At 44.3% G+C, this 71,718-nt stretch overlaps 2 protein-coding genes across 3 annotated transcripts in view; one reads left to right on the top strand and one right to left on the bottom strand.

Moving 5' to 3' along the window:
- Positions 1-28,832: 28,832 nt before the first annotated feature.
- Aggf1 (angiogenic factor with G-patch and FHA domains 1) lies at positions 28,833-55,095 on the top strand. The gene is made up of 14 exons (XM_036207013.1): positions 28,833-29,330; positions 32,617-32,719; positions 33,360-33,553; positions 34,610-34,774; positions 35,597-35,785; positions 39,109-39,430; positions 40,262-40,373; positions 40,687-40,738; positions 46,652-46,753; positions 48,120-48,285; positions 49,183-49,265; positions 50,960-51,087; positions 52,199-52,298; positions 54,030-55,095. Exons 1-14 carry the CDS (start codon positions 29,127-29,129, stop codon positions 54,228-54,230), a joined length of 2,121 nt encoding a protein of 706 aa, XP_036062906.1. The 5' UTR covers positions 28,833-29,126; the 3' UTR covers positions 54,231-55,095.
- A 12,146-nt stretch (positions 55,096-67,241) lies between these two features.
- Positions 67,242-71,718, bottom strand: part of Zbed3 (zinc finger BED-type containing 3) — a 12,448-nt gene continuing 7,971 nt past the window's right edge. For both annotated transcript variants that reach the window (XM_036207478.1, XM_036207479.1), the window contains exon 2: positions 67,242-68,906. In XM_036207478.1, the coding sequence (XP_036063371.1) occupies positions 68,179-68,892 (714 nt within the window). In that variant the 5' untranslated portion in view covers positions 68,893-68,906 and the 3' untranslated portion in view covers positions 67,242-68,178. The remainder of the gene's footprint in view (positions 68,907-71,718) is intronic.

The raw sequence follows: 71,718 nt of genomic DNA, 5'->3' as shown, positions 1-71,718 counted from the left end.
AAAGCTATGGAAATCAAGAGTGGCAGGAGACGTAGTCATCTAGATCCTCAAACAGCAATAACAGTAAAGAGTCTAGGAAGACACCAGGCAGTGGTGGCACACGCCTTTAATCCCAGCACTCAGAAGGCAGAAACAGGCAGATCTCTGTGAGTTCAAGGACAGCCTGGTCTACAGAGCGAGATCCAGGATAGGCTCCAAAACTACACAGAGAAACCCTGTCTCAAAAAAACAAAAAAAAAAAAAAAAAAAAAAAGATTCTAGGAAGACAAGAACTCTGTTTCCAGCCTGTCCTCTTAGCACTCACCTTTGTCTGGTGAGATAAGATACTGCTTGGGTCTTAGGCTGCACCCACAAAATCACATCTTACTGTTTGCTTTACAATTTGTCAAAAGACTGAAAGCGGGCTTGTTTACTCTCTTCCATGAAAGAAGAAAGTAAAAAATGAGATCAAACAGACAAGTTAACAACTGCATCTGTTTGAATGTGTTTTCGGATGCTATAGGAGAGAAAAAAAGGCTTTGAAGAGAGATATGAGGGGCTAGTGAGATGGCGCAGCTGGTAAGGGGCCTACAGCTGAGTCTAATCCCTGGAGCCAATATAGTAGAAAGAATGATCCACTTCTGAAAGTTGTCCTGTGATCTCCATGCACACCATTCCCCAACACACAGACATGCAAGCATGCAATAATTTTAATTTACTTTGAGTTCATCGTTCTGCATTCATAAATATGTACAAATATTTTGAGTAAATTTTTTTAATAAAAAACACATTGAAGGCAGATATGATACTCAACAGCAACCCAGTCATGACTTACAAATGAGGTTGTAAAATTGGCTTAGGGGAAGGGCACTTGCCTAGCATACCTGAGACGTTAGGTTCCATACCCAGCCCCATGTTGAGGTGTGGGGTGGGGGCAGGGAAAAAAAACCAAAAGTATCATAATGTAATTATTACAAAGAGTTTCTTTTCTCTCTGACCATGTAGAAATGTCCTCGCAGCAAAGGGACTGCTCTTACTTGTCCCCTGGAGCAGCAATGCTCCGTCTTTCTTGTGTTCCTACTCACATTTCAGAGTGTGACATTCCCCCAGGTATGCTCAGACTGTAACAAATGAAAAGTAATTTCTGTGTGCAGAGAAATGAAACACTACAGTGATTTTCCACAGCCAAGCTATTAAACACAGATCGCCACAGACAGGCAAGGTGAGCAGTTGTGTGTAATTCTGGATACATCAGTGATAATTCCATGTCTTTCCCCCTGACACTCAAGAAAACATTAGATATTTATGTGATTGAGAGTTATTTTATTGGTGGGGGGCTGGCCTTAAATATACTCAAATGCATTTTTATAGCATTTCCAAGGTTAAGTTCTCTAGACCCCATGATGTGTGTGTTGCTGTGACAAGTCCCACCAGTAGCGGATAGTCACAGCCTGTTCTAGACATAGGCCACTGGATAAGAAGGGTCGGCGGAGAGGCCATTTTTATTGGAAACAGAGATGGAGAAGAAAATGTGTGAGAAGGAAAGGAGGAAGGTATGGATGCCAGGGCCTTCCTCTGTGGTAGCTGTCATTGGAAACAGGGGGAGCAGCTTGACCTTGTCCTCTCCGCTGAGGAATCACAAGCCTCAGGTGTGGGGTGGAGAAGATGGCCTGCCCAGGAGTCAGCATGTGAACAGGAGAAGTCAGGATGGGGGGATTCATTCGACAGCCAGTCTGTGTCACTGAAATGTCTTTCCAAACCCACTGGGAAGAAGACAGGGCTCACAATTGTAGTACCAAAGACCTTCACTCATTTTCAACTTCTACACTCAAAAAATTCTTCCGAAGCCATCTATCTCGTATTAAAAGCCAATGTCACAACTTTTAGCCGTAACATAACCAAATTATGCAGGTGTGCCATCATACCTACAGTGCCGAGTGCCAAGACACCGGTAAGGAGCAGTGGACACTCAAAAGGGTAGTTACTGAATGTTTAGTAAGGAACTGTGCTCTTTGGTTTTGTGTTTCAACTTGACACAAGCTAGAGTTATTAGAGAAAGGCACCTCAGCTGAGGAAATGCCTCCATATAATCCAGTTGTAAGGCATTTTCTCAATTAGTGATCAATGGGGGAGGGCCCAGCCCATGGTGGATGGTGCCATCCCTGGGCTGCTGGTCCTGGTTTCTATAAGAAAGCAGGCTAAACAAGCCATGGGAAACAAGCCAGTAGGCAGCTCCTGCCTTCAGGATCCCTGCCATGTTTGAGTTCCTGTCCTGTGTAGATGTTAACTGTCTTGTTAAATAAGAAACACAGAACCAATTGCAGAGTTAAAAACCATGAGGTCAGAGCAAGAGCGGAAAACCTTACCCTTCACTGCTTCTGCTGTCCTTCCTCTCTGGGAAGTAAATGTGGGGAGGGAGACACTGACAGCCACTGCACGACAAGAAAGATGTAAGGTACTGGTAAGCCACGAGCCACATGGCAAAGCATAGATTAATAGAAATGGGTTAATTTAAGATAAAAGATGTATATAAAAAGAAGCCTGCCACAGCCATACAGTTTATAAGTAATATAAGTCTTTGTGTGCTTACTTGGTTGGGTCTGAGCGACTGTGGGACTGGCAGGTGAGAGAGATTTGTCCTAACTGTGGGCCAGGCAGGAAAACTCTAACTACAGTCCTGACTTCCTTCAGTGATGAACAGCAATGCAGAAGTGTAAGCCAAATAAACCCTTTGTTCCCAGACTTGCCTTTTGGTCACGGTGTTTTGTCACAGCAACAGAAACCCTAAGTAAGACAGGGACCGTTTATATATGGAATTGACAGCAGAGTCAGGGGAAGGAGCAAGGCATGGTGGTTTAAATGAGAACGGTCCTCACAGTCTCCTGTGTTGGAATACGTGGTTCCAAGCTGGTGAAACTGTTTGGGAAGGATCAGGAGGTGTGGTCTTGTTGGAGGAGGTGTGTCATAGGGGGCAGGCTTTGAGATCTCAAAGGACTCACGGTTCCCAGTGTTTTTTCTCTCTGCCTCCTGCTTGCAGACCCAGATGTGAGTACTCAGCTGTTCCTGCTGTCCGGCCTTTGCTTTACAATCATGGACCCCAACCCTCTGAAACTGTAAACAATTTCTTTTATAAGTTGCCTTGGTCATGATGCTTTGTCACAACACCAGAAAAGTAACTGAGACCGAAGTTGGTACCCAGGATGGGGGCTATTGCCGTGACAGACCTGACCACGTGATTTTCTTGGTGGAATGTAGATGACTTGGGAACTTTAGGCTGGGAAAGTGGTTGAATGCTGTAAGCAGGCCCTCATGGGCCATCATAGTAGGAGCTTGAAAGACAGTAGTGCTGAGGGCCATCCAGACTGTGGCGACCCAGCTCAAGAGGTTTCAGAGAGAAAGAATATCAGCAACTGAGCTAGAGACAAGCTTTTTGTTGTTGTTTGTTTTTGGTGATATTTTGGTAAAGAGTGTGGCTTCTTTCTATCCCCATCCTAAGAACTTGTGTGATGCTAAATTGAAAACTAGTGGACTAACTTCTTTGACAGAGGAGATTTTAAGATAGCCTGGTATTGCCTCTGTCACGTGGTTATTAGTAATCACTCCTATGCAGGTCTGTAATGATAGAGAACAAAATGGGTAAAAAGAAACACACACACAAAAAAGTTTGAAGACAAACAGAACACCAGGAAATGTAATGTTAGAGTCAAGGCATGTCTTAAGGAGACAGGGAGCTTAAGGAGAGGTTTGTTCTGAAATGGAATAAAGGGAGGAGCACCCTCAGGGGCTAAGCTTCCAAATTGTGAAAGAAAAGGTCTAAAGAATTTTTTGTAAAGTGAAATCACATTTGCAACTGTGATTCAAGGGTGCTAGGTTCCTTCCTAAGAGGGCAGCTGAACTCTGAGATGGTGTGCATGTGACTGTCCGTGTGAGACCTTTTGAAATTGCACTAAATGCACCTTGCATAATGATATGGCCATGAGCCGATGAGGTACAGGGAGTAGAATGTGGTGGTTTGAATGGGAATGGCCTCCAAAGGCTTTCAGGTTTGAATACTTGGAAGGGTTAGGAGGCATGGCCTTGTTGGAGGATGTGTCACAGGGGCAGGCTTTGAAGATCCAAAGAACTTGTACCATTCCCAGTGTGCTCTCTCTCTGCCTTCTGCTTGAGGATCCAGATGGGAGCCCTCAGCTTTGCCTGCCATCTTACCTTTGCTCCACCATCATGGACTCCAATCCTCTAGGACCATAAGTCAGTTAGACGTTTTCTTTCATTAGTTGCTTTGGTCATAGTGTTTTGTCAAGCAATATAAAAGTACCTAGGAGGTACCAAAGTACATGGTGTGGTGTGAGCTTTTCCTGAGGACAGGAACAAATGTCTTCACCCAGATAAAGCACCATTGACAGACCAAGAAACAATTCCACCCAAGTCCAGGTTGGTGAACCAGTGAGCTTAATTGCAGTTCCTTATAGGAACATGGGCAACTTGTGGACAGCTCTACCACCAAAGAAAATGTCTCCCCTCCTCAGCAACCACGAACTGCCTATATGTCTTCCAGGAGAGGCAAGGGCCTCCTGTGTCTCCTACACTGTCTTCTGAGCCCTCCCTCCCTCCTTGACGAACATTAATGGGCCTGTTCTTAGGTAAAGTAAGCTTCTGAGTGCTCAAGAGGGCAATGGTGATGTCTGGACCAGAGAATACATTTCATAACAACTGGGCAGCCCTGGCTATGAGGAATCTTGGGGAGGGGAGTTGAGTCACGCTCCAACAAAGCTGTAGAGCATAGGAGACCAAGGCAGAGTCTTGGTCTGAGGGCAGAAAAATGCCACCCCATTCACAAACAGGGTAGAAAGCATGTGACAACAGCTTGTGGGTGCTTTCCATAAATTCATCCTAGTCATAAGCCAGAGGGAAAGGGAAGAAGTAGAGAGGCCACCCCCTAGGCTGTCCTTCACCAACTCCAGTTGGATTTGCTTGATCACTTAACATTTCCCTCTTAATTTTCACAAAATTCTTCATTTTTCCTCTTTGTATTTTATTTTAGGAGGCATCTATAAAGTTTTAGTCTGTCTATCTATCTACCTACCTATCTACTATTTACTATCTATCTATCTATCTATCTATCTATCTATCTATGAATCATCTATCTATCTATTGAATCTATAAATCTTTTATTCAGCAAATTCTATCTGTACAGACCTCACCTAGTGATTGCCACAGACATTACAGTTTCAGGTCTAGAACATAATTTGGGAGCTGGAACGATGACTCAGTGGTTAAGAGGACATCTTGCAGAGGATTCGAGTTTGGTTCCCAACACTCATGTCCCATGGCTCACAGCAGCATGAAACTCTAGCTCCGGGGAGATCTGACACCTTTCACCTCCATGGACACCCAGACTCACATGCCCATATCCACAAACAGATACATACCAACACATGATTTTAAAAATAAAAATTTGGGTAAATAATAGATATTTAGAACCCAATTAGGATCTTTCAAAAACATCTTCTGTAACATTACTTAAAACACAGAATAGCATTTAAAATAGATATGTTCATGTACTCTGGAGACTCTGAGTCAATGCTGAGGCTTCTTGGTTTGGCTGGGCCTCCCCTTTATTGATCTTGTTTTCTAGGGATATCTTTTGCACACCATCCAGGTTAGTCCTCACTGGTTTAGTTCTTAAAGACAGCAGAGTAAATGTCCACCTGTTTTCAGTTGTTAGGGATTATTAGTAGTCCCTAAAGGTAATTGCTAAACTCCTTTTGTGAATTATTTACACTATCTTTGTGAGTTCACAGCTATTAATGTGCCTGGTAAGCCTTGTTAGATATGATATTACCTTTTTAAAGATTTATTATGTATACAGTGTTCTGGCATGTATGCCTACACACCAGAAGAGGGCACCAGATCTCATTACAGACGGCTGTGAGTCAACATGTGGTTGCTGGGAATTGAACTCAGGACCTCTGGAAGAGCAGCCAGTGCTCTTAACCTCTGAGCCATCTCTCTAGCCCTTATGATATTACTTATATTTTATTTCAAGCTATTCAGTCTCTGACCAATGGAAGCCTTTCAGACTAGTGTTTATGCCTATTCTAATCCATGTTGAACTTGGAATATTAATGTTTGTCCAATGGAAACTCCCCTGGATGTAAAGACTCACATCTGTCATTTGAGGAGTTAGAAGTATCTGGGCAGTAGTAGAAACATTCCATTGAGTTCAGGGGTGGACCAAGGAATCAGGAGCCTTCAAAGACAAACTCCACCGTGTCAATTGGGGTCAGAACCGTAAGATGCAACCTCAGTGCTGGCCAGTTTAGACCATGTATGCCCTCTACCTTTACTGAATTGTTCTGTTTCAGATTGGCTGGCCCAAGGTCCTTTTCCTCTATCCAGGTGGAAATAGAAACAGTGTGCAGGCTGGTGAGCAGTGCTCAGCTCTGGTCTGAGGGGCATCTGACTGCAGCAAACAATGGCCGTAGTTAGCCCCGAGCAGCAGCAGGTGGAGCCCCCTAGTGCAGGATTCAGGACTGAGACCCTCTGCTCTTTAAATGTTATGACTCTTTCTGCAAGCTTAGGAAGTGACCATCGCCGAGCCTGGGACAGCAGCCATGTTACAGTTCCCGTGCCTAGGGAAGGAGCTCCCGTTCTGAAGACTTGACAGTTCTCAAGAGGTCACCTAGTGTCCAGGGCCCGAAGTTTCACCTCTCTGGCTCTTTGCCGCCTTCTGTCTTTCCTCAGTATCATTCTCCTCTCTACCACGTTATCACTACCTGCGCCGCTTGCTTTGTTGCGTTCGGAGACGCCATCTTGACTGCTAGGCTGCTGAGTATTGCTGTGGCTATGTTGCTTCAGCTCAAGAAGCAGCTATAATCATCTGTTTGCTGCTGCTGCTGCTGCTGCTGCTGCTGCTGTTAGCAGATGATATTGTGGCTCTGACCCCTTTGAAGCAGTCAGTGCAGCCCTCTGCTTTCCGACTCTGCAGCTGGACCTGCTGCTTCCGTAGCCCATCAGGGCTGAGTGGCCAGCTCCGTGAATGGCAACACTTGTGCCATGGCTGGGTTGAGCAGGCTTCTCTGCTCTCACTTCCACCTGCTGTCCCTGTGGTCTCTGCTACCACCGATCTCTTGTTTCTGCCACACTGTTTCTTTTTCTCATGCTACCAGCTCAGCCAGCTCTTCTGAAACCGAGCAGGCAAAGCCGAGTCAAGAGATGACGCTGACTCTTACTGGGCTTGCTATTAAAGACCAGAGGAGGCAGAAGAGGAGGGAATCTCCCAGCTGGTCCACCAGCTGGACGAACATCCCAGGAGAGGGCGTTTGCACCAACTGTGGCTAACCTGCCACGCAGATGAAGGTTTGTGTCTGCATCAATCATAGCAGTGACCTTTTTTGGCATCAGTCACAAGGGTCCCCACGCCAGGCTACCACCAAGGGAAGTGATCCTCTTCTGGTCTGGGTGTGAAGAAAATAAATGTCTTAAGGAGCCTTTACAATAAGAACTAATTGTGGCCCTTGGCATTTGCTTTAGCAGTGCCGAGTAGCACACTTTAATTATACTGTGTTTATTTTGTGTACCTGTGTGGGCATGGATGCACCACTGAGCCCATGTGGGAGTCAGAGGACAACTTGCAGGACTCAGTTCTCTCCTTCTACCTTGAGGGTTTCAGGGATCAAACTCAGGTCATCAGGCTTGTTGGCCAGGGCCTTTACCATCTTACTGTGCCATCTGACTGGCCCTAAGCATGCTTATAATAATGCTCACTTCCTGACCATATGCCACAGAGAAAGACTGGTCCCCTTCATCTATCTCAAGCCTTCCTGCACTATAAAACCTCAGGAGTAATTTGTGTTGGGATTTCTCATCAGAATTAAATGTGTTAGGGCTAAGCTAACGTGAAAGTCACTTATTCTGTGTTTTTTCTTTTCACGTGTGTGTGTGTGTGTGTGTGTGTGTGTGTGTGTGTGTAATGCAGGGCCTCAAGCATGTGGCCAGTGAGCTCCGTCCTGGCTTATGAAAGCATCACACCTCTATACATTGACACTCTCTGAGACAGATGTCTTCAGGAGACTTTCTGGGTCACAGATATTGAAAGGAAGTGCTAAGAGCTTAGAAGCCACACCCTGAGCACATGACCACTTTGAGAATCATGGAGTTCTGAGCCTTTTGGTTCCATGTAATGAGTGAAGCCCACCTTGATTTACTTTGATGCGTAGGCTTTCCAGTGTTGTTAGAGATTGTGTCTTATACTATCTCTGTACCTGCATGGCCAAGGCCAAAGGATGGAAGGGCATAAACGTCATCTGCTGGCTTTCATTGTGTTAATGGGAAAATGATGTCTCTGACCTGGGCTTCCTCCACTTTCCTGGCTGGTTATATTTTGCAGTGGATTCTAAGAGAAAAACATTACAGCTGTTTGTGATGAGAACAGTGGAACAGCTTGGTGACAGCAGACGGCGTTTTCCCTGAATGCTTCCATCATCCAGGCCGAGTTAAGGCTGGTGACCACATGGCACAGTAGCCTTTATGTGGAGTCGCTGGGAAGAAAAGAAATCTAAAACATTATAGAATGGGGCCAGGACTTCCAAGCCTACAGAGCAGCTATTCTCAACCTGTGGGTCACGGCCCTATTGGCAAATTGCTCTCTCTAAAAATATTGTTGTTCATAACAGTAGCAAAATGACAGTTATGAAGTAGCAGCAAAATGATTTTATGTTGGGGGTCACCACACCATGAGGAACTGTATTAAAGGGTGGCAGCGTTAGGAAGGTTGAGAGCCACCTGCTCTAGAGAGTAGTAAGCCTAGAAAGAGATGAGGGTAATGACTTGGTCAGCTCCTCTCATCCCTCATAGCCTCCCTCCTGCTACCATGAATAAGGTTTCCTGAGGCGGCAGCCTGGAAGTCAGGGTGGAAAGGAATTTGTGGATCTCTGTCAAATGCTGGCTGACACCCTGAGTTTAAAGGACACCAGTACTGTATGGCATGGCTGTCATGACTGCTGTTCTGGTCCAGTTGGACTCTTTCTACCACGTGGCATCTAACTCGCCATTAATACTAAACACTGATACCACAGGCTTTGCTTACTTCACTAGCTTGCAGCTGCTGGACCTGGCAGGTGACAAGAAGTCACTGTGGTCACATAGTCAGGAATTTCCTCAGACCCTAAAACATCTGTTTTTGTTTTTGTTTTTATTTCTCAGATTTCTTAAAGGTAATGCTGGATTTCTGAAAGAAAACACTCTGAGGGCTTCGGATTGATTTCCCAGAAGCGTTTATATTTGAGAAGCCTGCCACCTGCTGGACAAGTGCGTAGTAGCGTGCTAGGTCACAAAGTTCATCAAACTTGAGGCTCTCACATGAACAAAGTCTCATCTGTCGTCCCAGCTTTGGGAAGCAGAATAAATAGGTTAGACTTTTTGAAATGTTTTCTGTGACAGTCTCATATCTTTATAATAGAGGAGTATTTTGTTAACTTAAAAATGTTTTAAGGGGGCTTGAGATGTATGTAGCCAAGAGTGTTTCCCTAGTAAGCACAGAGCCCCGGGTTCTAACCCCAGCATTGCATGAACCTTATGGTGGCACATACCTGTTATCTCAGTACCCAGGAGGTGGCGGCATGAACAGTCGAAGTTCAAATGCAGTGGAGGCAGGAGGATCAAAAGTCCCAAGCCACTCTTGGAGCCTTGGTCACAGAAGGTTTGAGGCCAGCTTGGGACATATGAGAGACCCAGATTCAAAATAAAGAAAAGAAAATAAAAAAAGGAAAAAACCACAAAGAGACACTGAATATTATATGCAGAGTTCTGCTATGTACAGAACTCCTGAACTCCACTTTTTGCAGTGCCCAAACGCCACCACAGGCAGATTCTGTGCATCAAGCCCCTCATGTTACAGAATGCATTAAAAGAGGGGAGGGTGCCTCAACCCTTCCCTTACTCACCAACCACCCACAACTTGGAAGTCACAGCTCATGGCCACCTTTACCCCATCAACTGGCCACAGCTGATAAAATGAGAATTGGTAGCCAAGCAGCGTTAGCTGGAGAGGATTAACTACATTCTTCTGGGAATTTTGAATCCGACCTGAAAGGCACAGGTGCAGGCTAGTGACCTGATTGGAGGTCACGTGGGTCAGGAGACTTGGTGGAAGAGTTTTGGTTAAAGGCAAAAAGGATACTCAAAAAAAAAAAAAGAAAAAAGAAAAAAGGTCAAGGCCAGAAACTGATAGTCCAGGAATGAAGTTTGACATGCATTATTTACCTGAAATTAGTTTCTGTCCTAATTAGCTAGAAGCCTGGCATGGGGCCAATAGGGATGCTGGGGAAAAGACAGGCAAGTTTTCCCAGAATCATTCACCATACACACCTGAGGTGCTGTCCATGTCCGGCATTGTGGTGGGCGCTCAAGAGACACTTGCAGAATGGGTTCTTCAGACGTGTACCGAGCCAGGCACTCGCCCTTAACGTGTGCGAGATGACTTAGCGTGTCATGGAGAAAGAGGCTGTTCCCACCTGCGAGCATTAGAGTGACTTCCAGACACTTCATACAAGCAGAGTGTTGGTAAATCCATGCTAAGAGGAGTCTGGGAGAGAAGGGACGGGGGACGGAGCCTGAGGAAAACCATGGATTGTGCTGAGTGCAGGAGCTGGCATTAGGTCTACTCACGTGCATGCTGTTTTTAAACCATGTCTGTATGGACCATTTCCCTTTATTCAGGCCCCTGTCGATACCCATTCCCAAGTCACACAGTGCACCTTCCTACTAGAAAAGGAGAAAAGGGGGAGGGTCTCAGGGTATAGAACCCCTGAGCTGCTAGGATACATCGGCACAGTTCGCCTATATACACAGCTGAGCTGAGTGGCAGCTCTTTTGATAAGAAGGGGGGGGGCACTGAGGGACAAAGTGTGACATAATTTCCTGCACTTGATACAGCTGGTGAGAGTCAGAACCAAGTGCAGGCTCATGTTTTCAACTACAACCCTAATTGATTAACAGAATGAATAACAAGTAAGGCACATGCATTGCTTTGGTCATTTACTTCTGGGTTAAACACATTTTAACGATGTGATGTGTGGGAGTTTTCTGTGCACATGTGCAGGCACCCGCAGAGGCCAGAAGAGGGCGTTGGATTCTCTGGAGCTGGAGTTATAGACAGTTGTAAGCCACCCAAGATGGATGCTGGGAACTGAACCCTAGCCTCTGCAGGCACAGTGTGCATTCTTAACTGCTGGGCTATTTATGACTGTGCATAAGTGTAAGAGTCACACCACTTAAACTGGGGTGGGGTGGGGGGGCATGAGCTGGGGATGCAGCTCATTTGGAAGAGGCTTGTTAAACATGCACCAAACCTGGAATTCAGACCTCAGATTGCATAAGCGTGGGGTGGCGGAGCTGTAATCGCAGAACTCAGGAGATGGAGGTAGGAGAGAACCAGAAAGCAGTTTAATGTTGTCCTTGGCTACATCAGCTCTGCCTCAAAACAAAACAAGAAAAAAGAGCCACATAGGTGAGGTTTAAATACCCTCTTACAGGGAGAGAAGGATACGGGGTGTGGCACACTTAGAGGGCAGATCTCTTTCAGGGAGGATGGATGGGCCCAAGGAACAGACATCATTCTGGAGAAGACCTCATTTGATCTCTAGATGGCCCACTTTGTTTTCAGTTTTCCTCAGTGCTGCAGAAATCCATTTCCCTGTCGTTGATGACATGTCAGTAGAAAACAGAAGCGATTCTGGTCCTCTTTGGGCAGCTATGTTCAGACAAATGAAGGGACATTGCAGAAAGTCTTTCCCAGCACTTTGGAAAAGAGAAAAGAAAGGTCAGAGGACCCTTGACCCCAAGACACTTCTAAGGCCTCTCAGCATGCCAAACTATATATAACCTTAGAGTCATTTCCTGATCTCCACACTTTACAGTGACTACTATTTTAATGATCCCATTTCCATGGCTTAAGATTTGTCCTCACATATACATCGACCCCTGTCAAACTAACGTGAAGCCCTTAATCATGAGCTTTCTGCTTGGGGGTCTGTTTTATTTGGTGTGGGGCCCAGAGTTTATATAAGGGACTGCCCATGGACACTCAGTATAAGGAATGGCATTGTTAGATAAAGGCCACACAAGACCATTGTTTTTGACTAAGTCACTACACTGGGCTCCAACACACCTGGCTAAAAATGAAAACCGAGTCACCACAGCCAAAGTTCCACACCAGCGACTCAGAACAAAGATGCTTATCTGGATTTCCAAGGAATGAGCAGAACTGAGAGATAAGACTTGCCCAAGCAGGCCAGTTTTCATGGCCAGACAACATTGCCTGTCTTTAATCTGTCTATGCTGTGCTCCATGTAAACGGTAATGTGAGCCGGATGTAGGGACTTAGGTGTATGCTCCCTGCCTCTTGATGCTGGTCTGGGTAGGAGGATCATGAGTTAGACCCAGCTTAAGCAGCCAAGTGAGACCCAATGTCAAAAGCAAGCAAGGGCTAATCCAAGGTTATTATTTCTTATTGTTCTCTGCAAAGGAAATAACTTTGAATCTTTCAGCCTATTTTGCTCTTTTGTAAGTTCATCTGTCCTTGTTTGTAAAACTGACATCCTTTGATGTGCTATGAGAACTTGCTGTGCTTTATGGAAGGAAATATTGCTTGATGCTAAAATTGCAAAGAAAGCCCATTTATTAGGAGGTTAACTAAACGATTACTGTTTCGCACCTCGTATGCCCTTAGTTTCTAGTCCTTACAGAGGAAACAAACAAACAAACCTGTAATTGGAGTTTTCCTGCCTGGCCCAGAGTCAGGACAAATCTCTCTCACCCGCCAGGCCCATAGACACTCAGACAAAGCACACAGAAACTTATATTGCTTACAAACTGTATGGCCATGGCAGGCTTTTTGTTATCTAGTTCTTCTATCTTAAATTAATCCATTTCTATTAATCTATACTTTGCCATGTGGCTCGTGGCTTACCTGTACCTCACATTTTCCTTGTCATGGTGGTGGCTGGCAGTGTCTCCACCCAGCCTTCCACTACCCAGAATTCTCTTCTCTCTTGTCCCGCCTATACTTCCTGCCTGGCCACTGGACAAACAGCATTTTATTTATACAGAGCAATATCCACAGCACTTCCCCCCCCCCCTTTTTTAAAGGAAGGTTTTAACTTTTACATAGTAAAATTACATATAACAAAACAATTACAAAGCAAGAATTATAGTTACAATATTAAAGAACATATTCTATCTATCTTATATTTGTGAGTCTAAGGTTTTATAACTAACTTATTTTTTATTATAACTGAGGAAATTATAACTATGAAGTTTGTCTTCTTGGCACAAAAGAGCCTACTGGGCAAAGAACTGCCCTTGCCTCAACTGCTGACAGTACAAATGCTGTCCTTTCTGGACAAGCAGGACACAAGGAAAGCGACCACTATACTTTGCCAAGACAAGGTAAGATGGTCTTTCAGAATTCCTGCTTCTGAAAATGGTCTGTCAGATACTCTAGGCCTGTAGCCAATTTGAATGCACCAACGATGCTGAGAAACATTAGGTGACTGTCCAGGCTGCCAGCTGTCTCTGTCTACTCTTGCAAGACTCCCGAAAGTTGCTTGTGTCCTTCTCCCACTTCTCAGGTATTATTATATTCCTTCTCAGGTCTTTGATGAGGTTGAAGACTAGCAGTTATAGGTACAACTTAGTATATATACATATATAATATCTTAGATAGAATATATTAAGTATTAGACTCAGGTTCTTTAGAATAGAACAGCTTTTGGAATGATCTTTGTAACATGCCACCTACCCATGCCCTAGACTTCCCTGGATTTTACTATGTGTTTTTTGCTTGATATTGTTTGCACTTATTGTAATTCCAACTTATCTAGGTCATTATCCCTCATTACTCCTGGACAATATTTGATAACCATCTCTTTGTATATAGTCTTGTATTAGGTTATAACTTTCTTATTTAGACAAAAGGGGGAGATGTAGTGGATACCCATCCCAGCATTGGCCTGGAAGTTCCAAGCCCCATTGAGGCTTCAGTAATGGACACGCCCACAAGGGGGCGTGGAGGAGGAAGCAGAAGACCCAAGATAGAGAGGAGGTCGCTCTCTTGGTTCTGGGACGCTGGCCGCAGGAGGTAGACTGAGCAGAGTTCTTCAGAGAACACCGCCAGACTGTGCCATATCTTTGCCAGACCCTACAACCTATCCCTTCATTTGTAAGTTACCCCACAAAATAAACCTCCCTTTTAACTACGTGGAGTGGCCTTAATAATTTCACCAATACAAACCAACAAACAAATCACTGATAACCACTGAAAAGACTGAGGCTGCTCCTTAGTCCTCTGGAAATACCAAACCTGTGAGGTCTTGAGGCAGGACAAAGACAGGGGAAATTTTGAGCACATGAGAAAGAAAAGGGGCCCCCAACTCTAAGGTCTAGTTAAAGCCTTTTGCTAGCTGCCAATCAAGAATTCCAATACAATTAACAGTATTTGTTGTTTGAAGGTTTCCAAAACAGAGAGGAAATTTCATATATATATGAAATAAAAAATATCAAAGCATCAATAAGCCAGCTTGGGGCCTAAGTGCATATGACTTTGGGCAGTTCCTCACTCCTCTCTCAGGTATTGTCAAGGAAGTCTTCAAAGCAAAAAATGCTAATTTTTGATTAGTCAAAGTGACCTAACCTTGTCTTTTTAATTTTTATTTATTATTGGTGTATATATGTGTGTGAAATGTGTGTCTTTGTGTATGTGTGATGTATATGTGCATTTTTGTGATCCATGTGTGAGATGTGTGTGCACATGTGTAATGTGTATGTGTGATGTGTGTGTGTGTGTGCGCGTGTGTCCATGTGTGCCCTGACACACATGTGGAGGTCAGAGGACAACTTTGTGGAGTTTCTTCTCTCTTTCCACATTTACATGAGTTCCAGGGATCAAATTCTACACTTAGCTAGGCTAGCCTAACTGGAAAATGCTGTTAGCCCATTGAGCCACTTTGCTGGCCCTTGACTCTTATTTTATTAATCATATCCTGTCAGGTGCAGCTCAAAAACTATCATGTGATCTAATTTGAATTCCTTAGTAACTTTTTGAAGGTATGAACTTCAGAAATCACCCATATTCTATATACAATTAGTCTAAAGACAGTAAAGCGCCAATCTCCTGTGAGAAGCCCACTTCCCACTCTCAGATGTGTCTTGGTCTTTCCCTGGGTGCCTGTTGTAGTGGATAGGCATCCCAGCATTGGCCTGGAAGTTCCAACCCTCACTGAGGCTTCGGTAATGGTCACGCCCACAAGGCGGGGCAGAGGAGGAAGCAGAAGACGAAGGATCGGGAAGAACTCACTCTCTTGGTTCCGGGACGCCGGACGCGAGAGGTGGACCGAGCAGAGTTCTCCAGAGAACGCCGCCGCCGGACTACCCTCTACCTTGCCAGACTCTGCGACCTACCCCTTCATTTGTAAGTTACCCCACAAAATAAACTTCCCTTTTAACTACGTGGAGTGGCCTTAATAATTCCACCAATAGCCTGTAACCCTTTCTTTTAAAATATATTAAGAAGTCTTTTTAAAATTATTTTTAAATGTGGATGAGCTTTGCCTGCGTGCATACATTTGTACCACATGTATACCTGTGGTGGCGGCTGAGAGGTGGTACTGGATGCCCTGGTACTGGAATTCCAGATGTGGGTGAGGAGGAAGGGGATGCTGGGAACTGAACTCTGCTCCTCCGCAAGGCCAGCAAGTGCCCCTACAGCACTGAGCCATCTCTTCAACACTAGAGTCGTCTAAGCAGCTCCAACTCTGCCTCAACCTGGGTTGTCCTGAAATCCTTTTCTGCTGCAGAAGATCCAGGCAAGGATCCAGCCTTATCTGAGTGCAGGCCCCTAAATAGGAGGGGATGAATTCCTCAGGCTGCTTCAGGGGGCAACATGGCACTGTGTCTGTGCACCTCCCCGTGCTGGGTCTCGGTTTTTGTTTGTGTTTTCTGTTCAAAACTGCTAAAGGAAAATCAGGTTAGTTGTCATCGTTGTGAATTAACTTGTGAATGGATTCCAGTTATGCTAACTTTGAGTAGTTTCCTATTATAGGAAATGCAATTGAATTTACTTCCTGACCTTTCCCCTACCATGCTCTTGTCTTCGGGCAAAGCTACTGCTATAACAAACAGCCTTTGGGAAGTCTCGGGTTGACCATCAGAGGGTGAGGTATGAATCTGATGAAGCTTGCCGTGTTCAGCAGCAGGTAAGTGGGAGTCCCAGTTCCAACTTGGTGGTGGCATCATGAAGTCTTAGTGACGGATACTCATGGTTCATTTGATTCCACCAACCATGCGTTTGCCTGCCATGCTCTGCTTATGCAAATGTACTTTCAGTAATACACTTAATTATTTCTCTTAGGTATATGGCTCTGTCCTGCCTCTAATCTAAATGACTGTAGCCACAAACAATTTCCCTTTGATCTTTCCCCAAGCATTACCCCTATCGCCTACGCCCGCCCTCCCCACAGCTCTCACAGAACAAATCTTCCAGAACTGAAGCTGTTGTGTTTTCCTTGCTTGGAGGTGTTCAGCTTTTCTCTGTTGCCTTGTTCTATGGTGAGCTTGCATTGGCCTCCAGGGCTCAGGAGGAAGGCTTCAAGCAACTGGTCCAAGTCTGTTTCCACTCTCCCCAAATCTCCACAACCTCAGCCAAAGTACACTACCTTCCAACTTCCAAATATTTGCTCCTGGAATAGGTGTTAGGGGACTATGTTCTGTGTGCTTTTGGATGTGGGCTGTCTTTGTTTCTTTGTTTTTCTGAGACAGGGTTTCTCTGTGTGACAGCTCTGGCTGTCCTGGAACTCAATTTGTAGACCAGGCTGGCCTCGAACTTTCAGAGATTGACCTGTCTCTGCCTCCAGAGTGCTGGGATTAAAGGCGTGCACCACTGCCACCCAGCTGGGGACTGCTTCTGAATAGCCCATAAACTGAGGTGATTTTCACCTGTTCGAGGCCCGGAGGAGACAGAGACAGTGAAAGGAGAGGGAGGGGGGGGGGGCAGACACCGAATGGGACCAATTGACCCTAACATACTATCTGGCCTTTTAGAAACAGAGAAAAACAAATTTATTCAAATACAATTTTATGATACATAGAAGCCATCAGAAATGGGAGACTGAAAGGCCCAGGAATATCTGTCTATTCCTGGACTTACTTTTGGTGAACTATGGACAGCCATGGAAAAGAGTGGTTAGCCCAAAAGAGTCAATCGAGCATGTGCATCGACATTCTTACAATCCTTTCAGCTCAGATCTGGGGCAAGAAATTGGAAAAATCGTCTCAAACAAGGTGGAAAACAAGGACTAACACCTAAAGTTGTGCTCCAATCTCTACATATCTGCAGTGACTCACATAGACAAATCATGTATTCATGGGAAGAAGGAGGGAGGGAGGCAGGGAGGGAAGAAGAGGGAAGGAGAAAAGCTGACCAGTTTGAAGCCAGTTTAGGAGAAATTAGTACAATTAGATCAATGTGAAGATCTCTCACGTGTGATCAATACAGCAAGGCCAGCAGCCCCACCCACACAAACATGGAACTAAAATATGAGTTCCAAGACATACAAGGCAAATCTATATTACTCGGCAAGAAGGAGGGTTCATATTAGTTTGGGGTTCCCATTTGTTTTAGGGATGGAGGACAGAAGTCAGGCAGGTAAGTGCTGTACCTCAGACTTGACAACCTGAAAGCTCCTGTTATATTTGAGTTTTTCAGAATCGTAATGTGCAGTTCCCAACGTGGGAAGGAAGGAAGGAAGGAAGGAAGGAAGGAAGGAAGGAAGGAAGGAAGGAAGGAAGGAAGGAAGGTAGCCGAGGCTGAGGCAGCTCACTGCTCAGTCTCAAGACACCCCATTCAAGCTGGCAAGTCTGTAGAAGGCGGTTTTCCACAACCTCAACCATCTATCTCTTCACTTTTTAACCTCATTGTCACATCCTCTTCACACTGAGCCTGTGGAGAAGGGAAGGAATCATAGAAACAAGAGGGGGCACACATGGTGCCGCTCTTAGGCCCGACTAGACCGTTACTCAGGAAAGCCTCTTCCATTATCCAACCAGTGAGACCCTGAGGCTTTGGAGGAGCTGAGAAGGATTTCTTCCCACTCATCCATCACAGCCAGCAGCAGCTAACCTACAGGGCTGACGCCCCTCTCAAGAGTCATGTGAGGAGCCCAGGAGCCCAACACTCACTTGTGGGAGACCTGGGGTCCTGAAGAGGAAGTTTGGCTAGCTCCCGGCTCTGAGCTCAGTGGTGAGCCAGTAGAGGAGGGAATGGAGCTGACATATGTTCTCTGGTTTATCCACGCAGGCATATCTGTCTGGGATCTGCCCCCTCCACCCCTCCTCTCCAACCTTCTTGTTGCTAGGCAGTCACACCCTAGGTTTCTCCCCAGGAAAAGCACACTCCACGAACGCTCTCACATTGCAGCCTCTCACGTCTGCAGGTCGCCAAAGGACTCTGAAGTGACAGGAGCCACCCTGACTGCCCCACCAACAGCTCTGGACACAGCCACCCTGCCTGTCACTTTTCTTTAAGGGACTGAAACTACTTGGCAGTCATGACTACACACAGTAGTTTCTCATTCCTGTTTCTCTTCATCCTGGGATGCAAGATCCAGGGTGGTTGTACAGTCTGTCCGGGATCCTTTGCAGGACTTCATGTCTGCCTTGCTGAAATGTAGGAGAAAGGGAAACAGTGGCATGTTTTCCCAAGTCTACACTGCTAGTAGCTAAATAGCACAGGCCATGAAAGTACTAAGTCCCCGAGGCCGACTTTTCTCATCTGCTAAGTGGAGAGTAGAATTACAATCCCCAACAAAAACCCAGAATTAAGCATCAGGCAGCAATTGTGCCTGATGGCGAGCCAGCCACGTGTCAGGGGTCTAGTATGTCTCCAATTCACCCCGCGACATGGTGCTTGTCATCTAGAACCTTCTTACCATATCAGTATTTCTTCAGAGTCCTCCAAACAAGGTTTGGACTTAAGGTCTCTACAGCAATAACCTGTGAGCTGTGCTCTATATCAAACTAAAAATGAGGTTCCCTGTGCTTGGATGTAATTAATGATCCCATCGAGTTCATGGCTGGAACTGCTTTCTTTTCTTCTTTCCCTTCCTTCCTTCCTTCCTTCCTTCCTTCCTTCCTTCCTTCCTTCCTTCCTTTCTTTCTTTCTTCTTTTCTTTTTGACTCACAAAATCCTACGAGGACTATCTTATTTCCAACACAGACAAGCATTGGCAGGTCACTGGGGCTTCAGATCACATAGATGAAGGGTTAAGCAAGGTTAACATTTCTGTTCCTGTTGCTTTATTGATATTTCTGTTATGTTCATTTTCCTCCCTAAATTTTTTTATTCTTGAGAATTTCATAGAGGTACAATGAAACATGATCATGTCTACCCTTCATTCCCCTGACTCCAACTCATTCCCACCTCCCCTTAACATCCACCCCTCCCAACTTCGTCTTCTTTAAATTAAAAATAAATAATAATATCCAATGTTCAGAAAACTGAGGCAGGAGGACTAAGGGTTTCCAGACCCTTAAAAAAATGGGTGCCAGGTCCAATGAGACGGCTCAGCAGGTAGGTGAGCTTGACTGGAAGCCTGATAATCTGAGCTTAATTTCCAGGTCCCACACGGTGTCCTCCATCCTTCATATATATGCCATAATGCAGGTATCCCAAGACCTGAACTAGACAAAGGAACGTCACAAGATTTTTGACGACTATAATTAAATGAAATGTACAGCAGAGGAAGGAAACTACACACTACTGAAATTCTAGGCCTGTCCAAATATCCTTCTGGAAGGTGATTTAGGTTCTGTGAGCACTTTCTAAGGATAAACAGTAATGTACACAGTACTCAGCACTGAAGAACATGTCCACATGACATAATTCTCAGAATAAATTGCAATTATTATTTTTTTACTATTTTTTCTTTTACTGAAAATAGATTCCTCATACAATATATCCTGATTCAAGTTTCCCCTCCCTCTATTCCCCCATCTATGCCCACCTCCCCTCCCCTCTGGACCCACCCACTTTCTGTCTCTCATTAGAAAAGAGCAGCCTTCTAAGAGATAACAAGATATATGTTCTAGGTTTAGATACTACTCTTTATTATTTACAAGCTACCACACCTCACATATTTGGTATACACAAAAATACAGATTAAAACCTTACCTATGCATATGGCTCATTTGTTTAGCACTAAGGATCATGTTTTAAAGGGACTAAAGATCATGTGTCAACGTCACAGGACCTTCGGAGACCCTGTGCATCAACTAACATCAAAACTAGAAACAAGGGTGCTCCAGTTGTCGGGTGATCACCTGATCTGGTGATTGCTATGCAATTCTTTATTTACTTATTTATTTGGAGCTGAGGATCAACCCAGGGCCTTGCGCTTGCTAGGCAAGCGCTCTACCACGGAGCTAAATCCCCAACCCCTGCAATTATTAAAGAGCTATTCAGAGTAGAATTCTGTTCCTATTTGGCTCTTAGTAATATAAACAACCATCAGATGAAACAAACAAATAACCCTGGCCCCGAACATTCTCCAAATGGAAAGAAAGAGCAATTCCAGCTCCCCTAGCTGCCACAGAGAGCGGCTAATGATGATGGTCCCTCTGACTTCCAACCACCTATAGGACTAGGATGGCTAGCATTATCCCTCCGCTGGAAGACCTATGACTATCCTTAAAATCATAGAAAATGGCCATCCAGACCCTGGAAGGGTGAGTGAGGTAGAGCATAGGAATGAACGGAGAATGTTCCGGAAATTGACGTTTGTACCTGCCGCCTTAGCCCACCTGGGCTTCATTCAGCCAAGGGAGTACGCTCTGAATTCTGTGAACTTCAGGTAGTGATGCCATTGTGCATTGAACCTGATAGAGACTGTCCTTCACTCACTTTTGAGCCCTGTTCTCAAACAGGTCCCAGCTTAGCCAGCTTTTAGCAAGAATCCCACGGCCACCTAGAATCCCTGCGTCTTTAATACTGTCTCTCTCTCAATGTCTGGTCGTATACCCCTCCCTTGCTGTCTCACCACCCTGGCCTGCCGTCAGCAAGAGCCCTGCTTCCTCATTCTAGCCAGAATCTCCCCAACCCTGTTTTAGTGTTCTGTAACTGGTACCCGCAGGCTGCCTCTTGGCTATAAATCCATTCTCCTGTATTCAGTGCTCAGCTTGATCTCTTCCCTTCCTGCAGCCATCTTGACACTGTATATATGTGTATACATACACACACACACACACACACACACACACACACACATATATATACACAGACACATGTGTGTGTGGTGTGTATATACACATATGTACATAAATGTATATATTTATACACACACACATATATGTATGTATATATATATATATACACAGACACAAACATATATATGTATTTTTGAGTCAGGGTCTTACTTTGTAGCCCTGGCTGGCTTTAAACTTGTTATGTAGACCAGGCTGGCCTCAAACTCACAGAGTTATGTACATAAACTTGTTAGATCAGGCTGTCTCTGTTTCCTAAGGTCCAGGGTTAAAGGCTTGTGTCACTCCAGGCCAACTCTATGTAAACTGACATTTTCACATATACCGATACTCCTGAATAAAATTTCCCTTTGATGCTAATAAAAGTCATCATAGTTGCATGATTTACATGAAAAAATGGGCCCTCTCAGCCTATTCTAGACATCATTGATGTGTGCCTCACAGAACTAAGGGTTTATCCCTTGGGATAAAGCGCCAAATTAAAGGGCATGGCACTTTCTCCCAATAATTCCTTCCCATTCCTGAGCCTTGAGCAAAGGCAAGTGCTATGTATTGGTGAAATTATTAAGGCCACTCCACGTAGTTAAAAGAGAGGTTTATTTTGTAGGGTAACTTACAAATGAAGGGATAGGTTGCAGGGTCTGGCAAAGGTATAGCACAGTCCGGCGGTGTTCTCTGGAGAACTCTGCTCGGTCCACCTCCTGCGTCCAGCGTCCCCGAACCAAGAGAGCGACCTCCTCTTGATCCTCGGTCTTCCGCTCCATCCTCTGCCCCGCCTTGTGGGCGTGATCATTACTGAAGCCTCAATGGGGGTTGGAACTTCCAGGCCAATGCTGGGATGGCTATCCACTACATCTATGTGCTTAGATGCAGTAAACTTGGTATATGGAAAATACCAAGGTGTTCAGAGCAACCATAATACCCAGTAATCATTCGATTTACACAATAAAATCTACCTAAATTGTGGAGTCTTCGCTTAATGTTAATATCTACTCACAATGCCACAAGATGGAGACACTCTTCCGATAATGGCCATGCCCCAGAGCATACTGTGCATTACATTATATTGCAACTGCCTCTTGGGAGAGCCCGAGCAACCTCAGGGCAGGCACACTGGGCAGGAGACTGGGTAGCGAGTTACTCATTCACTGAGCCCTGAGCTCAGCCACAGGATATGGAGCAACAGTTCCTTAGATATCCAGTACTGTAAATACATTATTACACTTCAAGTGGGTTTGAGGCCAGCCTGGGCTATGTGAGCTACTGTCTAAAAAGTACTATTTATTCATGACCTCCTATCAAATCTTCATAAACTAAGGCTAAGTGGGAAATCTATATATTTCAATAAACAGTGGGGTTATGAACAAGAAGGTGAGCAGTCACAGCAGACCAATGCTTCCTTTGAGTATTTACTTTGAGTTATTGAGACCGAGTCTCATGAAGCTGAGGTTGGTCTCCAACTTGCTATCTGAGGGTAATTCTGAACTCCGAACCCTCTGGCCTCTACTTCCTGGGTTTAGAGGCACGTGGGACCATGTCTGGCTCTTTATTTTCACTTTTATCATAATATTGGAAGTTGAACTCTGTATCTTCACATGTTAGACAATCCTTCTATCATGGAGCCACATCCTTGGCCAGTTTTGAATAATTTTACTCTCCTTTCTTATCCTCATAAATATTTTAAATTACTATAATAGAGTTTTTAATATACATTGCTGCCCCTGAGGAAGAAAAGGGGAAGGGAGGAAGGAGACTCTCCTGGTGTCTGGGTGAATGTATTAGCAACCCACCTCCCAGTACAGGTATCAGGGGCCTCCCCATCACACGGGCCAGCCCAGGACCTAGCAACCCTCTTCCTGTCCTACTAACGGTGACCCATGTCCTACTACCCAGATGTCCTTTGGTGTTTCATGTTCTTTCCCTTCCTCCCTCCACTCATGATGGCTCAAGCCCCAAATGCAGGGCCGGACCCGAGCTAAGCAAGGGTTCTACAATTAAGCTACACCCCAATCTTCACTGTGGTTTCAGAGACAAGTATTTTGCTATACTGACCAGGCAGGTCTTGAACTCCTAGGACTGAGATCCTCCAGATCCTGCCTCCTGAGTAGCTCAGATGACAGGTGTGAGTTACCATTTTCAACTTGGTAATTTCTGAAACCCTTATGGAATTGTAACATGAACGTATAAGTAGTTCAGGTGTGGGTAAACAAACGGGGGGGTCACTTGGTTTGGCCTTCATTATCTCTACTCTAGTGTTTAATGTTACCCTCATCCATTCTTTCCTTACACTTCCAGGAAAAGAAACAGGTAATGGTCAATTGACCAAAGTAATGTGGAACCATTAATCACTACTATGGAAATGTTATAGTTCCCCAGACATCCTTATGTGACATCAAACAGGAAGCTTGGTAGAGGAGAGTCGGCTATCCACAGGATTCAATATAAATCACTACAGGTGACGACTCATTAAATTCCAAATTCATGACTCCCTAAGTGGAATTAGATATAAATCAGGCTGTGTTGGGTGGACAACATTCCTCGGTTGGGGAATACAGTTGTATCTCAGCTGTTTGGACTCCATCTGGTGAGACTCACAGGCACCTGCCACAGCTCTCAATCAGGCTGAGCAGCTGTTAGCTATTGCCACATAGAGAACCCCTCAAAACCCAGTGGATTTAAGCCATCGTCTCTTATCACTCAATTCTCCAAAGCCTGGAGTGACATGGAGGTAGGCTGATCACCACTGGCACTGCTAAAGCTTCTGGAGTTTCCCAGGAGCCTCTGTCCTAACTGGGCTTAGCTGGTCATCTCAGTGGGCTCAGATCTGCTCCGTGTCACTCACCCTTCTCCTGAGCCCAGCAGTCATGGCTGAGTCTGTTCTGTCCACAGTGATGGCAAGATACTCAGGCAGCCGCAGGCAGTCCGTCTCCAACCTCTTGAGACCTGACTTTGGGTCTGGTGTGGCACATCACCTCATTCTATGGCTTCACAGGTGGAAGGGGAATTCTCCCTGGTTAGTGGGGGGAAATCACACAATCATGTGGAAAAGAACATGGATACAGGACAAAACCAAACCGGAGCCATTCAGAAGACCTCTGAATGGTAATGGGTAATTATATGTGTCAGCTTCACTGGGCTGTGGGATTCCCAGGCATCTCCTGAAATGTGAGTTTTGGGGTGTGTGTGAGGATGCTTCCACAAGTGGCCAGCATCTGATTTAGTCATCTGAGTGAAGCAGTATCTCTAGGCCCTCCAGTGCCAGACAGCATCTGTAGCACAAATCTTAAAAGTTCTTAATAAAAACAAACCTGGAGCCAGTTACTGGCATTCACCTCTCCAGTGCTCATGGCTCTTGCCATGTGGTAGCAATCCTGTCTGGGAAACTCGGGAGCAGGGGGATCTGACCATGTTCACAGGCCCACAAGTGATGACACCAGCTGAAGCAGTGGGAGCCCTTGGGTCTCTCTCTGCAGAGAGAGGCTTTTGTCAGAAGGAGTACATGGATGATTGTAACTTTGCCAGAGGAGGAATTTTCAGAAGCGCATGTGCCATGAAAGCCAGCCACCACGGGAGAGCTATCCTCGTGAGTATGGAGTATATCAGAGTGGATGGGAAGTTCCCTCTAATGCCCCAGAATGTAAGCTTGTGAAAATGGAATGTTCCTGCTCCTGCTGTATGCTCCAAGACCTCCCCTTGGTAGGCTGTGCAGCACCCGTCTGACTATAGCTCTAGGGAAGACACTGTCATTAAGATTCTGGGTCATACAGAAGCAACACCACAGTGGTAAAGAGTTCCATATTATACATCCCTCCATCCCATATCAACTAATTGATGAATTTGTCTGAAATTTGCTGTTTCTCTTAATTGAAACTATGTAATTATTTTTCTTCTTAAATTTCTTTTTTTAAAAAAAGATTTGTGTTCTTATTTTAGGTGTATGTGTGTTTTCTTGGGTATATGAATGTGCACCATGTGTGTTCATATGCCCACAGAGGCAAGAAGAAGGTTTTGGATCGCCTGGACCTGGACTTACAGGTGGTTGTGAGCCACTTATCCTGGGTGCTCGGAACTGAACTTATGTCTTATGTCCACTGAAAGAGCAACAGACACTCTTAACTGCTGAGCCATCTCTCCAGTAACCTAGATTTTTTTTTTTTTTTTTTTTTTTGAGACAGGGTTTCTCTGTGTAGCTTTGTGCCTTTCCTGGATCTTGCTCTGTAGACCAGGCTGGCCTTGAACTCACAGAGATCTGCCTGCCTCTGCTTCCCAAGTGCTGGGATTAAAGGCGTGCGCCACCACTGCCCAGCCAGTAACCTAGATTTTATTTATTTTGTGTGTGTGTGTGTGTGTGTGTGTGTGTGTGTGTGTGTGTGTGTAAGGGGGTTGGGCAGGTGAGTAAAAAGCACTTAGAGGCCAGAAGAGAGCATTGGGTCCTCAGGAGCTAGAGTTACAGGCAGCCATGAGGCACCTGATATGAGTGTTAGGAATTGAACTCAGGTCCTTTGGGAGTATGGCAAATATTGTTAACCACTGAGCTCTCCAGCTTCCTTTCTCCCCTTTAAATGCCGTCTAATTCTGGAATTCTCTTCTTGGAGGACCTAGCTAAGAAGTGAACAGCACACTGTATATGAGAGGCTGTGGAGCTGCTTTGGGGAAGTGCCAGTGCAGGGACTTTAGGAAGCATGCTGTGGCCTTGTTGAAGGAGGTGTGTCACTGGGGCTGGCTTTCAAAAGCCCAGGCCATACCTTTAGCTCTTTCCCTCTGTCTCCTGTTTGGGGATCAGATGTCAGTTCTGAGCTAACTGCTCCAGTGCCATGCCTGCCTGCCTGATGTCATGGCCCTCGCCATGATGGTCATGGACTCACCCTCTAAAATTGTAAGCCCCAATAAATGCTTTCTTCTATAAGTTGCCTTGATCATGATATCTTTTCATAGCAATAAAAAAAAATCAACCAAGGCACTGGTAAAGTAAACCTTAAAACAGAAAGGAAAGTCAGTGAGCGACAGGTCAGTGAGGGCCTGAAGAGATGGTTCAGCAGTTAAGAGCAAGCACTTCCCTTGACGAAAACCTGAATTCATTTCCCTGCCTCCGGCCTCCCCAAGCACCTCCATTCATATGTACCAGCCTTCCCACAGACGTATACACATAACTGAAAAGGAAAAACTAAATAAAAAAGAATTTGATTGGTAAAATGAATCCCAGGATAGCCCCTTTGTTTGAAGAAACATTTTGTAAATCAACCTCACAGCTTGTAATGTAATTTTATTATTCTGTTGGATAAAAACAGGAGTTATGGCTAGGTCTGTTATAATTATATAGGGGATGGCCTTTTATTTCTTTCCAGTGTGAAAATAGCAGGTATAAAGTGGGAGCTGCTGAAGACTGGTCTTGTATGAATAAGCTTGTTTGCAACGTGGTGTGTGTGTGTGTGTGTGTGTGTGTGTGTGTGTTTGGCACTGGGTTTCTAACTCAGGACCTCACTTATATTAACAAGCTTCACCGCTGAGCTAAACCCCAATCCCAACTCTTTGTATCTTGCTGCTGCTGCTGCCATTCTTTGAGACAGCATTTTGCTGTGCTGCCAGGCTGGACAAGAGCTCAGGAGCCTCCTGCCTCAGCTTCTCTTGCATGCAGCCTTGGCAGGCCAGGGACTTACTCTGTTTTAGGCTTGTGTCAATCCATCTGCCTCCATCTTTTGAGGACTTGAATTATAGGCATGTGCTACCACGTGACTCTTTGTACTTTTGAGTAAAGATTTCACTTAACCTTTGTATCTGAACATTGGAAGAGATTACACAAAATGAAAATAAATGTTTCCCTCTAGTTTTTAAAATTTTCTCATTGTATATATTCATTGTATATGGTACTATGTTGCCAAAAACATTTTCGTACAGTTTTTACATTAAGTATATTCTTTCCCTTACCATCACCTCACTTCTCGCCTCCTAGTTGATCCCTTCTGTTTCGCTGCTATTTACTTTTTTTCTTCCTCCCTCCCTCCTTCCCCCCCTCTCCCTTCCTTCCTTTTTTTTTTTTTTTTTTTTTTTTGGTGTTTGGTTTTTCAAGACTGGGTTCCTCTGTGTAACAGCCTTGGCTGTCCCAGAATTCACTCTGTAGCCCAGGCTGGCCTCGAACTCACAGAGATACACCTGCCTCTGCCTCCCGAGTGCTGGAATTGAAGGCATGTGCCACCGCTGCCCAGCTCGCTTCTACTTTATTGTCATAGTAGATAGATAATTATTTTTATATCCTTATATTTTATTAATATATCTATATAACAATACCATGTCATAGATAGATAAATGATTTTATGAATCTATATCAAACCTAGGAACCATATGTAAGAGAAAACACATGATATTTGCTTTTCTGGAACTGGTTTAATTCCCTTATCTCCAGTTGTATCCAGTATCCTGAAAATAACATAACTGTATTCTTCTTTATTGTTGAAAATTTACATTATATATATGCCATATTTTCCTTAATTCCCAATGTGAGACCCAAGCCAGAACAGTATATCTTGCAAGTTAAGCGTTCTGTTTGCAGTTAAAACAGTTAAGAATAACTTCCCGTTTGTCCTGTGTTAAGTCCTTGCAAGTTAAAGTTTCTATTTGTAATTAAGTTCTTGCTTCTTAGCTCTGATGTTAACTGCCTGCAACCCCATCCACATGATGTGTATCCTTACCCTTGTTCCTTCCTTCCATTGTATCTTTCCCCTGTGAACACCTTCTCTCTGCCATAAAAGGGACATCAAGAGGCCGGAGCGGCTGCTCTCTCAAATCCTGACTTAGGGTGAGACAGCCGACTGGCCAGTCCCAGATGCACCCCCAAATACAGCTTGCTTTAATTTGACAATTAAAGAAAAAAATCGTGGATTTGGTCTTTTCCCCTCACGATTCTCAGGTTTAACACTAATACTGTTGTTTGTTGATTTGTCTGCTTCTGTGACTTAGCTATTGCAGTCAGTGCAACAAGTTTCTCTGTGATGTTTTGACTTGGGAGTCAGGACTGGTATAGCTGGGTCACATAGTGACTATGTATAAAAATAAGTATTTTTATTGAGATTTTAAAAAAAGGCATCCTATACAACCAAAGCAATTACATAGGAATAGACAAATAATACTCAAATGGGAAAGATGCAGATCTCAGAAGTAGACTTTAAATAGATACAGGAACCAGACAGATGATAATGGTGGTCCTGCAAAAAAGCTATGCACAGGGCATGGTCTTAACAAAACTATGTCATGTGTGAATTCCTTTAGTCCCAGTAGAGAACGGAATGTCAAAAGTTCACACTGTAAGGAAAATAGAAAAAAAACTTCAGCTTTGGATTGGGAAACATTTCACGAATCTGACTCAAAATCTTAGACTACAAAACAAAGGAAGCACAAGAAGTAAAGTTACAGGCTGCTGTTTGGCGACATTAAATACTAACTACTTGAAGAAGGAACTGCGCATGTGCGCTACCGGACCCTTCTCGCTTCCCGTCTCTTCCTTTTTCCGCCTTGGCCCCACCCACCTCCGGCTCAGCGTTTCCGGCTCAGCCCGGAACTAGAGCGCTTCGGCTTGGTTCTCCAGTCCCGGTAGAGCTCCGCTCTCCCGGCTTCTCCGAGGCTGTCACCAGGAAGGGTGTCCGAGCTCCCAGCCGGGCGGGCTCAGCTTCGTCCCCTCGCTTGTTGCCCCGTTCGCCGACTTCGGGGAGACATGGCCGGGGCCCGTCGCGGCAGGCCGGGCGTGAGGCCGCCTCTCGCAGCCCGCGCGTTCCCGTGGCCCCTGGGCCGGCGATCACCCGTGTCGGCGTGAGCAGCCCCGCGGGCCCCGCGCTCACGGCCGCATGGCCTCCGAGGAGCCGTCGCCGCCCTCGTCGCCGCCCGCCTCTCCCGAGCCGGAGCTGGCGCAGCTACGGCGGAAGGTGGAGAAGTTGGAGCGCGAGCTGCGGAGCTGCAAGCGGCACGTGCGGGAGGTGGAGAAGCTGCTGCATCACACGGAGCGGCTGTACCAGAGCGCCGAGAGCAATAACCAGGAACTCCGCACGCAGGTGCGCGGTCCGCCTCAGCCCCGAGCCCCGCCAGTGCCTCCCCGGCTGGAGCCAGAGCTTCTCCATGGAGTCTTTGAAATCAATAAAGCCTAGAGATGTTAAAGAACCCCTCCCTCACCCCCCAGTGCCTTTGGAGCCAGCTGAACAGTGCAAGCCAGTTGGTGTGGACAAACTGTCTCGGGGCAGGCGTGGATGAACTCCAGCATGGGCTTCATGGTCTTGATTTCCAGTCCCACTGGCAATGGGCGCGTTTATTTATTTTTCTTCTAGGTCATGTTTGAGTTGTTTTGGTTGAGACCAAGGCTCACTTGGGCCTTGAACTCGCTGTGTAAAGGAGGATGACCTTGAAGTTCAACTTTTCAATCCTCTGCCTCCACTTCCCAAGTGCTGGGATTGTGGGCTTACCCACTCCGATTTGGGATTTTCGACACGGAATTTCACTCTGTAGTCAGCCTGGCTTAGATCTCAGAATGTAGACCGACCAAGATTGACCCAAATTCGTGGTAATCCGGTCTCATCCCCCAAGGCTGGGATTTTAGGCACAAAACAATACCCACTCCAGCCTTTTGAGTTTGCTTAAGGCTGAACTTAGAATCCCATCTCACATCTTGAGCACCTCAGTTGCTTATGAGATCTGGCTGATAATAGCATGCAGCAGAGAAGGTTAAAACCAAGAACACAATTTTTCACATTATTGAACATACTCCATGTGTAGGGTGGTCAGAGATATCCTCTTGAGATCACTTGTAGAGAGGTAAACCTGTCTTTCTTACAGATAACTAGGAGTGTGTTTCATTTTCATAATACATAGTAAGGATAAATACTAGACAGTGATGCTTAAAAAATTATACATTTTTAGTTTGACCATTGAATAGTTGCATTTTATCCTAACAAGTTATTTCCAGATACTTAATTTCAGTTTAATGGTTAATAAAACTACATCTCCAGGCTAGATACTGAAATGTCATCAAACGTTGCCATACTTGTGGAGTGTGTGTGTGTGTATGTGTGTGTGTTTGGTATATTCCTACCTGTGTGCACATGGAGGCCAGAGAGAGACAATAGGTGGCCTCTTGTTCTTATTCCTTCAAGAGAGGGTCTCTTCCTGTACCAGGACCTGACTTTTATTTTTTGCTAGTCTGGCAGCACACAATCCTCGGGGATCCTCCTGGCTCCACCACCCACAGTTCTGGGGTTACAGATATCTTGGAGACCAAGCCAGCTTATTCTGTGGTGCTGGGAAACAAACTCAGGACTTTGTGGGTTTAACAACAAGTGTTCCTAACCACTAATCCACTCTCTCTCCAGTCCCTGATAATACTATTCCTAAACGAGCTCAGAAAATAACTGCTGGGTGGAAATGACTTCTGTACCCATTGTTTAGAGTTACATTTGTAGCCTAGAAGTTTTAGGCTCTTTTGGGCAGTGTAGAGAGACGAGTGAGAGAGAGAGAGAGAGAGAGACAGGGAGGGAGAGAGAGAGAGAGAGAGAGAGAGAGAGAGAGAGAGAGAGGGAGAGAGAGAGAGAGAGAAAGAAAGAGAGACAGAAACAGTGGAAGTCATTAGGAGAGTGCTTGTAAGCAGAAAACCCTGGGTTGGATTCCCAACACCTCCCTCCCCCAGTTAAATAATAATAGTGGTAATAATAATAGCCTAAAAGTAGAGAAAGTCTTGCGTTTTGCTGATAGTTCTAACTACCTTCTAGTCAGCACTCCCTACTAGGAGGGTGGAGTGTGGTTATCTGTCATCCCAAATCTTTGAATAAGTTTTCTTTGGAGCAGTAAATAGAGGATGACCTAATAGAAAGCCATACTATGTACTGGTTTGGGGATTCACAAGCCTTTTGCAAGTTACTTTGTCTCTTAAGCTATTTCATGTGTAACATTGACATCAGGACAACTAATTTGGTAAGGCTGTGTAAATATGATGTTACTCAAAGTTCCTGTGTAAATGTGGTAGACACTAAGTATTCCAGTTGATAGCAGCAATGGCGGCAGTCTGCACCAGGGCAAGGCTCTCTGCCTCCTAGGGTCAGGAGTGAATGAGGGATGAATCTGAGAACCAGTGCCTCTGAACACTTTTCGCTACTTTGTTTTCTCGGCCTGGTTCCAATCCTGGTAGTAAGAGCAGACCTCTCGATTCATAGAGTGCCTAGGTAAACCTGTATGTAACTACTCTCGTGGCCTTTTCTGGGTTTAAGCTTGCTTTTCTGGGTTTAAGCTTAAATATTTAGAAGCTTTTTCATTGTTTTCTTTTGTAAAGCACAAATGGGGATCCTGTCAGACTGAGGTGAGGTACCTGGACTGAGGCAGTTCTTGTCCACTCGTGGGCACGTCCACCCTGTTGCCCTGGCCTGCACAGCATCTTTCTTTGGTGCCTCAGTGCACAGAGCACACAGAGGAACGATGATGCCACCTCTGTTGAGTTGTCTGGTCCATTCTCCTGTAGTTATTCAGTGATAAGAGCAGAGAGGAGACAGTACATAGCACATATAAATAGCATTGCTATATTTAAGTAGATAACTCCTAGTTAGCATGTGGTGGTAGAAGATTCAGTTCAGGTGGACACGTGTCATTTTAAAGCAAGAGCTGTCGGCCTTTGAGACTATGAGAATAAACCTTTTGTTTTGTTTTTGTCCATGCTAGGGGTAGAACTTGCCTGTATTTGAACTGTATGTAGTTGGGCTTTTCTTTCTACAGTACTGGAGACTGAGCCTAGGACCTTATGATCACTGGGCAAGTGTCCGCCACTGAGCTCCGTTGATAGATTTTTGGAGGGGTATTTTGAATGGTTTCCCTTGTTTTGTTTTGTTTTGTTTTGTTGTTTTAGACAGGCTGGTCTCACCTGTCTGGCTACATCAATCACTTGCTGGAATGAAAGGTGTGCACCACCATGCCCAACTATGATTTGGGAGTTTTCCTAGGAATACGAAAACATCCCTGAATGGGTCACAGTGGCATGCACAGGTTGTCTATCTGGGAGGTTGAAGCAAGAAGATTATTTGAGCTTGCGAGTTCACTATCAGCCTGCTGTGCAAAATAAAGAGATCTGTGTTAAAAAGGAAGGAGAAAGCGGGGGTGATGGAGATGAGGAAAGCCAAAAGCGAAGCCTGAGCTTGTGAACAGTTAGTTGTAGGGTTTCTGAAAAGGAACTGGCTGCTTTGGGCACAGGTCTAAAAGTCCTACTAAGAAAAATGCCTCACAGTGTCATGAGAATGATAGGGAGTGCTGTGTGTATCATTGGATTGCTTTGTGGTCTATTTTTCCTAAAGCTTTGTTTCCCCTCAGGTAGAAGAACTCAGTAAAATACTGCATTGTGGGAGAAAAGAAGGTAATACGAAGTCGGATGTAGAAGTACAGACAGAGGACCAAGCTCCGTGGTCAATTTCAGGTATTCCGTGTCTAGTGGGCATGCACTAGTACCCTTAGAACATTCATACTTGCTCAAGCGGTGTTTCTTTACAAATAAAAGACAAAATACATAAATATGAAGAATCTAATAATATTGATTTCTTTCTACATCACTTGGTTATTTTTCTTTTTGTCAATTTATGGGTGGCAAAATAGAAATGTATTATCTTTGTAATTTCTTTAATGTTTGTGTATGTTTTCAGTGCTGTACTAAGTATTCTGTTCTTGTTGCTTGAGTTAGGTTCTCAGTTTGGAGCTAGAGCTAGCCTGGGACTTGCTTGGTAGCTAGCCCAGGTTGGCTTCATTTGTATCAACTTTCTACCTCAGGCTCTCTAACACTGGGAAAATCCCCTTTACCCCACCTCACTGATCATACTTAATAATTCTATAAGTCAGTAAGTCACCTTCTTTTTTTGTTTTTGTTTTTGCTTTTGCTTTCTTCTTTCTTTTCTTTTTTTAAATCTGGTCTTGGCCTTGTGGCCAGATTTAATAGATGCTGTTTTGCGTTTGATACTCAGGGTTTCAGTGGGTGCTATTTTCGTGTTTGCCACTCAGGGTTTACAATTAACAATGGAACTTCTTCCACGCATCTATCAGCTGTGTCTTTCTTTTTTCTACAGATTATTATTATCAGACATATTATAATGATGATAGTCTTCCCCGTAAAGAGACAGAACTGTCTGCACAGCAGAGTCAGTATGTTCAAGCTCCTACTAAAGACGAGTCACAAGTAGACAGTGATAGTTATGCTGGTCCTGATGGAACAGAATGTGTTAAATGTGGACAAGAGGACCACTTCACCTCTGACTCACAGGTAATAAAAGGCCCAGGAATTTAAACTTAAATTGCCATTATAGACAAAGACGGGATTCCTTGATACACACTACAATGCACATAGGAGTTATAAATAGTCTTATTTATGATTATGCAAAGAGTATCAGTTTTGTTTTGTCTTTTGAAATAAAAGTTTTTCTTTGTTGCTCAGGTTGGCCTTGAACCCCTGAACTCAAGTTGTCCTGCCTCAGCCTCCTGGGTATTGGTTTGTATCAATACATTCAGCTACAATTTCAAAAAAAAAGAACTAGGAATGTATTTATAGTTGTGACTATTTTTGTGTTTATGATTACATGAACTAAAGGACTAGTTGTCAGTCTATTTTAACTCAGTCCATAAACCTTGGAGCTCAGGAGGATGACCCAGGAGGTTAAGGTGCTTGTTAATACAAGCCTGGCAGCCTAAGTTCAGGGGTTTTTTTTGTTTTTGTTTTTGTTTGTTTTTTGTTTTTTCGAGACAGGGTTTCCCTGTAGCTTTGGAGCCTGTCCTGGACTAGCTTTGTAGACTAGGCTGGCCTCGAACTCACAGAGATCCACCTGCCTCTGCCTCTGCCTCCCGAGTGCTGAGATTACAGGCGTGTGCCACCACCGCCTGGCTGTTCATCTGTTTGGTTCTTTTTTTTTAAGATTTATTTATTTATTATGTATACATTACGGATGGTTGTGAGCCACCATGTGGGTGCTGGGAATTGAACTCAGGACCTCTGGAAGAGCAGAGGGGTGCACTTAACCCCTGAGCCATCTCTCCAGCCCCACTGAGTTCAGTTCTTAACCCTGGAACCTCCTTAAAGGCAGAAGGAGAGAACCGAGACCACACGTTTTCTCTGACCTCCCAGGACAGCAAAATCAACAAAGAGAAAAAACTCAGAGCCAGGGTTAAATTGAAAAACCCTTGACAACGTTTTTGAAAATGGTTCAGATTGTAACTTCTGACCGTGTGTTTCCATTACGAACGGGAAACACACTGAAACAGCGCTCTAAGTCCTGGCTGGCCCTTTGAGGCTTGCTAGCGTCCCTTGGCTGATCTGTGTCCACAGGAGAGTGCGTCCGCCTTGGCAGCCGAGGGCGCCGCCTTGGAAGGGGCCTCGCTCGCCGAAAGCTTGCGAGCCGCCGCCGAAGCCGCTGTGTCGCAGACCGGCTTTACGTATGACGAGAACACGGGATTGTATTTTGACCACAGCACTGGTTTCTATTATGATTCTGTAAGTGTCTTTTTGTACTTTTAATGCCGCACTGTTGCAGTATCAGCCCAGGCTGAAGGAAAAAAGTAAGAATTGGCATTTAAAAATGATGCTTGAGGGCTGATGAGTGGGCTTCCATCCTGAACTTCTTTCTTCCCACGGTCTTGTCTGTTAATGATGGAGTCTGTGGTCGTTTTTTAAAAAATTGGTTGACTATAACTGGAGCTACCCTTCATTTCAGGGATTTCTGTTTCTCAGTGTTTCATTCCCCTTGCTCATTTTCCTCCATCTTCTGAACTTGCACCTCCAATTTTCTAATAAGAAAGAAATAGAAAATGAATGAAGCTGGTTGTTTACCAGTTGCTTACGCTTTAGCCACCCGCCCCAAATTTCCTTAGTTTTATTATTAAACACTGAAAGTCAAGATTTTCTCGTAGTGTTAGAGGTTTGGGTTTTCGCACCAGGACACTGACTTCGTTTGCAGCCCTCTGGTCTGTGTCTTAGTTTTCATGCCTTCAAAACAGCTTCTTCCACCTTGTTGTTACTGTGGTCAGTTGAACCATATGGAATTGCTCTTCCTTAAAGCCAAACACCATAAACAATGGCAGTCACTTGATGCAATTGAGATTAATTTCTTTCTCACCAGGAAAACAGAACAGACCCTAAATGATAAAATATTTTTGAGTATTTAAAGCTATTTTTTTCAAATTCACTATCTTGTGAAAATACTGTAGTTAGTAAAACAAACGTATTCACTGTATTGGAATATATTTGACAATTTTGTGTATTTTTCTGTTTTGTGTCATTATACATGAATAAAACTTATGTTTTTGACTTTGAAAGGAAAACCAACTGTACTATGATCCTTCCACTGGGATTTATTACTACTGTGATGTGGAAAGTGGTCGATACCAATTTCATTCTCGAGTAGATTTACAGCCTTACCAGACCTCTAGCGCAAAACTGAGCAAAGATAAAAAACTGAAGAGGAGAAGAAAGGAGCCAGGTCTTTGTGCAGCAAATGGTGAAAAGGTAACGCTTTCGTAATTTTTAATTTTACAGTGTCTTAGTATCATTAAATGATGTAAACATCATTCTGAAGAAAAAGAAAATCAGTCTTTATCTTTGTATTTTAAATATCCATTAAGGTATGAGAGTCTAAAAACTAAGGAAGATTTCAATGAAACAGATATTTTTTCTCAAACTCAGTCACTAGAAGTAGGTATTTTGTAAATTTGAAGGCAATAGCTTTACGATATATGAAATGGTTTACATTGTTTATTGTATGGTTTCTCATTCACAGAAGAAAAACAATTTGCATATTGGCACAGATTCAATATTCTTCATCAAGTAATTTCTCACCTATTAAACTGCAAACTTAAAAATGCATTTTTGGTAAATATGGAATGAGGTACATTTTAGGGTTGAAAGGGTTTTTTGTTTTGTTTTAAATGATTTCTTGTTTCTGTATTTAAATGTACATTGTGTGTGTGTGTGTGTGTGTCTATGTGTGTGTGCGCGCGCGCGCATATGCACGTGCGCACAAATGGGCATGCCTGTGTATGCAGAGGCCAGAGGAAGGGACCAGGTTCTCTGGAGCTGGAGTTAATAGTTGGTTATGAGTGGATGTAGGTGCTGGGAAGGACACTTGGGGCCACTGCAAGCTCTTGTAAGTGCTGAGCCATCTGTTGTTTCAGTTTAGTTTTGTTTTGGGGAAGAGGTTGACTTTATCAATAACCATAAAGATGGTTTATTTTCCTTAGGTGGAGAACATAATTCTAGTAATTTATATTTCAAAATCAAAACAAAAGACAATTTCTTTGCATAATTAACACAGCCATATGTATAAGAAATGGGGGGGGGGGAAGGACCTGGTATGTACCTTAGTATTGGAGAGCTTATGTTACATATGCAAGGCCCTGGGCTTGATCCTTGGCATTTCAGAAATCATGTCAGGTGTGGAAAAAATTTAAGTCTAATGGAGTGAGACTTTGGTTCATTCAGAACATGATGACATAGCTGGGCAGTGGTGGTACACACCTTTAACCCAGCACTCAGGAGGCAGAGGCAGGCAGATCTCTATGAGTTCGAGGCCAGCCTGTTCTACAGAGTGAGTTCCAGGACAGCCAGGGATACACAGAGAAACCCTACCTTGAAAACATCAAAACAAAACAAAACAAAACAAACAAAAAGAACATGTAAAGGGAAGTAAAATTATATATGAAGACTGAAGGGAATTTTAAAATCTCTTAGGCTACCATGGTGATTAGCATGTTAGTCCAGCGCTTCTCTTATTTCTGCTCCCTGAACGGCTGAGGTAGGTGCTGTGTGGCAACAAGCGTGTTGGCTGTACTGACATTGTTTGAATTGTGTGCTTTGGAAACTTTATCTCTTTTTTTTTCTTAACCCAAAGAAATTTACTTAAAATAATAAATTCTATCAACACTTGGAATTAAGATTCTGTTGGGCTTATTGTCTGTCCTTGATGTGTTTTCTCCCTGGAATAGAAAAGTATGTTAGTGAACGACTAAGAACCACTTTGGGAATCTCCATTGTAGTGACTTGTTCCCATTACTAGAGTCTAAACTTTGAAGGGCAGGATTGAAAAAGCCCTCTTCCTAGCAGGAAGAGGATGTGAGAGGTAGCTGAAAAGCATCCAATTACTGCCCTTCCTTTAAGATACTCTTGAGCCCACTTCTTACAGATGAGGATGTGTGGAAGGAACGCAACAGGGCTAGGCATTGGGAAACTATTTCTATACACAGACACACAGACACACAGATGTGTTTCATTGTCCACATGTAAGGACCCTTTCTAAGACCCTATACCAGGAAATCCCTTATCAAAAGCACCTCCAACAATTTCATTATTTTCTTTCTTCCAAAAAGGGGTGATGATGATGATAAATGGAAGACTGGAACGTGCTTTTCAAAGTGTAGACAGAGTTAAGGAGACACTTTTGATCGAATTTACATGGCCCGTAAAGCTCCTCATAGCTTTTGAGCTCCTTGCCCTTGTTTTTCCCTTGGTGGGTTTGTATTGCTGAGAGTGTATATAGTTAATCACACTGCAGATATTCAGCCTGTCTCCAAACTCTGTTCATGCTGCTGTTCAAAATATGCTCTCCTGTTTTATTAAGTTACATGTGAACTCACTTGTTACATGTGTCATGGCAGAAAGAGGAATGGAGTGTCACATCCCAAAGGGAAAAGAGCAATTACTCTGTGCCTCTTCTCAGTTTAAACAATATAGTGTCTGCTGTGCAGAACGGGGCCTGTAGTCAGTGATGGTGTTGTTTGTCATGTGTACTGCAAATTGAACCCAGGACCTTGTGCATATTACTCACACATCTCACTGCTGAGCTATATCCCTGTTCCGTGTATTATATATTCTTTGAAAGTCACTATGAGAATAAAGTTTTGTTACGACCCCAAAAAGCACGTAATGCACATGTTCATTGGCTTGATTTGGTCATTCATTCTATACAGAGTTTCAAATGTGCTTAATACAAATACATACTTTTAATTTGTTAATTAAAAATAGTTTGTTCATTTTTCATAAAGCATACCAAAATTAGTAACAAAAGGTCTATGGTAGACAGGTTGAACTTTTAGAATTAAAGGCACATGAATAGCTCATTTGTATTTTAAACGGTGCGTTTTCAGTGCAGCTAACTCTAAAATGTTTGGTTTTGGCAAAACCTCAGTTTTGATAATATTGATTATTTAAAGTCATGTGTACTGCAAATTGAACCCAAGACGTGTTGTTTACTAAAATATTTCTGTGTTTTATTTATGTTGTCTTATTTAAAAACTCAGACCGTTGGAGTTGATACACTCTAGTTTCACTCCGTTCAATAAGGGAGCCACTAGCCGCATGTGACTGTGGACGAAGTGAAGGTCCTATAGAGGAGGACATTCTGTATGTACAAGATTTTGAAGTCTTATTACAAAATGAATATACATCTTTTTAAGTTTTTAAATATGACTGTTACAAAATTTAAAAGTATAAATAGGAGTTACATTGTAATTTTTATTATATAGCTTTCTTACAGGCTATTACATAAGCCACATAATAGGTGAGGGGGCCTGGGCTGGGAATATTGGGGCCTTCCTTGCGAATAAATGGAGGGCTGTGGAGCATCTAGCACTTGGATATTGGTCCCATGTGATGCTTTGCTGGGTATCAATACGGAATGTCATGTTCTAAGAGTAATAGTGTCATGAAGCAGGATCAGCAGGTACAGATTCCTGCTCTGCTGCTGTCCTGCATCCTCCCTGAATCAATGGGATTTCATACAGTGCTGTATGATGGGGATGTCGTCACTCACTTATTTCCTGCTTTCCTCTGTCTAGGATTTGAGTTCAGAAGACCAGAAAGTCTGCAGCGTTGAATTTATAAACTGCAGTGAGGAAGACAGTTCTGCCAATCTGAAAAAGAAGGCCAGAATAGACGCTCCCCACAGAAGTAGTCCCTTACGGCCCACTGTTGCAGTTAGTGGAGACACTGGAGAGTCTCCTGGTGATGATAACTCGGCCTCATCCAAGGATGAGAAAGTTAGAGAGAGTGAGAGTGAGCCAGAGGAAGGTGAGATCACAGACTCTCAGAGCGAGGGTAGTTACGGTGAAGATAGTACCAGTGCGCACGAGGAGTCCGCGGAAGAGCCGGAGGGTGAAGGTACGTGAGAAAACAGTGCACTCCGGTCACCGCAGGGCAGGACTGCTGAGAGCCAGCTGAGTGGAGGACTGACAGGCAGGCACACTGGTCATTTCCTTGACACCGGAGATTGTAAGAACGTCCGTGACAGTTCTCAGAAGGCAGGTCATGAGAAGACAATCACCATTAGACAGAAAAGTAAACTCTCTCAGTCTAATGTATGCTAAGGCTGGCTCTTTATGATGGGCTTTTGTAGTCGAACAGGAAAAAGTAATTGCTGTTAAAAGCAGAGCTCATGAAGTCACTTGCATAGGTATTAGGGTCATTCTAACATTTTAACTTGATAGGGAGATGCAAACACTATTTTATAATTCCAGTAAATGAGTTAAATTTGTTCTCTAATAATAGTCATAATAATAAATCATATATATATACACACATATATATGTACACACACACACACACACACACACACACACACAGACACAGCAGAATTTAAGTAGTTTTTGTTTGTTGCTATACTGGGTATTGAACCCAGGACCTGAACCTGTGCTGGGCCATAGTCTACTATGAGTTCTGACCAGTGAAATTTTAGTTATCTGTGTGAAAATTAATTTTCTTCTTTTTTTTTTTTTTTTTTTTTTTGTTTTTTGTTTTTTGTGAGGTAGAGTTTCTTTGTGTAGCCCTGGCTTTCCTGGAACTTGCTCTGTAAACCAGGCTGCCCTCAAACTCAGATCCACCTGTCTCTGCTTCCCTAGTGCTGGGGTTAAAGGTATACACAACCAACCTCTCAATGAAAAATTAATTTTCATAGCGCTTAAATGAATGTTTGCCCACCTCTTGTCTTGGTAGATGAAGAAAAGATTTGGCCCCCCTGTATTCGTGTGATTGTTATTAGATCTCCAGTGTTACAGACGGGCTCACTGTTCATCATCACAGCTGTCAACCCAGCCACCATTGGGAGGTAAGGATGCTTCATAAGGTTGTGTATTTCAAAATGGTGGATGAGCAGTATTGTTCTGTGTGCTCTGGAAACAAAAAAGACGAAAACAGGATCTTCTATCATAAGAAAGCACAGTTACACTAGAAACTGATGTAAACAAACACTGTGTGGAAGCATGCAAACTCGAGTGTGTCAGTGAGGGCAATCCACAGCTAGAAGTGCTGTGCGAGACCTCCATTTCAACATCTTGTAAAAACATACCCACCCTGTCATTGTCACTGCTGTGTTTCTCCGTGTTCCCCAATCACTAAAGTCACGTTGCTTACTGTTGCAGAGAAAAGGATATGGAGCATACTCTCAGAATCCCTGAAGTTGGTGTCAGTAAGGTAAGACCATTCCCCTCAGTGATAGCCCTAGAGGGGAAAAGCCGTGTGTGTGTGTGTGTGTGTGTGTGTGTGTGTGTGTGTGTGTGTTTGTGCTCATGTCCTTAGCTTGTATTCCAGTGCTTGGTAAGCTAAGAGTTTGGGAACAGCCTTGTACATAGTGAGTTCTGAATCAGCCTAGGCTACATAACAAGATCTTCTTATATAGAGAAACAAAACACAAAAGGAACCCAAAATTTGAGTAGAAAACTTGACTTCTATTTAATAAGAAGGTTAATAGTGTAGTAATACTCACGAAGGAAGTACCTATTTGTTTCTTGCAACGTTTGAGAAAAAGATTCTTTTTTTTTTTTTAAGATTTATTTATTTATTATGTATACAGTATTCTGTCTGCACATATCCCTGCAGACCAGAAGAGGGCACCAGATCTCATTACAGGTGGTTATGAGCCACCATGTGGTTGCTGGGAGTTGAACTCAGGACCTTTGGAAGAGTAGTCAGTGTTCTTAACCTCTGAGCCATCTCTCCAGCCCGAGAAAAAGATTCTTTATCGCAGTTTAAAAATTATGGGGCTTTTGGGTTTGGTTTAAAGCAGGGTCTCTTGTAGCCCAGGCCAGCCTCAAACTCACTAAGTAGCAGAGTCTAGCCTTAAACTCCTGATCCTCCTACATCTACCTAAGTACTATATATGTAGGCAGGGGTCCCCATGCCTGGCCAGGATTTTTGTTGTGTTTTGTTTTGTGACAAGGTCTTCCTCCCCTTGTTCCTAGGCTGCCCAGGTAATCTGGCCTCAGCTTCCTGAATTAGTGGGAACATAGGTGTGTATCACCACACCTGGTTAATTATGTCCTTTTTATGTCTGAAGCAGGAGTTACAAAACATGGATTTAATTTAACGTAATAAATAGTAAATAGTGAAAAGTTAACACATCTATTGAGTGAAGTAAATATGCTACGTTTTGTTTCAATTGAAAGAGAAATCCAACCCCTATTCCAAGCAGTTGCTTTGAATTCAGATGTTTTACCACCCACGGACAATCTAGCCTTTTCTACCTCAGGACTCCGTTTCCCCTTTTCTCAGACTTTCAGTGGCTTCATGTTGTAACAACAAAAAGCTGAGTTTTGCAACAACCAATTGCAGCTTTAAAACAGAGGGGAAGGGTTAGCTTCTGGGACGTTCTTCATGCTGTGCGTTTCTAGTTCCGTTTTTACTGTCTCTCTGGAAGTGTTGAAAATTGAAACCACAGCTGTGTGAATAGTGGGCAGGCATCTACCCCTACAACTCCCAACTTTATTTTTACTTAATGGAGTAATGTGAGCCTTACAGAGATGTCCTAGGAGTTTTGTGTATTAAAAATGGAATTTATGCTGGGTGGTGGTGGTGCACACCTTTAATCCCAGCACTTGGGAGGCAGAGGCAGGCGGATCTCTGTGAGTTCGAGGCCAGCCTGGTCTTCATAGTGCGGTCCAGGACAGCCAGGGCTACAAAGAGAAACCCTGTCTTAAAAATCTTACACAAAAGAATGGAATTATTTCCTGTTATTATTCGGAAAGGCTTCCCCTGCATACTCATTTAGAAGCAGGAAACCCTCCTCATCTACCCTGATCATTTACTTTGTGTCTCCAAAGTCCACCCTGTGACTTTCCTGTAAAGAATCCCTTTCCCACCTCTCAGCTAGGCAGAAATGCAGGTAGCTGTGTGCTCAGTTTCTTGCTTTTGTTTGGTGTTAAAGTGACATTCTCTAGTAGGTAGATAATCTAGGAAATATGAAGCTGATAGCACATACTACTTATTCCCAGGTAGATGAAATCTGTATAGTCATTCTAAAATCTTTCAATTTACCATGAAAGAAAACAGAAACAAATACTTGAGCATTGAAAAGAAGGCTTTATGAGTTTTAAGAAAAATAGTAAAATTCACACAGAGGTCATTTTGACTCAGTTTGAAGCTTATGTATGAGTTAAACACATTAAAAAGGCAGACAATGATGGCCACCACAAAACTATGACAGGATGTATTTACATTTTACAAATGTATTTTCTCTAACCCCATTGTGATGTCAGTAGAGCAGTGAGTCAAAGAAACAGTCTGTTCACCTTGGAGAGAGTGTCATGGCTAACGTGAAAAGCCATCTACTCTTTAGAGCAATATACACAATACAAATGTGAAGCCAACTAACGACTTCCCCCCAAGTGCCCGCCTTGAGAGGATTTTTATCAGGGTTCAGAACAGATGCTACAAGTGGCTGAGGACACTAATCTGAGGGATAGCAAATGAATCTAAGCACACTGGGTTCTCTAGTCCATTCACTTTATTCTTCTAGGTCAATTCTATCTGCACAGTTTCTTTTCTGTTCCCTTAATTAGCTCCTCTCGGTCCCTCCTGCTGTTCTCTTATGTCTACCTCGTTCTTTCCATCTCCGTCCTCATCTTTGTTCTCCTCCATCCATCCTCCCCGTGCTCTCAGAGAACCAGTTTATATACCCACACAGTAATTCTTTGGTAAAGCAATGCGAGGCTTGAAGTTTTCACGGTCGCAGAGAGAGGTGATAAGGACCCACACATAAAGCAATAATTGTCAGCTTCCAATTACAACCCCAAAGGGGAGTGACTAAAGGGGAGTCCTCTGGTAGGGCCAACTAAAGGCTAAGATCAATTAGGGAATTTATGTGCTCAAACTATAGTCTAGAAATGGCTAGGTAGAATGTTAGGGGTCAGTGAGTCACAAGGAAGTAAACTCTCTTTGGTGACACTTTTCCCGATCATCCCGGCTGCCGCTGCTTTCTGATAGGGAGGGGGACGTATGTTAGGTGGCTAAGCAACCTGTGTCAGAGCGTGTAGTTTTTGGTTAGTAAAAGCACTTTCACTCAGAGTAATTGCTGAGGAGAAAATCTAGGAACAGCACCTGGCTGAGGAGGAATAAAAACTGAATTTGCACAAGGAAGAAGCTTGGCACCTATCACCTGCCTGGCCTTGGAGGCAATCTCCTTCAGTCAGTGGGAAGTAACTGCCTTAACTCAGTAACTAGCAAATGGCTCAAACATCATCCCAGGAATGTGAGCAGTAAATCTCTTAAGTTAGGGTCTTGTGTAAGTAACCTGGGGTGAAGGTAAGGGGTTGAGGATTTAATTGTTAGTGGTTATTTTCTCTTATCTGTGAGATGAGCTAATGTTTATGTGCAGTTTTGTCCAAAAAAAAGTATCTTTGCTAAAATACTTTTGTCTGGAAAGTGGCCCTGGCCAGATTTATGTTAATGAACAATAAACACAGCTGGGGACAGCTGTCCAATTACCCCAAATGTATAGGGAAAGTTGTGCCCACTATTGAGATGCAACTGTGAGATCACATGTACACATAACATGGAGATGCACAGTAAATGGGGAGAATCATGGCTGTTGTTGCACAAGAAGTTTATAACAAGAAACAGTCAGTTCATTGAAAAGGCAGTAATCCCATAATGCCTTGCATGATGGTTTCCTCTAACAGAACCCTTGGTTCTGATAGTTGACCTTCTGAACTCCAGTTGTCATTGCTGTATCCTCTCACGGACTTTCGCTACCAGCGGCTTTCGATAGCCAACATTGAGTTTTTATTCACATGTATTAAAAATGATTCCTATTGGAAGCACAGTTTAGAAGAGTGTTTTTGGAATAAGATCTGGCAGTGTGAAAAGACTTGAAACCATTGAACACTTTTCTAAAGTTACCCTGGAGAGTCTTGATAAGACAGGCAGAGGAGCTCAAGTGGCTAGTAAATACTAAGCCAAGGTTCTCGGGACTGGAGAGGCGGCTCAGCAGTTAGGGGCACAAGGTGTTAGAGGACTTGAGCACCTGTATCAGGTGACTCACCGCACCTGTTCCGCTAGCCCTAGGGGACATGACCCCTCGGACTTTGGGCACCTGCACAGACCCACACACAGACCTACACACATATGCATAATTAGGAATATTAAAGGAAGCCTTTTAGAAAAAGATTTTCAGTAGACGTTGGAGAAACTCAAAATCAGTGGCAAAACTTTATTACACATTTGTAGAGTCATAGAAATTTTAAATTCTGACAAGAACCAGATTTGGTCGAGGATATATACGTGTGTGTGTGTGTGTGTGTGTGTGTGTGTGTGTGTGTGTGTGTTATTTTATTTTATTTTTTTTTGGTTGTTTGGTTTTGTTTTGTGTACCCCTGGCTGTCCTGGAACTTACTCTGTAGACCAAGCTCAGAGATCCACCTGCCTCTGCCTCCTAAGTGCTGGGATTAAAGGTGTGCACCACCACAGTGGGAATATAATTGATACATCCATTTTGGAAAGTAGTATGGCGGTATTTATTTAGTTTAAGATTAGAAATTTGCATAGAGGACCAGCTGAAGGCAAGATGGCTCATTAAGTTAACGTGCTTGCTGCAAGCCTGACAGCCTGAGTTTGATCCCTAGAACCCATGGTGGCAGGAGAGACCAACCCCACAAGTGGTCCTGTGACTCTACAAATGCACCCTGGCACGCCCATGCCCTGAAATGCCCAATGTACACCCAGGGTACCCCATATACGCACATACATACAAAACAAATAAATGAAAAATTAATTTAAGTACATTTGCTTATAGTGATTCGACAGTTCTATATCTTTCTCCAAGAAACAGCTGGATTGTGTGCAGATACTGTACACACAAAAAGGCTCAGAGCAGGTTTTTTAGTTTTAAAAAGCATATGTGTTTTACTTGAATGTATGTCTGTATACTGTAATCGGAGTTCTCTTTGGGCTGTCAGCTCATAAATAACGACACGGAGACTTATTATCAATTATGAAATCTCAGCCTTAGCTCAGGTTTGTCTCACTAGCTCTTTATAACTTAAATTAATCTGTTTAAATCAACCTACATTTTACCATGTGGCTTTTTACCTTTCTTTCATTGTGTATATCCAATTCCATGTCTCGTTGGCATCTCCTCTGAGCCTTGAATATCTCCTATTTCCTCTCTCTGCCAAAAAGTCCTGCCTATGCCTCCTGCCTAGTATTGGCCATTCAGCTCTTTATTAAACCAGTCACAGCAATATATCTTCACACAGTGCACAAATATCCCACAAGAGTGTGTCACTTAGGTACCTGATATGCACAAAGGCCAGGAGAAGGTGATGATTTCCTGGAACTGGAGTTACAGGTGTGTAAGCCTCAGGTGTAGATGAACTGCCTCATGGGGCTGGGAATCAAACTCTGGTCTCCTGGAAAAGCAGCCAGTGCTCTTAACCACTGAGCCACCTCTCCAGCCTGACCACAGCAATATTCTTAAAGATAGTAGCACCCTAGAGAGTCTAGATATCCAGTTTTAGAAGCACTAACTGTGTGGTTATTCATGTAACAGAATGACAGAGTCCAGTTGTGCCCTCTCCTTGGACAAGCTACATGGTGTAATGCTAAACCCACGAAGCAGAGCTGCAGGATAGAGGACTGAAGGGCAGTCCTGTGTCCTGACGATCTGGAGAACCTGCTTCCTTGAGAATTGAGTGTTTCAAGTCAGTTTGCATTGAGAATTATAATGATTTTAAATAGATAGTGCTTATGTTCAAATTGTATGTATGGTATAATCTTACCTACATTTTAAAAAATTCAATTACAAATGAAAATTTGTAAAAAATAGGGGCAGGATATATACACATTTTTCATCATAGCTAAAGGTGGAAGTATAGCCTCCATATTTTTGCCAGAGACTGTAATAATTTGTATTCAGGAAAAAGCATTAAGGGAAGTAGCAGTGAAATGATCAGAGACTGACCCACACCAGTGCATGACAGTGGAGTCAGCTCTGCTGAGAGCATGCAGTGCTGTGTAATTGATGAGAGACTGACCCACACCAGTGCATGACAGTGGAGTCAGCTCTGCTGAGAGCATGCAGTGCTGTGTAATTCTTGGTTGCTTTTCTTGAAGTTTCACGCAGAAATTTATTTTGACCATGACCTGCAAAGCTACGTCCTTGTGGATCAGGGCAGCCAGAACGGGACCGTTGTCAATGGGAAGCAGATTCTTCAGGTGAGTGACTGTGTACTGGTCACCTTTGCTTCCTGGTCATTCATTATAGATGGCATTTGGTTCAGATCAGAGTTCAAACCCAAATGTGTGTCTTGGTTGGAAATTTCCAGAAAAGGGTAGAAAAAATATTTAGTAGATGTCGGTCTGTTGGGCTTTGGCTTCTAATTATGTCTCTATTGCTGTTTAAATATGAATGTATCATAAAGCTTATTTATATTACATATTGTTTTAAAAATATTTGTGTGTGTACGTGCATGCATGTGAGGTCATAGACAGCTTCGTGGAGTCATTTCTCCCAGCTGAGCCATCTCACTGGCCCAGGACTGAATATTCATAGAAGCAGGTTTGGCGGCCCTCTTTCCTGTGTGCTACTGTGAATGTAGCTCAGGTTCCTCCTGCATATCCAGCAGATGCTCTTCCTCTGAGGGACCATTCAGCATCCTGACCTGCCCTCTGTGCCCCTTTCTTGTCTTAAAAAAAAAAAATAATGCTCACCTGGGAATTTGCTGAAAACCAAATACCCTGATAAAGCAACTCTGGGAAGGAAGGGAACCGCCTGCCAATCCTGGGGAGGAAGGCAGGGTTGTGAACAGGTGGTCATGTTCTGTTAGACTTCAGGAAGTATATATGCCACAGTGTGCCTGGAAGTCACTCTGAACTGTATATGCCATGGTGTGCCCAGAGGCGATAAGCAGTTCTAGATCAAGAAAGGCTGAGAGGTGGCTCAGTGGTTAAGAGTGCTCACTGCAATCATGAGGACCAGAGTTGTGATCCCAGTGCCCATGTAACAAGTTACACACCCACCTGAGCTCTGCCTCTAAGCAATCTTAACCCCTCTTTACACACACACACACACACACACACACACACACACACACACACATACACACACACACACACACACACACACACGTACATACACACATGTACATACATACAACACGTACATACATACACACACGCACACACACATGCACATATGCACGCGTGCATATACAGACAAAATTTTTTTTAAAGAAGAAAGGCAGTTGCCTCTTAACATGTAACTCTCTTCTGATTATATGTTTTGCTAATAGATTAAAGTCCAGAGTGGGCTGGTGGGTAAGAAAATTGGTGAGTTTTGATAAGATCAAAATTGTAAGTAGCTTTTGGGGAATACTGTAAGGACTGTGGGATTGATCCCGGAGTTTGGTTCAGGGTAAGTACATATTCTACCACTATTGTCATGTTTTCACAGTCCATCCACCAAGTTGTGAAAGTGTGCATGTGTCTCCTTTTCTGAGCTGTTGTTGTTATCATCAGATATCTCTTACCATAGACACAGTGTAACCAGGTATTTCTCTTTCATTAAAAATTTCTCCTCTAGCCCAAAACTAAAAGTGACCCTTACGTCCTTGAACACGGTGATGAGGTGAGGATCGGGGAGACTGTGTTGTCTTTTCACATCCACCCTGGCAGCGAGACCTGTGATGGCTGTGAGCCAGGGCAGGTCAGAGCTCACCTGCGCCTCGACAGGAAAGACGAGCCTTTCGGTACGTGAGCCACTGAGTGTGGGGTCACGATGCTTTTCAGAACACTTCCATTCACTGAGTGTTTAAAATGCACAGTGGCCCTTCCCTCCCCACCACCGAGCCCCGCCCCCACCCTTCCTGTGGCTGCCATGTGGGCCAAGATGGGTGAATGTCCCGGCTTGTGTCTAGTGATGTGGTGTTGTAAACAAGGCCCACTTCAGTGCGTAGTACTGTAAGGCGAGAAGGACTCACGTGCGGGCTGCCTCCACTCAAAGTCCTTCTAGAAACTGTAGTGTTTAATTGGCTTCAAATAATGGGTTTCCAGAAGGGGTTTCCATACATCCTTAGTTTGGCTAACCCACATTCCAACCCCTTCCTCTTCTCCCATCCACACTTAAACATTGAACCCTTCTTTCTTCTGAGACAGGGTTTCTCTGTGTAGTTTTGCACCTATCCTGGAACTCGCTCTGTAGCCCAGGCTGGCCTCGAACTCACAGAGATCTGTGCCCCGCCCCCACCTACCCCCCCAGCGTGTGCTGTAACCCTTCTTTCACATCACGTGTGCTCCACCTTGCTTTCCACCCTCTCTCCTGGGCCCCCTGGGCCTTCCTGATCCTGCAGACACTCCAGCTTAATAGACACATGGGAAGTTTTCACATAGCAGCGTGAATATGTGACATTTTGTCCTTTTTTCTGGTCCTTGATTAGGTATCACAACATAATATTTTCTGCTTGCTGATAAATGCATAATAATAATGTGATATACACAATGGAACTTTATTCTATTAATGAAAAATAAGATTGTGAAATTTCCAGGAAAAATGGTTTGAACTAGAAAATATACTGAGATAAACTAGTATTTTTTAGTATTGATTTTCTATAAAGTCTATCATATTCAAACTCAGTTTTTCCTTTTAGTTGGTCCAGCATTAAGTAAGGAGGAAAAGGAGCTGGAAAGGAGGAAAGCACTAAAGAAAATACGGGTGAAGTATGGTCTGCAGGTAACAGCGTTGAATAGTATTCCATTGTTCAGTGTACTAAACACATTTTATATCATCAAGTACGATCTCCATGACTACTGACATCATTTCTGTAGTTCCGGTGTTTATAACTTAACCGCTGAGGTTGGAGTTGAAAAATGCAGTAGGTTACGTTGAAGTAGACAGTTCTGGTTTGCAGAAACCTTCATTAAAATGCTGAAGGGGCAGAGGATGCTGCATGCTGCTGCATAGCTGTGTGGACCGAAAGTGAGTCCGGAAGGAGACCCGTGTACTCATACAGAAAGCACTCGGGAGTCAGAGACAGGCAGATCTCTGTGAGTTCGAGGACAGCCTGGTCTACAGAGTGAGATCCAGACCAGTCAAGGGTACATAGCAAGATCTTGTCTCCAAAATAAATAAATAGATGAGGAAGTAAGATGAGTTAGAGAAAGGACGATAGTTCACTTGGTGAATATCCTTGCCCTGCCTGAAAGCATGTGGGCCTGAGTTTAGACCCCAGTACTCATCTGAGGGCCCGGGGTGGTGGCAGTGCATGTTGTGCCACACTGCAGAGGTGGGGCAGGAGGACCCCTGGAGCTGCTGTTCAGTCAGTCCGTTTGAGTCAGTTGACCCCTCTCAAAACCTAAGGTGGAGGACGGTTGAGGAGGACAGCTGATAGTCTGTACCTCTGACTCCACGTGCACATTCACATGCAAGTTTAAACAGAGATTTCTGAGGTGTCTAACACCAAAATCACAGCCCATGGGATAAAGAATATGAAGATAAACCATAGGCCAGGAAACACTTGTAAGTCACAAACCTGATGAGAGACTTCCTCCTGGAGTTGACAGCATGCTGAAAATGAGAGAACAGCTTATTTTAAAAACAGACTCGTAAAGAGCAGCACATACTCAGCCCTGTCTCCTTGGAGATGCTTATGACGAGGATGACGTGACTCATTCAGGGCCAGCCTGTGCTGCCGTGTGTAATAATTGTCTTTCTGTTGCTGTAGAAAATGCTAGCACCAAAAGCAGCTTAAGAACAGGGTTAGTCTAGCTTACAGTTCCAGAGAGACTGTCAACGTGGGAAAGGCAAGCATGGCGGCAGGACCAAGCAGCTGGTCACAAGGGGTGCTGAGAAGGAGAGCAGGAAATGGAGCAAAGTTATAAACTGAACGCCCTTCCATTGAAGCCACTGCCACACCTGTGTGCACCTTTACCATGAGCCTGCCAAACTGTGGTAGTTCTTTGGAGGCCTTAGAGAAAGGGGGAAATAGATGTTTTTCTCTCAATCCCAGGGGTTCGGGTCTTATTATTGTGTGTGCATGTGTATGGGCATGCCATCCACAGTGCCTCACGGAGGTCAGAGGACAGCTCTGTGAAGCTGGTGCTTGTCCATTTTGATGTGGGTTCTGGGGCTCAGGTCTCCAGGCCTGCATGGCAAGTGCCTTTCCCTGTGGAGAAAGCCATGAACACTAGTTCATACGACAGCAGAAAGGCCCGGACAGTTAGTGAAGAATGCACTGGATTCTCGGCATGTGACCTCCCTGTGCTGTCGTTTGTCTTGTGATGAGCGAAGATGGCATGACTAATAATGGGCGGCTCACACAGCCACCTGTTTCATTCATGACTGCAGAGGTCCCGTGGAGCCATGGTTACTAAACTGCAATTTCGTTTGCTTTCTTTTTTCTCAATCGATGGTTTGTGACTGTTAAGAATACAGAATATGAAGATGAAAAAGCATTGAAGAATCCAAAATATAAAGACAGAGCTGGAAAACGCAGAGAGCAGGTTGGAAGCGAAGGGACTTTCCAGAGAGATGATGCCCCTGCATCTGTTCACTCGTGAGTGTTGACTGACACCTCTGAGAGATTCCTTGTTACGTCTTCTTACCCAGTAGTTCTTTTCTCATGGTAAAGGGGCTTTGTTAATCAACATGAAAAATGTGGTTTTGAGGCCTGTAATATGACCACATTTTGTATGAAATTAGCTACATTTTTTTTTCATTCCAGTTTGAGTCAGATTGAATCTTCCATGCAGAAATGAAAATGATCGAATTGTGATTTTCTCCCTTGTTCCCACACTGTAGCACTTGTGCCAGGTTTAATTTATAATTACAGCTGCTGGTCACTTCCTTCACAGTGTGGAAGGGATGTTCTACTGTGCATGGAGTCAGGCGATGGACTGTAGATGCAGCAGGCAGCAGGGCAGACACATTAGAAAGAGAGCGCTGCTCATGCTGGACAGTAGGAAGATTTCAGTAGATTTAAATTAGAGATAAGGAAGAAGCGCCTGGGCCTGCTTCCTGTGGCGTATTATCAAAGAAGTAGAAAGTCATGAAGTACAAATTCAAGTCTCTCATTAGAAAAGCATCACACAGAGTGCAGGTAGGCCACAAAGGCTCCATTTCCCCCTTTTATTGGTTCATCCATATATAGAGAGAGTCATAGTGTTCTGTGCTGACTGTTCAACCTTGTGAGAGTGCACGTTTCATGGATACAAAGTGTCACTAACCTTTGACCTGTGCTAACTAACCTCTGCCCTGTTCTTCCCACAGTCAGTCACCGTCCTGACAGCAATAGCTTTGTTGATTCTGAAATGTTAAATGAATGGGCAGTACAGTATTCATACAGTCTGTAGTCTTCCATCCGGTGTGGCTCTGTTTGATGTTGCTTGTTTTCATTGCTGGAGAACGTGCTTTATGAATGGCCTCAGTTGGTCTGTGTGGACATCGAGTGCCTTATCCTTTGTTACCGTTAGGTTTGCTTGCTTATACATAAGCCATTAGGTGCATTTCTGTCAGGTAGCGTCTCTAGAGGAGAGTGTGTGTCCTCCACGTTAGGGGGTATTGTCAATTTTCTAAAGGAGCTGTACCGGTTATTTTTAGTGCATGACTTTATTGTACATATGTCCTTGAAAGTCTATAAACCAGTTGTCATCTTAATTCTCGTGTAGTGAAATCACAGATAGCAACAGAGGCCGGAAGATGCTGGAGAAGATGGGCTGGAAAGAGGGAGAGGGCCTGGGAAAGGACGGTGGAGGGATGAAAACGCCGGTAAGACTGGTTTTCTCTCGTTCATAAACTCTTTGACTGGACATTGTAGTAATAAGCCAGACATTGCCAGGCACCGGGGCTATAGTAGTAACCCGAAACAGACCTGATTAAGGCCTTTGTGTGTTCTCACTTAACACATGTGGGTTTGGGTTGATATTTTGTGCTTTGGAGAAGCCTTGTATAGAATTTTTTTCTTAAATCCAGACTATAAAAGTGTTATTTCCTGAATCAAAGGTTTTCTTGTGCTTTTTAGTTGTATGGGTCTTTAAGTTGTTTGCTTTACCATGTTGAGCATTAAAACCCAGGGCCTTGAGCGTGTTAGGCAAGCACTCTAACCAAGCTACCCTCAGTCCTTTTAATTGTTTTTGTTTTTCTTGATTTTTCGAGACAGGGTTTCTCTGTGTGGCTTTGTGCCTTTTCCTGGAACTCGCTTTGGAGACCAGGCTGGCCTTGAACTCACAGAGATCCACCTGGCTCTGCCTCCAGAGTGCTGGGATTAAAGGCGTGCGCCACCACCGCCCAGCCCTTTAAAAATTTGTAAACGACATTCTTACTGGTCTGGTACTGAACATTGCAGGAATAGTTGGTGTTAGTTTACACATAGGCAGATTCTGCATTAGCTGGAGAGACTATTAGGCTTAAGAGCCCCAGAGCTCTGTATGTACAGTACAGAGAACAATGTGTAGAAAACAGTGCATCCGTTAAATTCTGTAGTCCCAGAGTCGATGAGAGACAACGGTTATCTTTAACTCTCTTTCCATAAAGTAACCTTTGTAGTACTTGATATCTACCCAAACAGATGGACCACAGCATGAATTTGTGCCAGTTTTCTCCTTTCCATTGGAGCGTGATAGAAAGACTAGTTTTCTAATTAGAGTCTGAGTATGTATGAGCCTTATCACTGAGTCTTTGGGCATGTTTGAAGTTACATTGCTTGTGTAAGGGGAGGATGAGAAGAACCATTTTCAAGGGTGTCCTGTAGGTCCTGTAGATAGAGCTCTAAGCTTTACGCAAGGCACCGGTCTCTGGTAGCTTCCTAACATGAGAGGCCTTCACCTCCTGATGGGAAGGTAAACAGAAGTCAGATTCTCTTCATGGCTCTGTGTGCACAGCCCTGGACACCGAACCCATGCTTTGTACATGCTAGGCAGACCCTGCAGTGTCCAGTGCCTCCCAGGACTCCTCTGACCATCTTAGGGCTTAGTCCTTTTGTACATTTCTTGAGTGAGGCTAGGGCGGGGGTTTAAATGGTTCATGGCCTTTACTTTGGGTCAGAATGGACCATTCTGGTGTGTCCCTCCTGTGTCTGGACTGAGCAGTCTAGCTGTGAATGCAGCCTAAATAAAACATAAACTTACATAAAACAGAATAGGCTCTTTTGTTGTTCATTTTGGGGTAACTATTTCAGAGAGTAAACTTTGTAGATAAGAATATTCATCACAATTAAAAAGGACAAGCATAAAGGTTTGATCACAGCTGTTTAGGAACACGGTTTTTTTAATAGAGTCAACTGTACTTAGCTCTGTCAAGATCATGCAAACAAAATGTGCTTAAGCTCCATGGGAAATAGTACATGTATTCCTGTTTGTATTTATGTATTTGACGTGTTGTCTTTGGGTGAGCCTTTAATAAGTCAAAGAATTACAGGCAGATGTCTACACAGCTGTGGCACACGGCAGGTTTTGGTATGTTCGGTTCTAAAACAAGTCCTCTGTTCAACTTTCATAACAGATCCAGCTTCAGCTCCGACGGACACATGCAGGCTTGGGGACAGGGAAACCGTCCTCTGTTGATGATCTTCACTTTCTCCAGAATAAGAGCAAGAAAAACTGGGACAAAGCGAGAGAGAGGTTTGCAGAAAACTTCTCAGAAACCAAACCTCTGAAAGATGCAGCAGGGGCCATGCCGTGGGTGAAGGGGTCTGCAGAATGAAGGTCTGTCACAGGAAAAACTGGAGCTTTGAAAAGAGGAGAGTTTGAAAACTGTCATTGTAGACTTGGGTCCTCAAAAAGTCAGCAACAGGAGGGAACTCTTCAGATGGTCCCCTTGATTCACACACATATGAGGACGTGTGCTTTACAGCTTGTAGAGAGCATTTTAACTCAAGCAGGAGCGGAATGATCTCATGCAGGAAGTGGACGAAAGTACACAGAGCACAGGCAGAGCTTGTCAGATTGTTGTTTGTACTGTCATGTCCCACACCTGTAGAGGGTAATAGCCATGTGAGCAGAATTCAGACAACTGCTAATGACGTGAGTGGACGTTTGTCCTGTCTCTATGTGTTCACTGTTAGAAGATGTTTATAAAACAATTCTATGTGGATACTTGTTTACACCTTTTAGAACCTAGGGTTTTGTTTTTTTAAGTTGAGAAACCCTGAGTAGTGGAGCATAATTTTATCCTTGAAATAACTGCAGTAAATTGAACAACTGATGAGCAGGTGACATGTTATAGAAAATTAGTCTCAAACTGTTTTCTTCTGTGAAGAATGTTGATTTGTACTATATATTCAGCATTTGCCTTTGGGTTTTTCCTAGCTGATGAAATATTTGATATAGACAACTGGGTGCGTATTGGCATATTCAGTGTGCTAGCATTTTTAGTTTTGATAAATACCATTGCAGGCAATGGGGTTGTGCCAGAGAAACCTGACAACTAGTGCAGATGGATTATTTAGCCAAGGCTTCAAACACAAACATTTGTTGGAAATGTCTTCAAATGCAATAAAAAACAAAACAAAACAAAACAAAAAACCATTTTAAAAGACTTGATTTCTTGAATAAATGATTTAAACATATTAGTCTCCTTTGTATTTGCAACCAACCAGAATTGTCCCCTTTGCACTGGCAAACCAACGGCAGAAGGCAGAAGCCTCTGAGGGTGGCTGTCTTACACTGTTCAAAAGCCTTTGGGGGCCATTAATCCCAGCACTCGGGAGGCAGAGGCAGAAGCAGGCGGATCTCTGTGAGTTCAGGGCCAGCCTGGACTACAGAGTGAGTTCCAGGAAAGGTGCAAAGCTACATAGAGAAACCCTGTCTTGAAAAACCAAAAAAAAAAAAAAAGCCTTTGGGGGTCACTGTCTTATTTACCACCCTACACTTTTCACTGGGAAGTGAAAACTGGAATTGTCTCTCTTTTTTTGGCTGTAAGTATGAACTGTAGCTCCCCATCTGCAAAAAAAAAATGTCTTCAAGATTCAGAAGCATGTGCAGGAAATTCTGATAATGAAAGAGACACTGTCATGGAAACAGTTCACAATGAAAGCTTACCCGTGGAACTGAGGCTCTAGTGGTACAGGACATGTGGGGGTGGGCGTCGAGAAGTCAGTATGATTAAAGGTGAGAAGAAGGACCGATCCACAAGTCCCTAGAGGACTAGGGTGGCAGAATTTGGCCCTATGAGTCCTCATTTGGATAGTGTTTGTGCCCTTAAACACACACACACTCTCTCTCTCCACTTGGAGGCAGCAGGAATGCTCTGCATTATTTCCTCTAAACTAGAAATCAAAATTGATTTTTGGTGTTGGTTGCCTGAGTAGGTAACAGTAAGGCCTTGAGAACAGGTTTTGCTCCTGGTGGGTCTCCTTCAACATGCTTAGTAAAATGACTGTATTATTTCCCACCTTTAGTCTACTTTGAAGGAGGAAGTGTTTTTCTTTCTCTCTCTCTTTTTTTTTTTTTTTTTGAGCTGAGGATTGAACCCAGGGCCTTGCACTTGCTAGGCAAGGGCTCTACCACTGAGCTAAATCCCCAACCCGGGAAGTGTTTTTCATAGGCATTTTTGCTAAGAAAATAGAAAACTAGAAAACAGTAGTAAAAAAATGAAAAAAAAAATATATATATATATATATATTACTTGCATTCTTAAACCATTTTGCAGATCTAAAGTCTCAGGGCTTCACTATGTATTATTAATGTACTGAATAAGTCTGTTTCTGTCTGGAATTTTATCTCACATATCTCTGTCAGACAACAAAAGAGACGTATGTGTAACCAATTGGTAATCTGTAAACAGAACATATGTGAGCATCTGTTAGTTTAGAAGCATAAATGTGAGCTATATACAATTTGGATTATGCACAAAACTGTTTTAAATGCAGATTTTAAGTAGTACTTGATTCACATCGTACAGATTTGCTAATTTATGTAGTAGCTTTTAAGTGCTTGTTTTAAATTGAACTACAAGTTGCTGAGTTTTAAGCAATTTAACATCTTAATTTTGGCCAGAACATGAGAAATTTACAGTTGAGGACTGAAGAAGCCATCCACTTTAACAGAAATCATTTTCTGGTATTAAATGGCTAATGGAACGCTCCTCAAAAGGAGGATTTTTCTTTCCAGCATTTGAAACAGGGTTGCTTACAGCATTTCCTTTTCACTTGGATTTCGATTGCTTCGCTCAGAAAGCTTCCTGGTTTTCATGTGAAAGGTTATTTATTAATTGGACATGTTTCCCAGGGACAGGCAGAAGGTAGCAATCCCAAACAAAGGAAAACAGGAGGCATGAGGAACTTGGTAAAGTTCTGGGAAAGAAGTGGTGGGGTACGTACAACATGGATGATGGCTGGAAGCACTTTTGAACCTAAGTTGTCCTCAGGGACATGTGGACACTGTCTGCTGGGAACCTGGCCACATGTGTATTTTTCTCTTAAAGTGTCGCCTTCATTTCTGCTTTGAATCTTTGATTCAGAGCATTTCAGTTGCTTTTTTAGACTTTAGAATAGGATGCCACTGGATTCCTCAGAGTGAGATGGTGATGCAGTATGGACCGGCTTATTGGGGGGCTTGTCCCATTGATTCCCTGCCTTGTCGTATTTTTGGCTTGTGGCAAAGTGACTTTTGGAACTCTGGACATAGTCATGTCTTAGGAAGAATGGGGCAAGCGTGGTGCAAGATGCCTATTCTTTTCTGTCAGGGAGGCAAGTCCTCAAGCTGACCCTGCCCACTCCTTAACTTCCCCAAGAGTTTCACAGAGCAAGCAAAGTTAGCCACAGCTGGCTTAAGCCAACCATGAACTATCCGTTGGAGCCGAGCATGTTGCTGTTAGAACACAGTTGGGGGTCAGTGGACAGCGGAACTTTGGCACAGATCCTGAGTATGCAGGTAACCATTGGCCATGTAGCCTAACTCCTCAAGTAGAGGCTGCGGTTGGTTAAACTATGGTACGTCCTTACTATCTTTGTATCCATCCAAACAGAGACTTCTGTACACTGGTAAAGAAAAATATGTCAGTGCCTTCTGATGTTTAAAGGCAAGTTCTAGGATGTGCACAATCTATTTTACAAACGGGGGCACACATTGAATTATTAGTGATCCAAGGAGTAGGCAGACTTTTAATTATTTCTATGTGTGAATTATATCTAGGGTCTCGCTCATGCTTACACAAATGCCCCACTACTGAGCTGCACCCCAGTGACTACTGAAGAGTTGAGCAGGGAAGAAGGGCTCCCACTGGGTTGCCCCTAGCAGGAGAACTGGTTGGTTGAAGGGAGAAGAGGAAGGCTACAGACTTGGAGGGTTCCTGTGACCAGCAGATCCTCAGCCTACAGCAAGTCCTGTGCAGTCCTGGGAGGCAGGAAACCTTGTGTGTCTTCCTCACTGCGGTTTCTTAGCGCCTAGCTCAGGCTGGATGCTTGGCAGGTCCTTGGTAATTCATGACTGGAATGCAGTGCACACTGGCTGTGTATCAGGCGCTGCACTAGGCACTTAGCTTGTATCCCTGGCTCTCAACACTCAAGGATTAAAAAACCTAGGCTTAAGAGGTGTTTTTGTTTGTTTTGTGGGGAGTGGTAGAATCCCCAGCATTGTCTGTATTTAAAGATAAAAAGGTGGGGGCTCTGTTTTGTTGAAGGCCAAAACCTGCTTGTGGGAAGCGGCTGCCCCATCTTGCTGGCTGAGGGCTCTTTTTAAATGGGTGGAAATCTCCGGTGCAGAAGCAGCAAAGAAATATGTCAAGTGCTGCTCTCTGGTGACATTCTTTGACTCTGGTAGCAGGGAGTCACTGGAGTGGACAGACAGAAGCTGGGTCACGGTCCCTGTGCAGCCCCCTCGTGTATCTCTAACCCTGCCAGGCCAGTGTTCACAGCTCGCCGCCATCTGTGGTCTGAGACCCTTGGCCCCAAACACTTGTCAGCTGCCTGGGACTCACAGGGAGCTTGCAGCTTTTCTTCTCTGGCTCCTTACAGCTCTTCCTGCTTTAGGCTCGGCCTCCTCTGCTTTCTTGTCCTTTCTCTCTACTTCCCTTCTTACCCTGGCCACTCCCACTGGCCAGTCACTGGCTCCAATGCCACACCGCGGCTCCTGCTGGGCCGCCCAGGGTACCTGCCTTTTGGGGCACAAGATACCTCATTCAGTGAGCTCGTGGAGATCCAGGTGCCGAGTGCCTCTGCTGTTGCGCTCTCTCTCCCTCCCTCCCTCCCTTCTTCCCTTCCCCTCCCTCCCCTCCCTCTTTCCCTCACCCTCCCTACTTCCCTCCTTGCTACTAGCGCCCCCCTCCCTCCCTCCCTCCCTCCCTTCTCCTTTCCTCCCTCCCACCTTGCTACTAGCTCAGACTGCACTTCTGAAAGCAGAATTAAGACCATTCTGAAGAAAAGCCTATTGTTGGGCAGCACAGGAGACTCAGTCTGTTTTGGACAGTCACCGCCTTGTCTCAACCCCAGTTATACTCATTGATGCTTTGGCTTTGGACCAACCACAGCCTTGTTTCTAGGCAACAGTTACGTTTAAACAGAAAGCTGTTAGACCACGGTGTGTGTGTGGGGGGGGGGGGGCGTGTTGCCTCTCTGTCCAAGGTGGAAATAGTTGCAGGATTATTATAGAGTTCTTCTAGTCTAGCAAAGAGTCTAGCACAAACTGTTTTGAACAGCCTGGCTGAGGTGATCTCTGCATCCACGACACCACCAGGATTGATAAAAGTTCCAGTGCCAAGGAACAGGCCACCTCATCTTTTCCTGTGTCTTAGTCGGGGTCACTATTGCTGTGATAAAACACAATGATTGAAAGCCAGTTGTGAAGGAAAGGGTTAATTTGGCTGACACTTCTATATTATAGTTCATCACTGAAGGAAGTCAGGACAGGAACTCAAACAGGGCAGGAACCTGGAGGCAGGAGCTGATGCAGAGGCCATGGGGTGGAGGGGAGCTGCTTACTGACTTGTTCTTCATGGCTTGCTGAGTCTGCTTTCTTATAGAACCTAGGACCACCAGCCCAGGGAAGACACCACCAACAATGGGTTGGGTCTTGCCCATCAACCATTAATTAAGAAAATGACCCCCAGCCAGGTCTTTTGAAGGCATTCTTTAATTGAGGCTCCCTCCTTTTGGATGACTAGTTTGTGTCAAGTTGACATAGAACCAGCCAGCACAGCCTGCCTCACTGCTTAGCTGTCACTGTGGCCAGAGCTAGACAGCTAAGCAGTGATTTGATAAGACTTTAGAAAAGAAAAATATTTTAGAGACTTGTATTTCAGCAGCATACATCGAACCAGAAAACAGTCCTGAGGTGCTTACCACAAGCTAGGTGCTGTTTTGGATTCTTAGGGAGACCACAAAGAACAAGGCATACAGATAACCTGCTGCCTTCATGAATCTTTGTTGTAAATATTATTTTAAGGTGTGTTACATTTGTTTATGCAGTGGAACATTTGTTTAGTGATGCAAAGATGGGTTGCATTCTTTTATGTTGCATTTGTTTAACTCTGTGAAGCTGTGTTACTGTGCCTGTCTAAAACACCTGATGGTCTAATAAAGAGCTAAACAGCCAATAGCAAGGCAGGAGAAAGGGTGGGCGGGGCTGGCAGGCAGAGAGGATAAATAGAAGGAGAAATCTGGGAGAAAAAAGAGGAAAGAGCAAGAGAACAAGGAGAGGGGAGAGGACACTAGGGGCCAGCTACTTAGCCACACAGCTAGTCACAGAGTAAGAGTTTCAGTAAGTTATACAGAAATAAGAAAAGGAAAAAGCCTGGAGACAAAAGGTAGACAAGATGATTTAAAGTTAAGAAAAGCTGACAGGAAACAAGCCAAGTTAAACCCGAGTATTCAAAAGAAAGAATAAGCCTCTGTATGTGATTTATTTGGGAGCTGGGTGGTGCTCCCCCCCCAAAAAAAAGAGCAAAGAGTAAAAAAAAAAAAAACCATCCAACAACAAATCCTACATTTATTTTCAGGTACAATTGGGCAAAATGCAAAGGCCAAATGATGCATGCAATAATGCCATGGTTTTGATCCCAAATAATTTCTATTCATTTACAAAGTTTTAAAGCTAGAATTTGAGTGGGGTGTGGGAGTCTGCTGGAGTCCAGCTCTGACCTGTTGAAGGTTCTAGGGGGGAGGAGAGAGGAATGAGAAAGTATTACATAGAAATATAGACCTAGATGAAGAGAAAGACAGAGACACAGGATAGCTTCAGGAGGGTCCTAGGTCAATACCCAGTCATCTCGAGATTTATTCTAATGGGCTTTTTATACACTACCAAGGGAAGAGGCAAAAGACCTCCCTCTTTTAAGATCAAAGCACAACGTACAGCCAAGTGTAGACCCTTCAAAACACCTGGTAACCATGCCCACGGCCAAATCATCCTATTATGCAGCCCTGCTGGGTAAAGCAAACTCAGATTCTCTGACCTTGAATAAGGCCTTACTAGGGAGCCCCGGTGGGCCCCCACAGTAGGGGGGGTGTTCATATTTTTAGATCTATCTTCAAACCTATTTAGAAGAGTCTTAGGAACACTGTCTCTAACTATTCTTAGTCATCTTTTTGAGAGTTGAGTCAGGAGGATGACGGTAAAATCTTGCCAAGGCTGCGGCTCCTCAGTTGATGGCGCATCTCATCTTAACACCTGAGAGTGTAGCAACAGCAGCGTCACACCCTTTTCAATCTAGCGATAAATGATGGTCATGCCAAAAATCAAGACAGAAGCTGTGAGCCTGTGAGCCAAGCTGCTAGGTGTTTATGCTGACTGAGATAGTCCCTGGAGGTCAAAAAGGGGAGGCCCATGTATGTGGACAGAAGGGTGTCCCCACCTGCCAAGGAAGAAGTGCTCTCAAAGTTATTCTGTGGAGAAGTGAGCTTTCCTCTGTGTGAAAACGCCATGTACTGCTCAGTGAGCAGAAGACAGTAGCTGGTGGAATGTTATTAGATGTATTTGAACATGTGAGAGTGAATTACTTAACTTCCCATTACCGGCAGACTCAAAGGTTAGGCAGGTCACCGGCTCATTCACCTGAACATTACTTAACTTGACCAAAAGCCCATGAGAATCATTCTGAAAGAACAAAGCTCTCATTACCATTTAATGTTTCTTTCTTAAAGCCCTATTTTAATTCTAGGAAGTCTGATCTCAGGAATGTCGTAATTAAGGTTTTCATAAGAAACATTTAATACTGTTTAAGTACATAATGGCTGCTAGTGTTCCATGTCATAAACCAACTAAAACGGGCTTTAATCTCTTCTGTAACTATGCTGCCTCACTTAACCCTAAGGTATGGTGCTGTCAGACCAACTTATTAGTCACACGAAAATAATTATCATGGCTTTATTGTAATCTCACCTTATTAGTCAGAAATATTAACCTCGCTAATCATGTACCATAGGCGCTGGGCTCTAGTACTATTTTTAAATATGAAAAATTTTCTGAAAGATGCAGATTTGCTAAGTCAAAGGCTGTCTTAAAACATTGGCTAGATCCAGTGACTGCTCAGAGTGGTGTTTGGAAGCAGGTGTTTGAAATAACTATATACTCTCCCAGGTCACTGTGTAGGGAGAACAACGGTTTGTGAGGCTTGTCACGTGACCTATAATCAGGGGTAACAATTTTGATTGGAGGGAGCAGTTCCTTTGGGGTTGAGAGGGAGAATGACTTCGTAAACTGTTTCTGTGGCTTGTGTGAGCTTCACTCAAGAACTCTCCCAGGGAGGGAAGCCTGTCCTTCGCGAGGGCCTTGGGGCTGGGTGTGAGCTCCTTTTCAGATAAAGTGAAATGCAAGTCCTAGGCATGGGCCTAACCTTATGCCAGCATTTGCCTGACTAGTATCCTCCTCACACCACCCTTGGCTGTTGTTATGCCCAGATCACAGGGAACCCCAAAAAGACCACCACAGGGACCAAATCCCATATGTAAAAGCAAAGAGCCTTTATTTCAAGCTTGGTCTCTCTGTCTGACACAGCAGTGAGAGCAGAGGGCCCTGAGCCCAGGCACTGTGGGGTTATCATGGCAGAGGTAGGGGTAAGGGGATTTTCAGGATTTGAGACTGTGAGACCAAAAGTGCTTTCACCCTAATACTAAGGCCTAAAATTTCTCCTTTTAGGTACAGGCCATGAGTTACTGGAATAGACAGACCATGAGCTACTGAAACCAGTCAGTCCAGATTCCAGAAACCAGGAAGTGTAAAAGTACAGAGTCACAAGGTAGTCACGAAGTAATGACTGCCGGACTATGGAATGTCCTCTCCATGGTTCCCTAGGTAACTGCTTGACCAAAGAATGCTCCAACCCTGATTTCCAAGGTAACTGACCATAGAAATGTCCCCACCTGAGGGCAGCCAATGAGAAATGGTGGCAGGCAACCACCCCTATAGAAGTAAGATTAAGCCATGATTTCTAGAAAGTCCCTAGAAGCAAGCCAATCAGAATTGTACCCATACTAGCACCCCTAAATGATGTAACCTTGTGGGTTTTGCCTTTAAAACCTGAGCTTGCAGAGAGGCGGGCACTTCCACCAGCCTCCACTGTATTGGATCTGCTGGACTAAGTCCCTGTCTAGGCTTGTATTGCTTTTGGATATCCAGAATTAAACCTTGCTTTTGCATTCCGGCATGCTTGTCTTTGGTGGTCTCTCTGGGGGTCGCGATCTGGGCACAACAGAGACCCTGATTTGTCTAGGGGTATCTATAAAAGGGGACTAGGTATGTGCTAGGCTCAGGGACATTTGGCAATCTTATTTAATCTTATCCAATGGTTGGAATGTTTGGGATGACAGGTTCTTCCTCTTAGATGCTGACCCATCACTGGGTGGATCCCTAGGTGGTGTCAGCTTATGGACTTTCCTGGATCAGGGTGTTGCCTACCAGTAAGCTGGTCATGGCAGCTGGATCTGGGCCTCTAAGCCTGTCATGGCAACTGTGTGGTCAAGCTGCTTTGCGCCCTTCCCCCACCCCCAGCTATATGATGACATTGTTTCTAAATGCAGGTAATAAGGAAATCTAGTTAACCAAGCAACTGATTCACTGAGCTAGCAATTGTTGCTCTGGTGTCTTCCTGTAAACAGTAGTGTATCAGAGCCAAGGGGACCTTAATTAGATTGTCTCATCCATGTTCCAGGAGCACACTGAGGTGAATGGTGGGTGCCAAGTTCAGACCTTCAGAAATGGAGCTCTCGAATCGGTTTGTTCTAGCATCCTTTCTGTTGCTCTGATACAACACTCTGACCAAAGCAGCATGCTGGAAGCAAAGGTTTATTTGCCTTACACTTCAGGTCACAGCCAGTCATGGAGGAAGTCAGGGAAGGAACTTGAAGCAGAAATCAGAAGCAATGTTGCTTGCCAGCTCACCCAAATGCTCATGCTTTGTTACCTTTCTTATACAGCCCAGGATCGCCTGTCAGGGAACGGTGCTGCCCACAGTGGGCTGAGATCTTCTTGTTAATCAGGACAATCCTCAACAGACACACCCACTGGCCAGTTTGAGCTGGGTAATCCCTTGAGACTCCCTTCTTAGATGATCTAGGCTGGGTCAAGTTGACATTAAGGCTAACTAGGGCAGTGTCCAGGAGAACAAAACAAAATCCTAGGCAAAAGGCAAAACCACGACAGTGTCCGTGACTCCAGTCTGGGATTTTTTTTTTTTTTTTTTTTTGGTTATTTAGAGACAGGGTTTCTCTATGTAGCGTTGGAGCCTGTCCTGGATCTCACTCTATAGACCAGGCTGGACTCGAACTCACCAAGATTCACCTGGCTCTGCCTCCCGAGTGCTGGGATTAAAGGCGTGCGCCACCACTGCCTGGCACAGTCTGGAATTTTTAAGAGCACAGCAGTCACGGTGGAAACAGTCCACACCAATCAAATCCAAGCCAAGGATGACAGTTCTGGTGGTATCATTGCCATGCTCCCCTACACTCATGCTTCTCTTCCAGTTTCCAACACAGAGTGCACGGAAACATGACAGGAGAGAGTTGTAATTCCAAGCACCCATATTCTCCTCTCTCATTACAACAGCAGGATGGTGCCATCAGCAAGCCCTGTCTCCTTAGACAGCCCCAATGATACATGGAAGACATGTCCTGGTTATCAGCCAGCACTGACAGCTTCCTGTGAGCAGTCTGCCCTGGCCAGCATGTTGATCCAATCCCTGACCCCACCCACCTCTGAACTCTCAGACTCCACCTCTGCTGATTCCAGAATGCCGAAATGCCAGCTCAATGCTTGTCCCAACAGATGTCGCGTTTGCCAGGAGCCGTCAAATAGGGATGGATTTCTCTCCAGGCCTTTTCGGAAATGGTGGGAATATACACCCTTGGGGTAGACTAAGGAAGTTGAACACAGAGGGAAAGGGTTTGTTTTCAAATGTAGATGATTTGTATTAGGTAAGTGAGGTTTGGTGTAGGAAATTACAACTGTTGATGTCTATAGGCAGAGAGTTAGCCTTCTCCTTGACTCCCACAGCCAGCTCCCACTGTCAGTATTCTCTATAGTAAAGAATCTAAAAGTACGATTCTAAAAGTGACTCCTTTAGCTTGATGCCTCTGATCATTGATGAGACAGAAGAGTAACATTTCTCAGCGTCTTCTTCGCTTCCAAAATATCTAACTCAGATCCTACAGCCTGATTTATAAATGTACCTGAAGCTAAATTCTAGTCATTGGGAGAAATGACATTATTAGGCTAACATAAAAAAAATTGTAAATGATTAATGAAATGGCAGGCTTTGGGAAACTGTCTTTCTGTTCTTAGACTGTGGTATGACATTCGCACGAGCTGTGTAAGAAAAGGGAGTATTACAAACTATTCTCCATGACAACCGAAATTTGTCTATTTGGGTCAAACCGAGAATCTAATAACAGGCACCTTTAAAACCTTTGTTTATTGACTAAAGAATTATGCAAAATTGAACAGGGGTGTGCTGCAAATGCCTTTAATCCAAACACTCTGGAGGCAGAGGCGGGTAGAGCTCTGTGAATTTGAGGTCAGCTTGGTCTACATAGCAAGTTTCAGGCCATTTGGGGCTAATGAGACACCCCCCCACACACATACACACACACTACTTCCAGTTAATCTACTTTCTTTTGGGAATTTTAGAGAATTAAAGACAAATGAAGTATAAGACTAACATAAGACTAACTTTTACAGAAGAACTTGTAAAGTATCAGAGTACATCTGATACCTCAGATACAGATAAGTGACATCCCCACCCTGCTGCTCAAGCCTGCCAGTAGGGAAGGCAAGAACCCAAGAGCTGTATGCTGGCTGGCCTGTTCAGAGGAGTTAATACCTCTATAGAAGCGTCATGGTCTAACAAATGGTGGGGATTTATCACATGCTAGGCAGGTACTCTGCCCTGGATAGAATTTATTCCCAGAAACTGAATGGATTTAGAGGAAGGCAAAATGGAGCCGAGGTACTAAGAACAGGCTGTGGGCCAAGTTGAGAGATGGGGGCGGGCAGTGAGGCATGTTGGGAAGAGGAGGGTGCAGTGTTTCAAGGACTCAGTACTCCTTAGGATTCTGTGAGTGAGTTCCAGCAGCTGCTTCATAGTGGTTGTGTGTGGGTGAAAGCCTTTGAGCATGCCTCCTCAGCAACACAATAAACATGCCAGGGGGTAACTATGTGACTGAGTTATGTGTGTGTGTGTGTGTGTGTGGGGGTGTCTTTGGAGACAAGGTCTTAGGTAGCCCAGGTTGGCTTCAAACTTGATATGCATCTCAGGATGACCTCGAACACCGGATTCTCCTGCCTCTACCTCCCAGGCGCAGGGAGTACAACAGTGCATCATCATGTGTCTAGCCCAGCTGGGGCCTATGGTGAATGCTCAGGACATGAGAAAGTCACTATTTTCATTGGCTGGAAATGGAGGCAGGAGAGCTGTCCACACTCAGGGGACAGTGCAGCAGCTAGGAAGGACATGGCAACCTGCAGACATCTGGCCACATGCAGAGCCTGCCTTGACCATTCCCCTGCCCGTAATCTTGTACAAATCAACCTTCTCCCATTCTTTTTCTTAAACATAGTTTTTATTGCATTTATTTGTGTGTGTGTGTGTGTGTGTGCCATAGTGCATGCACGGACATCAGAGAACAAATTGTGGGGATCGGTTCTCTCCTTCCACCATGTGGGTCAGATCCTGATTGGACTCAGGTCTTCAGTTCCGGCAACAAGCACCTTTACCAACTGACACCTTGCTGACATTTTTCTTGGGCATGACGCAGGCACAGTAACAACACCTCACCTTGGAGCTGCTGTGTGCTTGATAGCGCTGGGTCCCCAGAAAATGCTAGTCATCAGGTGGTGGTGGTGGTGGTGGTGGCAGATATACAAGCAATGGGAAGAGCCACGGAACAGGCAACTGGGCATGAATGTCCAGATCCAGGGTGAACAGTCGAGGCTGGGATAGCTCAGTGACTTGCTGGCAGAAATTAAGCTCTCTAAGGAAATGGGGCCAGGGGCTGAATGTAGAAGTTGGCCCATCAAAACAACCAGACACATCTAAAGTACAAGTGGACGCTAAAAAACCTGTCACATATATGTTATATGAATATGTGTGTGTGTGTGTGTGTGTGTGTGTGTGTGTGTGTGTATTTTATTAGTCTTTCAACTTTTCCTAGATGGTTCAAGTAAAAACATTTTGGGATCTGTGTACACCTTTAGTCTCAGTGATCAGGATAAGGCAGGTGGGTCTCTATGAGTTCGAGGCCAGCCTGGTCTGCACAGTGAGTTCCAGGACAGCCAGGGCTGCACAGAAAGACCCTGTTTCAAAAAACAGAACAAAACCAAAACCACTTTAGAAAAGCATGCTCTACCTCAAAAGAAAGGAACTAGGGAGGGAGAACAAGGGCTGGGGAAAACCACATTTGGTTTTAGGTGGTAGCTTAGCCCGCAGTGACGCATGGGAAGGGACCAGTGGTATGGGGCATGGCGAGGGTGGGCAACAAGGACTTCTTGACCTTCATGGGTAACAGGCTGGAAAAGGGGAGGGAATGAGACAGGGGTTGATGCTGAAAGGTGGCGGGGAGGTGTGGCCTCAGGTTTCTCCTTTGGTTCAAGGAGAGGTCTTTGGGGCCCTGTAGGGCAAGGGACTGCTCTTCTAGACAGATGATGTCTTGCTAGTTAGGTGGCAAGAGATGAGACAAGAAATGGAAGAATATACCTACCACTGACTGGGTCCCATCCAGGGAAAGATGAGTTAAAGAAAGAGGTGCTCGTGGCCTTGGGAGGAGGGGGAGCCATGTGAGGTGACTGGAGCAAAGAGGGGTTATCTCTGGGACTGGCCGGCCCAATGCAGGGTTCTATAGATGCTGAAGGTAGGGAACCAGGGAGTCAATGAAAAAGTCCCGTTTTGGAACTTGGTGCTGGGCCAAGTTTAAACATTAGGAAAGAGTAGACCGGATTCCTGGATTAAAAAAACAAAAAACAACAAAAAAAAAACCTCAGCCTCGTTCCCATGTCCCTCCCCCTGCAATACATATAAGCAGGCGGTGGGATGAGTCTTTGGTGTTTAGAGAACCTTCTGGCTTTAAAAGCCTCCAGCCCTAAGGCACTAGGGAGAGGTTGCCAGAGCCGGTTCCTCTTGCGGTGCGGTCCATCCCATGCACCCGATCCAGGCTCCTGGAAGGAGTCCTTGGGGCGCTGCCGGGCGCCTGTAGCGTGTGGCTAGGCTTACTCCTGGAGCGGCCTCGCTAGAGCAGGACCTTGGTGATCACATCGTCGCCGAGGACGTCCCCGTCGGGGTCCTCCTTGAGGAGCGGAGGCGGAGGAGAAGGCGGCGCCGGGACCCCTGCACCCGGGGTCTGCTCCCGCAGCCAGGCGCTCAGCGCCTCGCGCTCCGCCTGCAGCTGGCGCCGCGCCTGCGCCATGGCACGCTCCTCCTGCCGCAGAGCCCTGCGCCTGCGCTCCAGCGCGCGTTCCGCCTGCCGGAGGGCCGCCTCGCGCCGCTCCAGCTCCAGCTCGCGCCGGCTGCCGCGCACCGCCAGCTCGCCCATCTGCTCCAGCAGGCGCGCCCAGTCGCCCTCGGCAGCGGCGGCGGCGGCGGCGGCGGGGCCGGACGGCGGAGGGCAGGGCGCGGCGGGCGGCGAGCTCCGGGCACCGCTCTTCTCCAGCTCCCGCAGGTGCGCGCCGCTCAGGTGTCGCCACAGCGCCCGGGTCCACGCCTGGAAGCCCGGGTGGCCGCCCACCTGCTCCCCGCACAGCCGGCACGTGGCCCAGGTGCCCGATGGCGTCGGATGCCCGGGCCGAGCCCGGGCCAGATGGAAGTAGCCCCAGGCCTCCGTGTACGGCGTCCCCAGGTGGCCCGGAGCGGCGGGTGCCAGGCCGGGACAGGGGCCGCCCTGGCCTGAGCTGTCACCTGGCCTCCAGCTGTCTTCCATGGTCTCCAGGGGCTCTTCACTCCTCATTCCTTCTGCAGTGTCTGCATCCAGGGGGGAAGAGGAAGAACACAGTAACCCACTGACCAATGACTAAGTCCTTTCCGTGAGGAAGACACCTCATCCACACAACAACCCCCCCCCCCCCCCACCCACACCAAAGCCATAAAAAGGTGGCATCTGCTCTTTAACGAACAAGCTGGAATGGACCAAATGTATGGATCTAGTTATACTTTCTCTGAAAGTTGAGGAAAATAATACTTAGACTCTGAGCTCTTCTGAGGACTTATCTCAGGAAGGATCATAGCCAAGGGCTTAGTGAACTAGTCAGTGACTGCTCATACTACCAGGTCCTGAGGGATCAGCACCAGAGATTGTAAAATCATAGAATCTATTAAATCAATAAAAAGACCAGGAAAAAAATATAACATCTGTATATATACATGCTGTATGTATGTGTGTGTATACATACATACATACATACATACATATATATGTATATACATACACATATACAGTGTATATACTTGGGTTCCCTATTTTACAAAACAAATAATGGGCATAAAAGGCCAGAAATGTCTTGACATAATAATAGTTGGTGCTTTCAATACTCAATCCCATCTCCAGACAGATAATCCAAACTAAAGATAAAAGAAATTTGAGAGTTAAACTATACTGTAAATTATAGATATATGCAGAATATCCACCCCAAAGACATGGGCTGTAAGTTCTTTTCAGTGGCCCAGGGAACCTTCTCTAAAACAGGACTCCTTACAGTTTTCAAAGAAAGTCTTAATAAATACAAAGGCATCAACAAATCATAGTGCAGTAGAACAAGAAGTCAAAAGCAAGAGAAACTGTCCAGGTGCTGGAGATGGGTCAAAGGTTAAGAGCACTGACTGCTCTTCCAGAGGTCCTGAGTTCAATTCCCAGCAACCACATGATGGTTTACAACCATCTGTAATGAAATCTGGTGCCCTCTTCTGGCCTGCAGGGATGCAGGCAGAACACTGTATGCTAAAGAAATGAATAAAAAATATAATTAAAAATAAAAGAGAAACTGTTCATACATTTAGAAGTAGACCACACAATTTTTTTTTTTAAAATGAACAGTGGATCTTGAAAAACTCAGAAAATTTCAAGTGAATATGAAAGCAGAACCTCTGGGGTACAGCCAAGGTAGCTCCAAGAGGACAATTTATAGCTCTGCATGCTTACATTAAAAATCTAGACAGGTTGCAATAAATAGGCTAATGATGTATCCTAGGGCCTTACAGAATGAACAAGTTGAACATCAAAGGAGTAGATGGCAGGAAATTATTAAGACAAGGACAGAAATTAATAAAATGTAAACTAAATGAATAATATATCAAAAAAATCAATCAAAAAACCAGTTCTTTGAAAGCAGTCTCAGAATGACAACCCTCTAGCCAATCTAACTGAAATAATGAGAGACTATCCCAGTATGTAAAACTAGAGATGGGCTGAAGGAAGGTACACCAGATCCTAAAGAACTCTGAGAGATTAGCACGTGCTTTTGAAGATGTTTTCCAAAGCACTGTAAAATTCAGAAGGAATGGGTAAATTCCTGACTGCATATAACCTACCAAAATTAAAATCTAGAGGATATGAACAATTTAAGCAGCTTAGTAATAGGCAATGGCATTTGTTGGAAGTCTCCCAACAAAGAAAGGTGGGGTCACTGCTGAATTCTACCAAACATTTAAAAGAAGCTAATACAAATCCATCCCAAAACTGTTAACATAAAATAGAAAAAGAAACATTACTAAACTCTTTACAAAGCGAACATTCCTCAATGCCAAATCTGGATATGGACTCAACGAAGAAAACTACAGACCAATATCTCTGATCGCAATAGTTGCTGAAATATGATCTGTCTCTCATTTCTTCAAGGCTTTCCTGCACTTATTAAGATGATCATATGGGTTTTTTTTTTCCTTAAGCCTACTTTATGTACACTCTTATATCATTGAGAAAACCATCAGCACAAGTAATGGCCAAGACATGGGAAGAAGGGAACCTTTCTCTAAGGCTGGTGGGAATGTAACAACTATTATTAGTGTAGTTATTATGCTCATCAGTGTATGGGGGTTGTTCTTTATAAAATTAATGTTTAATACTGTTATCAGTCTGTACCATACGTGGCATATATATGAATACACATATACATACATATATACATATACATATATATACACACATATACATATGTCTGAACAATTCAAGGTCAACACACCACAGAGATATTTGCACATCCATGTGTATTGCTGAACTATTCATAATAGTCAAGATATAGAACCAGGGGCTGAAGAGATGAATTAGCAGTGAAGGATACATATTGCCCTCTCAGAGAACTCAAGTTCAATTCCCAGCACCCATGTTGGGTGCCAACTTATAACTCCAGGTCTAGGGCTACTTATGGGCATATACCCCCAAATATACATAATTAAAAATAAAAAGTACTTTAAAAATATTGAGCCAGCTTAGATGTCTGTCAACAGATGAATAAAGATGTGGTATATAAAGAAAAGTGAAATAATAACATTCACAGGAAAATGGATGGAACTGGAGAGTTGTATGTGAAGTTAATAAGCCAGACTCAGAAAGACAGATGCCATGTTTCCCCTCAGCTACAGAATGTAGATTTGAGTTTATATACAAACGTTAGGTATCTGTGTAGGACATGGATGTAGAAATTGTCTATAGGGCTAGGGAGGGGACAAGAAAGGACATCCGAATACGTATGTCATAGGAGCAGAAGGCAGAACCATTTAGGGGAGAAAGAAGACCAGTAAGATGGGCGAGGGGCAAGAGTAGGAACAAGTGTGGAGACCT

This window comes from Onychomys torridus, chromosome 15 (assembly GCF_903995425.1).
Source record: "Onychomys torridus chromosome 15, mOncTor1.1, whole genome shotgun sequence".
Classification (NCBI taxonomy): Eukaryota; Metazoa; Chordata; class Mammalia; order Rodentia; family Cricetidae; genus Onychomys; species Onychomys torridus.
The sequence above is the reverse complement of the archived record's forward strand: the minus strand, read 5'-3'. Positions and strand labels throughout refer to the sequence as shown.

What these genes read in the sequence shown, in the direction of transcription:
- Aggf1 (XM_036207013.1), top strand. Translation starts at nt 29,127, where the DNA reads ATGGCCTCCGAGGAGCCGTCGCCGCCCTCGTCGCCGCCCGCCTCTCCC. An exon ending in CTGGTTTCTATTATGATTCT is followed by an intron (nt 34,775 to 35,596) that starts GTAAGTGTCTTT and finishes TGACTTTGAAAG; the next exon opens with GAAAACCAACTGTACTATGA. An exon ending in ATGGGAAGCAGATTCTTCAG is followed by an intron (nt 46,754 to 48,119) that starts GTGAGTGACTGT and finishes TTTCTCCTCTAG; the next exon opens with CCCAAAACTAAAAGTGACCC.